The 72,089-nt window shown below is 39.4% G+C and overlaps 1 protein-coding gene across 1 annotated transcript; it reads right to left on the reverse strand.

Annotated features, from left to right (window-relative positions):
- Positions 1 to 36,612: 36,612 nt before the first annotated feature.
- On the reverse strand, positions 36,613 to 53,797 carry DCTN3-p24 (Dynactin 3, p24 subunit). The gene is made up of 2 exons (XM_067158209.2): positions 53,617 to 53,797; positions 36,613 to 38,049 (listed from the first exon to the last, which is right to left on the reverse strand). Exon 2 carries the CDS (start codon positions 38,041 to 38,043, stop codon positions 37,471 to 37,473), a length of 573 nt encoding a protein of 190 aa, XP_067014310.1. The 5' UTR covers positions 38,044 to 38,049; positions 53,617 to 53,797; the 3' UTR covers positions 36,613 to 37,470.
- Positions 53,798 to 72,089: the final 18,292 nt, after the last annotated feature.

The raw sequence follows: 72,089 nt of genomic DNA on the forward strand, positions 1-72,089 counted from the left end.
AACAACCGACAGTGGTTTATTAACTTTCCTTCAACCTGGCGATGAGGTCATGGCTGATAAGGGATTTCCTGGCATCAGAACTAACTTATCTGGCCGCGGTGTTGTAATCGTGACACCGCCGTTCTTACATGACGGGAGATTAACAGTTGAGGAAGTTGATTACCTCGGATCGAGTAGGGGTATTTCAGTCGCCTTGACAAAGAATACTGCAATGTATTCGAAACGTCGGCAAATTGTACGTGATGTGCGTACAAGTACAACACGGTTCAACCCGGAAATTAAATTAAATAATATATTACAGAAATTGCCAACAGAACTTTTTCCACACGTGGATGACATCGTGCATATGTGTTGCGTGTTAAGGAATTTGCAACCTCCAATAATTAAAGAATAGTTAGAGAATTGTTCTACCATCAGTTTGTTTTATATATTCTTTGTTTACATGTTGATCTGTTGAACGTTCAACAAACAAGAATTGACAAATAAATACTTAATAATAATTATTAATATTAGGAATACCGCTAATTTTTGGCAAGTAATTATTGAAATAGAACTGTGTCATTTAGTTGACACATTCCTCAACATACTTATTGTTCTGATAAATAGATACTGTCAGGTGTTGTGCTTTAATATATACATATAGATCGCATTTTCCCCAGCCAGTTATGTACATCAGTATTTGTATTTAATACATATGACTTGGCTTTAAGTGTATGTTATTTTTCTCGTCAAAGTAAAGATAACGTACTCGCACATTTCCTGGCTCATCTACTATTGGTTTATCTTTACACGAAGATGGACACTTAACTTCCAACTCTCTGTCAGCTACATTTCCTTTGAGAACTATGCCATCTGGAAATCCACAAATCCAAGATTGTTTCTTGTAGATTATTAACCCACATCGAATAACACGAACACCAAATGAACTTCTATAGTATTCTATTGCTTCACTTTCCATTTCACTTCCGTAAGAAAGATTGTTCAAAGCAGCTCCCCCAATTGGAGATTCAGTTACAAATGCGAGAGCTAAAGTATCAAAGTTATGTCGCCTAGTTTTGATCCGATGTGCTTTCGTGCTGGAAGAAATTCTTATCTTTCTTTCTTGAAACCGCCGAAGACTTCCTGATTGAGATAGTGTGTCCAGGGAGATTTTAATTATATGATCTGTATCAACCTGCACTTTGCTGGTAAAACATAAGTAGTATAATTGGACAGTTCTGCGGCACCTCCGCCGCCGCACGCCTCCGCCCGCCTCCTCCTCCGCCGCCGCCTCCGCCGCCGCCCGCGGGAAATTTGAATTTTGGCGGGAAATTTGAATTTTGGCGCGAGATTTGAATTTGTAAACAAAGCCACGTGCTTTTTGACAGCTGTCATCGACAACAACGCATCGCTAACCTCACTGCTGCCATCTTGACGGGCCTAAACCTCACTAGTGCCAACTTAACCTAACTAGCGCGAGGTAAACAAAGCCACGTGTTTTTTGACAGCCACGTGCTTTTTGACAGACAACAACGCATCGCTAACCTCAGTACTGCCATCTTGACGGACCTAAACCTCAGTAGTGCCAACTTAACCTCACTAGCATGAGGTAAACAAAGCCACGTGCTTTTTGACAGCCACGTGCTTTTCAACAGATTTGTAAACAAAGCCACGTGCTTTTTGACAGACAACAACGCATCGCTAACCTCAGTACTGCCATCTTGACGGGCCTAAACCTTAGTGATACCAACTTAACCTCACTAGCATGAGGTAAACAAAGCCACGTGTTTTTTGACAGCCACGTGCCTTTTTGACAGCTGTCATCCGCCATCTTTAATCCAGAGAGCACCGTGCTGCCCTCTTTATCGTAGTAGATGTAAATTCATCACCTGTCATCGGCAGTGCCGCCATCTTGACGGGTCTAAACCTTAGTGCTACCAACTTAACCTCACTAGCGCGAGATAAACAAATCCACGTGCAGCTGTCATCCACCATCTTTGAGCATCGTGCTGCCCTCTTTAGCTACTTACCTTTGAAATGTGGTACGTCACAGCTGTCATCCGCCATCTTGCATCCGAAACCTCAGTGCTGCACTCTATGTGGTGACGGCAAATTCCACGTTCTCTTGTTTGGAAACAAAGCCACGTGCAGCTGTCATCCGCCATCTTTAATCACCGTGCTGCCCTCTTTAGCTACTTACCTTTGACAGTTGTCATCCGCCATCTTGCATCGCAAACCTCAGTGCTGCGCTCTATGTAGTGGCGGCAAATTCTACGTGCTCTTGTTTGGAAACAAATTCACGTGCTATTTTTCTGACAGCTGTCATCCGCCATCTTTAATCCATAGAGCACCGTGCTGCCCTCTTTAGCTACTTACCTTTGAAATATGGTACGTCACAGCTGTCATCCGCCATCTTTAATCCAGAGAGAACAGTGCTGCAATCTATGTGGTGGCGGCAAATTCCACGTGCTTTACAAATCAACATGCTTTTTTGACAGCTGTCAACCGCCATCTTTAATCACCGTGCTGCCATCTATGTGGTGGCGGTAAATTCCACATGCTTTACAAACTTATATGCTTTTCTGACAGCTGTCATCCGCCATCTTTAATCTAGAGAGAACAGTGCTGCCCTCTATGTGGTGGCGGCAAATTCCACGTGCTCTTGTTTGGAAACAAAGCCATGTGCTTTTTTGACAGCTGTCATCCGCCATCTTTAATCAACAGAGCACCGTGCTGCTATCATGCGGGCAATTTCATCACCTATCACCCGCCTTTTTGACAGCCGTCATCCGCCATCTTTAATCAACAGAGCACAGTGCTGCACTCTATGTGGTGGCGGCAATTTGAAAAATTCTATGTGCTCTTGTTGGGAAACAAAGCCACATGCTTTTTTGACAGCTGTCATCCGCCATCTTTAACCAACAGAGCACTATGCTGCGGGCAATTTCGTCAGCTGTCATCCGCCATCTTTAATCCAGAGAGAACAGTGCTGCACTCTATGTGGTGGCGGTAAATTCTATGCGCTTTACAAACCTATATGCTTTTCTGACAGCTGTCATCCGCCATCTTTAATCCAGAGAGAACAGTGCCGCCCTCTATGTGGTGACGGCAAATTCCACGTGCTCTACAAAGCCATGTGCAGCTGTCATCCGCCATCTTTAATCACCGTGCTGCGCTCTACGTGGTGACGGCAAATTCCACGTGCTCTTGTTTTTGGAAAAAAAGCCATGTTCTTTTTTGACAGCTGTCATCCGCCATCTTGCATCACAAACCTCGGTGCTACACTCTATGTGGTGGCGGCAAATTCTAAATGCTTTACAAACCTATGTGCTTTTCTGACAGCTGTCATCCGCCATCTTTAAGCTGTAAATCTATGATTCACGTGTTAGAAGTTGTAAAACAGATTCTTAATCCGAGTTCTTTGACGTCAGGAAGGGCAACCGGTCGAAAACCATAGTGTATGAGGCTAGATACTGCCAGTTTTGCATCAGGAAGGGCGACTAGTCTTAAAACAAATTCTTGCGATTTAAAATCTTAGTCAGGAAGGGCATCCGGCCGTAAAACAATAGTTCGTGATTTAAAATCTAAGAAGTGCATCTAGCTGTAAATCCCCGATTCCCGTGTTAGACGTTGTAAAACAGATTCTTAATCCGAGTTGTCGGGAAGGGCAACCGGTTGAAAACTATAGTGTATGAGGTTAGATACTGCTAGTTATGCATCAGGAAGGACAACTCAACAAATTCATGTGATTTAAACACATTTTTATTCCCAAGAGAATCGAACCCGAGACTACCGGGTGAGAGGCATGCATACTGTAGGCTATAGATTTGTTCTACAGTCCTCGAAGTATCGGCACAGTCATTCTGAGCGAGTTGTGTGGAATGCATGTGTTAGCTGAAATTGTACACGTATCTTCCGGCTCAACCTTGAACGAGGACACGGCGTGCTTGTAACTCGCGAACGTCTTCTTAGCTGAGTAGCATGTAAGCTCTTAAAACACAGTACTAATTAAGGTTGTAAAATATTCTGAAATAGTCCTCCTCTGTAGTGCAGTAGTTAGTGTAATTAGCTGCTACCCTCGGAGGTCCGAGTACGATTCCTGGCTCTGCCACGGAATGTGTAGCATTTAGCCTATGTAAGTTCCTAACGTAAAATATCATGATTGTACGGAGAGGTTAAAACACACACAGTGCCTACTCCTATCGAAAGAACCTGCACGGTACCGGCATGTAGGCTTCTCCTGGTGAAGGAGCCTGCACATGGTTTAACGCCTCCTATCAACAGCCCTTACTTAATGCTGGCTTTTTTGCACACTCCGCCTCACACCATAGTTTTACGACCGGCTGCCCTTCCTGACTAGGATTTTAAATCGCAGTATACGCGATAAATTTGTTGTAGCGGGTTTTATAACTAGATATCCCGGTACCGACACATAGCCTACTCCTACCAAAGAAGCCTGCACAAGGCTTATTGCCTCCATCCGACAAATGAATCACCGTCAAGTCTTGTACTCAAAAAATCATTTTCGAGGGAGTCTGCACAAGGTTTAACGTCCTCACACCATAGTTTTATACGACCGGTTGCCCCTCCTGACTAGGATTTTAAATCGATATCCCGACATAGCCTACTCCTACCGAAGAAGCCAGCTTAACACCTCCATCCAACAAATGAATCACCCTCAAACACTCTTCAATCATTCTCGCTACTTCGGAAGATAGCGGGTTCGAACTGGAAGCCGTAAATGTTAGGCGAGGGACCTGTGCGATCGTCATAACATGATCTAGCTAGATGCCCTTCCCGACGGCATAAGTTACCAGGATTTGAATCGCGTACCCCGACTAGAAGAAGCCTGCACATAGCTTAACGCCTCCATCCGACAAATGAATCACCCTCAACATTCTTCAATCATTCTCGCTACTTCGGTAGATAGCGGGTTCGAACTAGAAGCCGTAAATGCTAGGCGAGGGGCCTGCGCGATCGTCATTACATGATCTAGCTTTAGCTCGATACCTACAGGTAAGGAATACCGCGTATGTACCCTCGAGAAGTCGAGGATCACACGCTAACTTTCCAAGGATCGAACTCTTAAATTCTGACACCTCGGCATCAACAGGAGGTTCGAATACGTCAGCCTGCAGGACTATAGGTGGGAGCTCTTGTTGCATTCGTTCCGACTGTACCGCAGTTGCCAGCTCAGCGATTTTTCCACATCCGCTTGGTAACAAGCAGAATATTTAGCCGCTGCAATCTGCGCGAAGTGCTCACAGTTCTCTGTATGCGTTTATTACGTACACACACATCTCCCGTCTGCTGTGAATATTATTCTTCGGCCTTTATCTTAAGGTAAGGTAGAACTGTTAGTTACTTTTTTATTTGCAAAGCAACTTCTACGCTGGACATCTACATTCATATATGTTTATTCTTTTTTAGGTACCGTTCGAAAGTACGCAATTTTATTCATCCCAGTAACAGCCTGCAGCACGTGCATTTTTTTAAAGGTATGTTTTCGAACTTTGAGTTGTAAAGATAATTAGGTTAGATGATGCACCCTACACTACATTCATATATGTTTCTTCTTTTTTTTAGGTACGACCAGAATATTATCATTCGAGTTTCAGGCTTGAACGCACGCATTTTATAGATCCGAGTAACAGTTTGCAGCGCGAAGATTTTAAGGTATGTCTGACCTCTATTCGTTGAAACTTGGTTTCTTCTAAAACATCGTAACTTTAGTCTATTGATAAATAGTTGTTCTCTTTATTCCTCACGCGGGGTACGTACATAGCTATGTCTGCCCTCAACAGGTTGAAATTTGGTTTCTTCTAAAACATCATAACTTTAAGCAATTGATAAATAGTTGTTCTCTTCAACCCGCATACTATAGACGTGGTATAATTTCAAACACGTACACATAGCTATGTCTGACCTCAACGGGTTGAAACTTGGTTTCTTCTAAAACATCATAACTTTAGTCTATTGATAAATAGTTGTTCTCTTTAATCCTCGCGCTATAGACGTGGTATAATTTCAAAAACATGCACATAGCTATGTCAGCCCTCAACAGGCTGAAACTTGGTTTCTTCTAAAACATCGTAACTTTAAGCTATTCATAAACAGTTGTTCTCTTCAACCCGCATACTATAGACGAGGAATAATTTCAAACACGCGCACATAGCTATGTCTGCCCTCAACAGGCTGAAACTTGGTTTCTTCTAAAACATCATAACTTTAAGCTATTCATAAACAGTTGTTCTCTTCAACCCGCATACTATAGACGAGGAATAATTTCAAACACGCGCACATAGCTATGTCTGCCCTCAACAGGTTGAAACTTGGTTTCTTCTAAAACATCATAACTTTAGAGTATTGATAAATAGTTGTTCTCTTCAACCCGCATACTGTAGACGTGGTATAATTTCAAACACGCGCACATAGCTATGTCTGCCCTCAACAGGCTGAAAATTGGTTTCTTCTAAAACATTGTAACTTTAGTCTATTGATAAATAGATGTTCTTGCATACTATAGACGAGGTATAGCTATGTCTGACCTCAACGGGTTGAAAGCTGGTTTCTTCCGAACATCGTAACTTTAGTCTATTGATAAATAGTTGTTCTCTTCAATCATCATGCTATAGACGAGGTGTGCACATAGCTATGTCTGACCTCAACGGGTTGATACTTGGTTTCTTCTAAAACATCATAACTTTAGTCTATTGATAAATAGTTGTTCTCTTTAATCCTCGTGCTATAGACGTGGTACAATTTCAAACACGCGCACACATAGCTATGTCTGCCCTCAACAGGCTGAAACTTGGTTTCTTCTAAAACATCGTAACTTTAGAGTATTGATAAATAGTTGTTCTCTTTAATCCTCACGCTATAGACGTGGTATAATTTCAAACACGTGTACATAGCTATGTCTACCCTCAACGGGCTGAAACTTGGTTTCTTCCGAACATCGTAACTTTAGTCTATTGATAAATAGTTGTTCTTGCATACTATAGACGAGGTATAGCTATGTCTGCCCTCAACGGGCTGAAACTTGGTTTCTTCCGTAACTTTAGAGTATTGATAAATAGTTGTTCTCTTTAATCCTCACGCTATAGACGTGGTATAATTTCAAACACGCACACATAGCTATGTCTGACCTCAACGGGTTGAAACTTGGTTTCTTCCGAACATCGTAACTTTAGTCGTTCTCTTCAATCCTCATGCTATAGGCCTAACTCACAGCCATGTCCAACCTCTATACGCTGAAACTTGGTTTCTTCTGTAACTTTCACCTAATCTCTATCGGTCGTTCTCTTTTCAGATGTTCCCCTGCTGCGAGGAATGTAATGTAACGTTTGCAAGGCGTGATAACTTCATGCGCCATATGAAATCAAAACACCCTAGCATAACATCTGCTTTATGTAAAGTTTGTAGTGTGTATTTCGCTAACGTAGAGCGATATGAGGATCACTTAGCAGAGGTACATCAAATATCTACTCGCCCTCAGGTAGTAGTAGGGAAAAAGCGTGCAGCTACTGATGTAGCCGTAGAAAGTACTAGTAGTAAAAACCTAGAAAAAACCATGAACAGATGTCCCCCTGCTGCGAGGAATGTAATGTAACGTTTGCAAGGCGTGATAACTTCACGCGCCATATGAAATCAAAACACCCTAGCATAACATCAGCTTTATGTAAAGTTTGTAGTGTGTATTTCGCTAACGTAGAGCGATATGAGGATCACTTAGCAGAGGTACATCAAATATCTACTTGCCCTCAGGTAGTAGTAGGGGAAAAGCGTGCAGCTACTGATGTAGCTGTAGAAAGTACTAGTAGTAAAAAACCTAGAAAAAATCATGAACTTCAAACTATTCACTGCGAGCACTGTAACACTGATGTACCATCTTCGCATTTTCAGGGGCACTTACGGAGTAATGCGCATAAAAATAATGCGTGTAGAAGTGGTAGTAACGCAAACATCGAGGAAATTAATACAGCATTTAAAAGTAGGATTGCTAGTTACCGAATTCGCACCAGTCAAAAGTTTCAGAGCACTTCAAACTTTTTAAATTGCGTTCAACCGGATGTACAACAGCTTCTTGCTAAATCTTTGTCCAATCATAGTTTATTTAAAGTTAATTTTGAACTTTTCGCCTTGTACATTAAAAGCACGGATGAATCCGAAATAACGGACATTAAATCATTTAATACGAAGAATTTTGTCATAAGTCAGTCGACTAATTTTGGTGATGTACTTAGGGATGTCTCTAACATTATTTCAACTAAGAGCGAGGAATTTCAGGAAAAGGAATCAGGGTGGGCTTTAGTTGAGATAATGTATCTAGAAGTTAACATCAATAAGTACAATCCTATGCGTGGATCTTCGCACATTGAGCTGCCTACATGGATTCAGCAAAGAAAAGCTGTTGTAAACATCCGAAACAATGACGAAGCATGTTTTGCATGGGCGGTGACGTCGGCTTTAAATCCTGCGAAATCAGACGTAGCTAAGAGAACATCATCCTATCCACACTATTCAACGCAGCTAAATTTCGATAGTATAGAATTTCCCGTACAGTTAAAAGATATTAAGCGCTTTGAGGAACTAAATAACATTAGTATTAATGTGTATGGTGTAGAGAAAAAGTCTGTAGTAGGTCCTCTGTATTATACATGTCATAAGAAGAGTACTCATGTTAATTTACTCTATATTGAAAACAGTGAGAATGGCCACTTTTGCTGGATTAAAAATCTGAGTAGACTTGTTGGTAGTCAATTGTCAAAACATGATGGTAAAAAGTGGCTATGTGATGGATGCTTGCAGTATTTTAGAACTGAAGATCAGTTAACGAAGCATTCCAAGAATGACTGCAATCATGTACGTACAGAGATACCTACTACAGGCAATAATGTTTTAAAATTTACAAATTTTCATAAGCAGATGTGGGTACCGTTCGCGATTTATGCAGACTTTGAAGCCATCCTCACGCCATGCAACACATGCTCACCTAATCCTGACAACTCTTTCACTAATACTACGCACATGCATGTCCCGTATAGCTTTGCGTATTACATCAAGTGTAGTTACGATAGTACGCTTAACAAGTTAGAGCTGTATCGAGGACATGATGCTGCTAAAGTATTTTTAGAAAGACTTGAAAGTGATGCAGTTCGTCTCGGTCGTATTCTGAATAGTAATATTCCTATGAAGCCACTCAGCGAAATTCAGTTAAATGATCATGAACGTGCTACAAAGTGTAGCATTTGTGATGGGGAATTTTCCGAAAATGACCCTAAAGTTTTTGATCATGATCATTTAACTGGTTTCTACAGATGTGCCGCTCATTATAGCTGTAATCTTAAGTATAGAGTTCCTAAATTTATCCCTGTAATTTTTCATAACTTATCTGGTTACGACTCTCATTTCATCATTTCACAATTTGGAGCTTCAGATGAAAAAGTAGATATAATCCCTCAGAATAAAGAGCGGTACATTGCGTTTGCAAAGTCTGTAAAAGTAGATGCTGAGCATTTTATAAAACTGAGATTCCTTGACTCGTTTCGCTTTATGGCGAGTAGCCTCAATAAACTTTCTAGTCATTTACAGCCTGAACAATTTACAGAAATTCGACGCGTTTTCCCCGAAGAAGCGCAGTTTAATTTACTTCGGCGTAAGGGTGTTTTTTGTTACGAATATCTCGACTGCTTAGACCGCCTCGAAGAACGTGCCTTACCATCGAAACAATCCTTTTACAGCTCGCTGAATTCAGCAGATATTAGTGATGATGACTATTTACATGCACAACATATCTGGGAGCAGTTCCACATTCAAACGCTGGGTGAATACTCCGATTTATATTTAAAGACAGATGTACTTTTGTTAGCTGATGTTTTTGAAAATTTTCGCTGTGTTTGCATGAACACCTACAGCCTTGACCCATGTCAGTATTTTACTGCGCCTGGGTTAAGTTGGGACGCGATGTTAAAATACACGCGTGTGAATTTGGAACTGCTAACCGATATCGATATGGTGCACTTTATAAAAGCATCCATTCGAGGCGGTCTGAGTCAGTGCAGCGGACGATATTCGAGGGCTAATAATAAGTACATGCCGAGTTTCGATTCTAGTCAGGAATCTCAGTATATCGTTTATCTGGATGCTAATAATCAGTATGGGTGGGCGATGAGTCAGCATCTACCGGTGAGTGGTTTCCGCTGGCTGACGCAGTGCGAAATTGATGCTTTACAGCTACACGCCCTAGGCGATGAAGCTGATAAAGGTTATTTCCTCGAAGTTGACTTACAGTATCCTAAAGAGTTACACACTTCTCATAATGACCTACCGTTCTGCCCTGAAAATATGAAGTCCCCGTACATTGCATCAACGACGAAAATGCTCATTGCTAATTTATGCGATAAATCTAAGTATATCATTCATTACCGAAATTTAAAACAGTGTTTGCAGCATGGTTTGAAGTTATCCAAAATTCATCCTGTACTAGAATTTAATCAGTCACCGTGGCTAAAGCCATATATCGATCTGAACAATAATTTAAGAACGAATGCGGTTAACGAGTTTGAAAAAGATTTCTACAAGCTCATGAATAACAGTGTGTTTGGTAAGACTATGGAGAATGTTGACAAACGCGTTGATGTAAAATTGATTACAAACTGGGATAATATTAAGAAAAGGTATGGTGCTAACTATTTAATAAGTAAACCAAATTTCCACAGCTGCACCAGATGCTACAATACCCAAGTCAGTGTACTGCGCTACAAATCGTTCACGCTTAGATTATTGCGCACATATCATTGATATTGCCAATCCCTCAGCACTTAATAAGCTAAATACTATCCAATACCAAGCATTGCGTACTTGTTTTGGTGCATTACCATCTACACCGACGAATGCTTTGCAAGTTGAACGGGAGAACCACCCCACTATATTCGCCGACAATACCTTGCTCCCAAGTACCTTCTACGACGTATATATACCGAGCTCGATAGCTGCAGTCGCTTAAGTGCGGCTAGTATCCAGTAATCGGGAAATAGTGGGTTCGAGCCCCACTGTCGACAGCCCTGAAGATGGTTTTCCGTGGATTCCCATTTTCACACCAGGTAAATGCCGGGGCTGTATCTTAATTAAGGCCACGGCCGCTTCCTTCCACTTCCTAGGCCTTTCCTATCCCATCGTCGCCATAAGACATATCTGTGTCGGTGCGACGTAAAGCAAAAATGGCTACGACGTATAATAAAAGTTTCTAATCCTATTGTCCCGAAACTGCAGTCACTGTATTAACGATACGATTCTTATAATATACGAGATAAACGAACCCCTGCTCTAATAGGTGTATTTCAACAAGTATCGGCACTACAAACAAATCTCATAAGGAGTGCAACCCTCCTCCCTTATACAGTATCGTATGACGTAGTCCAATAATACCCAGTAACTATAAAAGCTACCCCTGATAATTTTGCTACGCTACAGTTTAGGATATCTACGTTTTCATCAACCTCTAAAAAACCTCGCTCATCATATTCCAATATTGGTTATAATTTCTATACCGATGGCTCTAAGAATGCCAGTGGAGTAGGTGCTGCGTTTTGTTGTGAACGAAATCAACACACACACACACACACACACACACACACACACACACACATAGGCCTATATAGAAACTTCACCCATATTTTTCTATATTCACAGCAGAACTCATTGCAATAAGACAAACACTACTGTATATAAAAAACGAATCGATTCCAAATGCCAATATCTTCACAGACTCCCTATCAGCGTTACAATCTATCAAGTTCTCTAAATTCACGCTTAATTGGTATGTGTATAGTGTTAAGCAGCTGCTATATGAACCACATAATGATGGTATAGAGATTACGATTATATGGATTCCGGCGCATAAATACATTCCAGGTAACGAAAAAACGGATAAAGCTGCAAAAGAAGCTTCACTGATAACCACCCCTCCAATGATTTTTATGACTCCAGTATCTGATTTAATTCCAATACTAAAGACACATCAAACATCATCATGGCAACAGTTCTGGAATGAAACCGCTAGTATAACCCTTTATAGGGCAAAAGACTGGGGGTATTAAAAAAATAAATTTTATGGTTAATTTGTACTTGAAATATATGTATGACAAGGGATGTACAACTAGTTTATGGATTTACACCTTATTTCATAAAATATGGGGTGGGAAATTATTATCCCACTGACCGTTCCAGATAGGTAATGTTTGTGGGTGGGCAGTGGGATAATAATTTCCCACTTTAAAATATTTATGATAATGCGCTCATTACGTATTAATTACTTTATTGACATCAACATAATACAATAACATAGCATACTACATGGCCTATGGAATAATAAATGATAATGAAATCTCTCAAATTTAATTTAGTTAGGATGTAGAAAACTTTGAAAGCACTGTCTGTGATTTGTGAAATGGTTCAAAGCATGATTTAGATAATGCAGCATTACATTTCATGTTACTGCGTTTCTCCTTCTGCTCAGTACTACATTGTGCACAGCGACGATATGTTTTTATTAGCTCAGGCTGCCGATATCTGATAATCTCACCGTATTTTCGATCGTTGCTTGCCCAACAGATCTGTTTGTCCACCTTCCACGCCCGTTCGCTGGGGAATAACCAGGGCGCTTCTTGCTCGAAAATGACCGTATCAGTTCATTTACTAGTTGTGACCTAAGCTTCAGGTGTGACGTACCTTTTGTTTTCTTCTCTTTCATTTCCGCTTTGTACACTATGTATGAACTGACAATCGTAGAGTCCAGGAAGTAATAAAAAATCTTGGGCCACCATCTTCTAGACTTCTTGACCTGCCAATAAAAGATAACATGAACCTATAAGACACTATGTATAAGATTTCCAAACATAATAAGTTGTGTGTGTTGACCATTGTTTTTGCTTACCATAGTACTGGACATGGTCTTCACCATCAGAGTCCCCACCTTCCTCCGAGTCCAGAGCTTGTTCTTCGGATATTTCATCCAGCTAGACTTAAATCTTTGCTTCCATATTCAGAACAGTAGTAATCAACCTACATAATTCCAGCATAATACTGTATTAAATTATTATTACTATTATTATTATTATTATTATTATTATTATTATTATTATTATTATTATTATTATTAGTATTATTATTATTACCAAGCTACTATTAGATGAAACAAGCTTTACCAATGATTATGATTTGAAGCCACTTATTAGGAAGACTAAATAGCACAAATACAGTCAAAACCAAAATTAGGCCTAGATCTTACATAAAACCCAAGTACTGACTAAGTGCAAGTGACCATAACAACTTTGTCTATTGTAATAAGGGGAAACTTAAAACAGTTTTAGAATATAGAATTGTAGTAAGTTTGAAAAATATATAAATAATTTTGAAATAGCATCTTACTAAGTTGCAGAGAAACTATGAAATTACCATTGATTCTGTTATTAGTATTCTGAATGACACAAGGGATGGATCATTATTATATCTGTGGCACAAACAGGTTTTCTCCTTGAATAAATCGTGATAAACTGCATTTCCGAAGTATATACTGCACCCGTCATGCCGGGCTCAGCTCGGCCGGTGAGCGAAGATCTCCAGGGTGTAGATCGTTCGCTTATCGGCTGTGCGAAAATTTTAAAGTGCAGGGATAGATGATGAACTAGTGGCAAATGAGAGAAAGCTAAATAGGTTTTACACATTTATTATAACTACTGCTCTTCTTAAACTTTACAATAATTTACAAAATCTAGGTATTTTGTTTATATGATTTGTCTTCTTTTATGTCGTAATCACATAGACACTTCATCGATAAACGGAACAGCAAATGCCTGAATCTGTAAATATTATATTTACAATTTTAGTTGAAAATTAATTAAATAATTAATAATAATTAATTTGAGATGATCTCTCCCATTAGTAATTAAATAACTTGAAAATAAACTTCCTTCCTTCATGGATTTAACTTTAACCAAGTTTGAAAATGATCATTTTCACTCCTCTTTGAAAATTAAATAAAAAATTTTCTCCCATGAAATTATGGTTAAATCGTCTTCCTTAACCTTTAAATTAATTAATAAACTCTATTTTATAATTATCTAGTAATTGATTTTCACATAATAGCTTGGAACTTGACCTCATGTCAATCTACGTTTATCCATTAATTGAAATAATTAATTCAGTAATTCTTACAATTTTAATTTTGTGAGTTCAATCCACTGACATGGCCTATACTTATTTATGTGTATTCGTTAGATAAGATCCTATTCTTCCTTAAAAACGAATAAAATTCACTAAAGGTTTAAATTCGGTCAAATAATGAACCACTAAAGTTGGCGTAAAATAGGCCAAAAATTGCATTAAACAACGAAGAGCATCATCACAAATATGGATTGAAAAATTACATTAAGCAAAATACAGACAAATCACACACACTACACTCACACAAGGATACACGGAAATATTATATACATATTTACACGAACGCTAGCCCTTGATTATTAATTTTTACGTTTAGTCAAAATTAAGAAAAATATTCTCATGATGACACTATCGTGGCGACCTCCTCTCATCAACTTGAAATGTGACAGAGCAATGATTATCACTTTATTAAGGAACTCAGTTATACGACGATGTTCAGACAAAAATTTACGAACGAAAATCATCCAAAAATCATCGACAAAATTGCTTAAACACAGGCCAGAATTAACATTCCGCGCACGCGGTTCATGAGCTACGATATTTATTTTTACTTCTCCACTATAATTGTGGCTCTCGATTAATCTGCACTCACAATGAAGAAATTACGTCAAGTAACATATTTTCTTCTTAAATTGTCTCACTAATGGATGTACAGCTCATCTGCTGAATTCAATAATATCCATCTATCAGTCAACTAATTATCACAGCACAGCAAATATATAAAAATTGTATCGGTCAGATACTGCCATTTCCCAGGCCTAAATTAATATAAATGAGCGCACATCAACCATATTCAATAATAAATAATATTATGCTCATGACCTTAGGTGTTCTTTTACGCGATAATTAAGTTAATTTATTTTTATTATTATTATTATTATCATCCCTGGCCGCGCAAGATCATACATGCGGAAGCTACTGCACAATAATATTTCAGATGACTCTATTGCACTCGAATTTCAACCATACGTCGCATAATTAAGGAATGAACTCTGACATAATAGAATCCACGAAATTACTGTCCCATTTGATCTCAATTTAAGTCAAAAAATATTCAAATAGCCCTAGTTTAACGTTGAGGTCATTTTACATTTATTTCTCCTGCCACAATGAACTCGGGACAGTTGAAACACTTCTCGATGACATTCACTCAAACAAACTAATAGGTTCAAATACTCACACATCCACAAACTACCTTCACCAAGAAAGAAGAGATGGAAAAATTCTAACTAATAGAAAATTTTCTAAACAAATAAGTAGAGGCTATGTCTTTACAATTACATTTACAGATAGAGAGAAAGAATAACAATGTTTAAATATTACTTGGTGGTGACTGTCGGTTGTAGAACTCTGGCTGATGACCTAGTGCATTACCACATTACACACCATCGATCCTGGTCACGCCCGTCTGGACTGCCTTATATTTTACTCGTACATTCTGGACATGCTGGCGCGCTGGAAATCACACCATTCACCTCGTAAGAAGACAGGCATCCTGACTTGAACTCGAACCAGTGATCACTTCTGTGGAAGTTCTTGTGAAAGCTGAAACTGAAAATTACGTCTGAGACAAGTCCAAAACACACACCGCTGTTTGATAAGATGGAAAAGAAACTTATCTTTTAAAATCTGTTGAATTGTAGGTGGAATCCGTAAATATCTGAACTGCTGTTGCAACAAGTTGTAGGCTCTGAATAAGACGAAGTTCCTCAGTAAGCGAAGTGCGTCTTCTCCCGTCCGTACTTGAAGCTAGAGTAATTCTCTACACGTCGCGTTCAGAGGTAGAAATTTCCAAGTAAAGTTTCCTTAGGAAAATCCATAATTCACCGTCTTAAGATAGGGGTGCGTCTTTTCCTTATAAGCGATTGGTTAATTTATTAACTTCGCACCAAATTAATCGCTTGATTGGCTGCCATAGTCAGACGTCATGCACCTTCACTAATATCGATCGAGCACTTGACACACATTCTGCCTGGTCACGTGGCATTCACGGCTGATTTGAAGGTTATTTGGCTAGCAGTATCTGCGCTCTCCCCTCGTTCGCCCTTGGTTGGAATTCCCGGACACCTGGTGCTTAGCTCAGCCGACTCGATGTGTTAAAACTCCCTTCCTGGTTCACGAAATAATGTTCCAACACACAGTAGAAATAAAATATTCTCCAATAAATGATTTTTACCACTTTTGAAGGGGACAATACTAACCTTTGGAAATCTTCTGTCTTCATTATTCCACACCTTCTTCCTACAAACACCGTTTCACTGCAGCTCGACACAATGGGACTGCCACTGCACGCGCGCTAGGAACCACTGGGATATATACTTCCCACCTGGTGATCTAAGTGGCAGTAGCGATCAGGTTATTAAGTTTGAAATGAAACTGTGCAGCCCTCTTACACTAGTAAGTGGAACTGCATGTTCTGAAACAGCCGGGAAGATAATCTCCCTAAAACCGTTACGTATATACGAGGTGGGAAGATAATATCCCAAAGACCTATAAAGAGATAAAAGGGAAATTCTGTCATAGAATCCAACCCTCTCTGCCTACTAAACACTGGTATCAACGAACAACATACACATGGCGTCATATAATCAATATTATTTGACTACGTTTCAACTATCCGCTTACACCCCTATATAAATATCGCTTCAACATTGTCAACCAGCCAATGTGGTTCAACTGAGGCGGATTCAAATCATCTAATTTTACAATGTCCGTTATATAATCCTGCTCGAACACGTTTTCTTAAAAGCCTAATACGTTTACGACTCCCTCTTCCAACAAGTGTTGATTGTATTATTTATAACCCGAACCCGGAGATAATATACACATTAAACAGATTTCTGGACGATATTAAAATCAATCAATCAATCAATCAATCAATCAATCAATCAATCAATCAATCAATCAATCAATTAAACAATACTGATCTGCATTTAGGCCAGTCACCCAGGTGGCAGATTCCCTATCTGTTGTTTCCCTAGCCTTTTCCTAAATGATTTCAAAGAATTGGAAATTTATTGAACATCTCCCTTGGTAAGTTATTCCAATCCATAACTCCCCTTCCTATAAATGAATATTTGCCCCAGTTTGTCATCTTGAATTCCAACTTTATCTTCATATTGTGATCTTTCCTACTTTTATAAACGCCAATCAAACGTATTCGACTACTAATGCCATTCCAAGCCACCTCTCCGCTGACAGCTCTGAACATACCACTTAGTCGAGCAGCTCTTCTTCTTCTTTCTCTCAATTCTTCCCAACCCAAACTTTGCAACATTTTTGTAACGCTACTCTTTTGTCGGAAATCACCCAGAACAAATCGAGCTGCTTTTCTTTGGATTTTTCCAATTCTTGAATCAGGTAATCCTGGTGAGGGTCCCATACACGGGAACCATACTCTAGTTGGGGTCCTTCCAGAGACTTATATGCCCTCTCCTTTACATCCTTACTACAACCCCTAAACACCCTCATAACCATGTGCAGAGATCTGTACCCTTTATTTACAATACCATTTATGTGATTACCCCAATGAAGATCTTTCCTTATATTAACACCTAGATAATTACAATGATCCCCAACAGGAACTTTCACTCCATCAACGCAGTAATTAAAACTGAGAGGACTTTTCCTATTTGTGAAACTCACTACCTGACTTTTAACCCCGTTTATCAACATACCATTGTCTGCTGTCCATCTCACAACATTATCGAGGTCACGTTGCAGTTGCTCAGAATCTTGTAACTTATGTATTACTCTATAGAGAATAACATCACCCGCAGAAAGTTTTACCTCCGATTCCACTCCTTTACTCATATCATTTATATATACAGGGTGAAGCGTAATTCGCGCACTCGGGCGTCGCAGCTCGACACCTCACATGCCAGCAATAAAAAATGTCTCTTACAAAATTTCGTCTTGAGAGTATATCCGGCAGAAAAACGACGTTGAAAAGTAACAATCTGGCAACACTGTAACCACATGTAGGGTAACAACCTCTGTCAGCAGAAGTTAGTTGTGCTGTACAGTTGGTGCAGTGGATAGTTTTTTGGGTTAGCATGCAGGAGGTCGAGTGGTCGATCCTGGGTTGAGGCGTGTGTTTTTATTTCGTAAATGTAGTCCAGGTGGTATTATTATTATTATTATTATTATTATTATTATTATTAAAGCGTCTTTATTGTGGCGAAGTTAGGGCTCCCGGCCCTTTCTTACACTTAACCACTTCATGTATATACAATGTATATTTTACATAAAATTTAAACATATGAAATCTTTACAACCTAAAGTATAACTAAAGCAACTTAAGTATCACTAACTAAACTAAGGTGAGTAAAGTATAACTTAATTATATACAGGAACACATTGCAATAAACAACCATATTCACTCTCATTCATGCATCCCATTCACACTCAAGAAAGACTGGAAGTGCTTAAAAGATGACGCTGGCAAAGGATTTTAAATTTTGTCTTAGATTTAGCTTCCCTGATGTCATTGGGGAGTTCATTCCACCAGCTCGTGGCGGTGATAGTGAACGATCTATTGTAGGTTGCGGTTCGATGCACAGGAATTTCTAGCGTACAGCCTGACCGGGTATTGAACAGGTGCAGGGAACTAAGGTAGCGAAATCTGGTGGATAGGTAAGGAGGAGTGTTTTCAGAAAGCACTTGATACACCAAAGTAGTTGCGTGGAGTCTACGTCTGTCATTCAGTCGTAACCAAGATAATTGTGTATAGAATGGGGATACATGGGCATATGGTTGTATGTCGAATGCATACCTGATGCATGCATTTTGGGCACGTTGCAGTCTCATGCTTTGCTCGTTATTGATATCAATAAAAACTGTATCACAGTATTCGAGAATTGGAAACAAGAGTGATTGAATGAGCTTTATTTTCAAGGACCGAGGAAATATATTTTTAAACCGCTTCAGAGGATGCAGGCTTTGATATACCTTTTGGCACACTTTCATCACATGTTGCGACCAGTTCAATGTTTCGCTTATAGCCACACCAAGATTCATAACTGTTTCACAAAATGGAATAATGGTATTGTTTAGTGCTACAGGAGGAATTTCGTATTGTTTTAAGACGTGTAAGTTTTTTGAAGTACCAATGATTATTGCTTGCGTTTTAAGAGGATTAATTTTGAGATTGTTACTCAATGCAAAATTACTTATGAGACTTAAATCAGCATTAACTTTTTCTACAGCACTCTGAATTTTATCAGTTCTTGAGTGGTAGTAGATCTGCAGATCATCAGCATAAAGATGATACTTGCAATGTGTAATCGATTTGGCAACATCGTGTAAGTAAATTGCAAACAGCAATGGTCCAAGTACAGACCCTTGGGGGACACCGAGGGGTTTGTTAAGCCACTCAGATCTGCTATTATTTACTTTGACACACTGACGGCGATTTTTGAGGTACGAACTGAAAAAGTTTATTGCCGTCTTGCTGAAATTTAATGAATCCAATTTTGAAAGTAGCAGTTGAGGAACAACAGTATCAAAAGCACTAGAAAAATCAAGTAGAACCAGTACAGTCACTTGTCGAGTGTCCATTGCCTGTCGGATATCATCAGTTACTTTCAGTAGGGCAGTCGTTGTGCTGTGTCCTTTCTTGAAACCAGATTGGTAAGGGTCAAGCAGTGAGAAGTTAGTCAAGTAAGTGAGGACTTGTTCGTGTACCAAGCGTTCTAGTACTTTGGAAAGGGGTGGGAGAATGGATATAGGGCGATAATCTGATGGTAAACTAGGAGAATTCTTCTTAGGAATAGGAATGACGATACCGTGCTTCCACACAGTTGGGAATACTCCCTGTACAAGGCAATGATTAAATATATGCGTCAGAATAGGTAATATGGCACCAATAATATTTTTTATGAAAGATAATGGTATGTCGTCATTACCGGGAGCATCAGACTTGAGGGAGTAAATTACACGCTTCACATCGTTCGCCCCAACTTTTTTGAAAGTGAATTTTACTTGATTTACTCGGGAATGAGCATTTATGGCGTTAATATCATCATTAGTTAGGTCATCAACTGGTTGATTATTATTTTTTTTTTAGTTCCGTTTGGGCCTGCTATGGACCACGTGGTTCTTATCTCTAGCAGCTTTCTTCTTTGACCAGTACTCCTTCATTCTTGCACTGTGAATGTCTTTTCGCTCCTGAGTCCATTTCACACCTCCTCCCGGACGTACTCTTTTTTCTGTTAGTGACTGGAGAGAGTTTGATGTTCTGATCAACGTTCTGTACCTATTCCTGTCATGAATTTCACTGGGAGCAATGTCCAATTCTTGAAGGTCTTTTCTGACGAGTCTTGCCCATTTGGCATTAGTCGCTTTCCCTCTAGAGATGGTGTGGAAGATTCTGGAGGTGAGCCTCTGATTGTCCATTCTCATGACATGACCGTAGAAGTTCAATCTCCTCTTCCTCATAGATGTTGTAATGCTCTCCAATTGTTTGGTACAGTTCGTTGTTGTGCCTGATTCTGTACTTTCCTTCTTCTTTAATGGGGCCCATGATTTTTCTCAGGATCTTCCTTTCCTTCAGCTCCAGTTTTCTAAGTTGCCCTTTTCTTACCATGTTTAGGCATTCTGAGGCGTATAGTACTGACGGTCTCACTACAGTAATGTAATGCCTGATTTTGAGGTTAAGGGAGAGGGATTTGGATTTGTATATATTCTTACATAGGTGGTAGGCATTTTCCAATTTGATGCATCTGCTGTTCATGGCCTGATCTTCATTCATGTTTGGGGTTATCCATTCTCCTAGGTATTTGAAGGAGTTAGTCCTTTGTACTGTTTTGTCCCCCAGTGGGATTGATTTGGGTGCATCTTTGATGTTGGTGATAAACTGTGTTTTGTTGATGGCGATCTTCAGCCCTACTTTAGCTGCTATGTGGTCGAGAGAGGACAGTTGATGGATAGCTTCCTCCACACTGGATGCCAGGAGTGTAAGGTCGTCTGCGAAGGCTAAACAGTTGACTGTTAACTTGTCTTTCTTGTAGCCAATTCTCAATCCAGAGTCATCCTGTAGCATTTTCGTCCACTCACGAATGACTTTTTCAAGTAGGCAATTAAAGAGGATTGGAGATAGGCCATCCCCTTGTCTAACACCTGTTTTGATCTCAAATCTCTGGGACAGTTCCCCTCTGAATTTGATTCTGGCAGTAGTGTTGGTAAGAGTTGCTTTCACTAGATTCAAGGTTTTCTTATCTAGTCCCAGTTCAGCGAGTGCCTGGAAGAGTGACTCTCTATCTACTGAATCGTAGGCCTTCTGAAAGTCAACAAATGTTGCCACGTAGGGTGAGGCGCTTAGGTTTTTGTAAGTGATGATGGTTTTGAGGTTCAGGATTTGTTCGGCGCATGACCTTGACTTGCGAAACCCAGCCTGGTACTCTCCGATGCAGGAGTCTAGTTGAGCCTCTACTCTTGTGAGTAATACTTTGGAGAGTATCTTATACGTCACTGATACAAGGGAAATCCCTCTGTAGTTGTTGAGATCTGATTTGTCGCCTTTTTTGTGTAACGGGTGGATGATAGCTGAGGTCCAGTCGCTAGGTAACGCTTCTGTCACCCAGATGTTTGATATGATTTCATGGATACTTTGGATTGACTCCTCATCAGCGTATTTCCAGAGCTCTGCTATGATTCCATCCTCGCCCGCTGCTTTGTTACATTTCAATTCTGAAATGGCTTTCTTGATCTCGCCCTTTGTTGGTGGGAGAGAGTCCGACTTAGTAACATTCTGAGGTTCGAAATGCAGTTTCTCCTTGGGTTCCCTTGAATTTAGAAGGTTGTTGAAACTGTTGTTAGAACTGTGGTGCACTCTTCATTGTTCATTTTCAGATTTCCGTCAGCTCCCCGAAGGTGAAGTGTAGGGGCTGAGTAGGGTGTTATTTGAGATTTAAAAGTTTGGTAGAAGTCTCTAGTGTTGTTTCTTTGAAAATCCCTCTCTGCTTGCTCAATGATATTTTTATTGTACTGCCTCTTGGTGTTCCTGATAATTTTAGTAGCAGTTTTCCTAACTTCTAAGAAGTTTTTATGGTTTTCCATACTTTTGTTACGGTTCCATTTTAGCCATGCTTGCTTTCTCTCTTCTATTATTATTATTATCATTATTAGGATAGTTAGCATCATAGTCATTATTGTCAGTAATATCATTATTAGTGTATGCTGCTTTCGTAAAATGAGAATTTAGATCATCAAGTGGTATACTGGGTGTCTGCATGGTCAGGCTGCGACCTATACCCATCTGATGCAAATGTTTCCATATTAGTGCTGAATTTCGTCTGTTTGTTATCTCTTGAATATATTTATACTTGCTGTTACGAATTAATTTCTTAACTTGATTTCGGAGAATACGGTAATTTTCGAAATCACTAGTGCTTTCAGTTCGCCTAAATCGCCTATACCAAGCATCACGATTTGCCATGACCGACTTAATTTCATTTGTTAGCCAAGGAGACGAAGGGTGCGAAACTCGAATTTGCTTCTTCGGAGCGTGTTTGTCATACAGTCCTAATATTAAAGAGTTCAGTCTGTCAACCTTATCATCAATGTCATTAGTCAGTAGAATGTCATTCCACGGCAATTGATATGCTTCATTTCGTATTATCTCAGTATTAAAATGCTTGAAGTCTCTTCGCATTATGTACCTGGTTTTGTACTTTGGTGCCTTGAGAGAGTAACATAAGTATATGAGATCGTGGGTCGAAATACCTGGTACAGCAAGCTGTCCATGTTTTACCACTTTCTGCGGATTGTTTGTTATAATAAGGTCAATCAGTGTGTGAGACGTGTGGTTTATTCTGTGAACATGGTTAGTCGCGTCTAGTGTCAGTATATTGTAATCCATGCCATGGAATAAGTTTTGTAAGTATGTTGATTCGTTACTTGTAACTAGGAGATAAGTATTGAAGTCACCAAGAATGATTATGTTTTCGTACAGCGGAGTTAACTTCGATAATGCCACTTCTAGGTCAGATATATGTTGTATGTCCGGCGCCTTGTATACCACTCCGATCAGTAGTTTTTGATTATTAACCAAGAGTTCAACAAACATGAATTCAGGTCGAAATGGAGTCTTAGGATCTGAGGTCATAATTATTTTACTTTTTAAGTCGCTACGGCAATATATAGCGCAACCGCCCCCTACACGATTTAAACGATCTAGGCGATGTAACGTCATGTTATTCAGCTTTACGAGATCAGATTTGAGTGACTGCTGTAACCATGTCTCTGTTACACAAATACAATGCAAGTTACTGTTACTAAATAGAGCCTGTATTTCGTCAAAGTGACAAAGAAGCGATTGTGCATTGATATGACAACACTGAAAATATTGTTGGTGGGGAGCTAACATTTCCTTAAGAATGTCTCCTGCCACAGCTGGTGAAGGGGAAGGTAAGGGTGAAGGCGGACGACAATGAAGAGGGATAGTGTCAATGACATCACGGACATGCTGTTCGGTATAAATAATTGACTCATTTACGTTAGCCATTGTCAACAGAAAAATTCAAACTACTCACCCTAGTTGTTTCATAAGCACCTCCAGAAATATTTACACAATCACTCTCACACACACTATCACATTCACATACACAAACATTATACGCTATTATATCACTCATTGTTTTTCCTAGTCAATCTCGTCGCTCACATAAGGCTTATTAATTGTGCCATGCTGCTAACAAACATTTTCTGTCCATTGTCTTTCAAAACAACAATGCGGCCGTCCTGTGTCCACACCCGTCGGAGTCCGAAGTGATCACGTGCCCTGTTTAGAATAGTTTTTCTGATACCTGTCAGGGATTCAGTCAGTAGAAGGCCAGTTCCTTTTAACAGCCGCTTGGCCCTCCAAACTCTGTCCCGGTCATGGTAACGCACGAACTTTATAATTATAGGGCGCTTACCCGTAGCAACAACCTGAGCTGTGGTTCGTTTTAGCACTCCTAAACGATGGCAACGATCTATATCAGACATAGTTATATCTACATTTAACTTGCCCTTCATCGTGTTGATAACTTTATCATAAACGTTCTCTGCCGGCTCCTCTGGAATACCATGCAGCACTAAGCAGTTCCGCCGGCTGTACTGAAGCGGTAGTTACCCTACATATGGTTACAGTGTTGCCAGATTGCTACTCTTCAACGTCCGTTTTCTACCGGATATACTCGCAAGACGAAATTTTGTAAGAGACATTTTTTTATTGCTGGCATGTGAGGAGTCGCGCTGCGACGCCCAAGTGCGCGAATTACGCTTCACCCTGTATATATAAGAAAACATATGCCTTTGCTGGCAGGACGTAGTGTTAACAGTGCACTATGTCTTCTAGATGGGCTAGAGCAATATTGTTACTTTCATTGATCTGTCTCAGCTTTATCCTTGGCGCTGGCAAAATGAAAGTGCCTGAGGTATGAGCGATGCTAGTAATGCCAGTCCTTATGCAGCCAGTCCCTGCAATGAATGGTGTGAAAATGTTGTTCATAGGGTCAGGAGGTGCATGCATTTCGGTGGGCTTGGCAGACTGATATGTAATAGCAACTTCTGGCTCAGTGAGGAAAGCAACGGGGAAACTACCTCACTCCTCATTTCCCTAGTACGCCTCTTCAGTGATGCCTAGGCCATCTATGACAGCTGATGGCGGAGCTGTTGAGGATCCAACCAGCCTTCGGGCTGAGGACTAAACAACACATAAGAAAATATAAAGGTCTGTTAATACTGCCTTGAGGAATTCCCCTCTTAATTATTACAGGGTCAGATAAAGCTTCACCTACCCTAATTCTCTGAGATCTATTTTCTAGAAATATAGCAACCCATTCAGTCACACTTTCGTCTAGTCCAATTGCACTCATTTTTGCCAGTAGTCTCCCATGATCCACCCTATCAAATGCTTTAGATAGGTCAATCGCGATACAGTCCATTTGACCTCCAGAATCCAAGATATCTGCTATATATTGCTGGAATCCTAGAAGTTGAGCTTCAGTGGAATAACCTTTCTTAAAACCGAACTGCCTTATATCGAACCAGTTATTAATTTCACAAACATGTCTAAGATAATCAGAAAGAATGCCTTCCCAAAGCTTACATACAACGCATGTCAAACTTACTGAGCCGTATCCTGCCGGCCCATAAGAAATATTCAGAGTATTATTTGACAAAATATATATAAATTTTTATTCATATAAATTACAGTCATAAATGGTAAAGTATTGAATCCCAAGATAGCTGAGACAGGAAATCGATGGAGACATCAAGTCGCTGGATATTGCCTAACACTTCCTCGTGACCGTGAGAATAGCTTAGCGTACCGGTATCCAAGCGTTGGGAAGAATCGACACTTGTACAAGATGATGACCAAGCAATATTTCGGCCAATGAGAAGGTGAGGATTTGGCAAGTATGGAGTCTACATCGCGCCAAGTCTTAATTCCCAGGTTGACCAACGTGTATAGTTGCTTGAGTTAATTTCTGTCATTCATCGGTTTTCCATAGGCCTAGAAGGAAAATATAATCAGAAATCCGATATAATAATTAGAGGAAGATATTTGCTATTGTTTGAACTGTGTTTCATAAACGTATTATAATTAATATTGTGTCATCATACATAGCAAGCTTTCTGATTGGTGGTTTGTTTAGAAAACCGGGAACCCCAAAGTTGAAACGGCGTTACCGAAGCTTCCTCAGTACCCAAGCTCTGGAGAGCGTCATTCTGACTGGATAGTTTGGAGAGTGTGGAAGTGTATTCTGACCGAATAGCTTGGATAGTGCAGAAGTGTATTCTGATCGGGCTGCTTGGATAGTGTAGAAGTGTTATCGGGATTGCGGATATTGAAGTGTTATACCAGTAACAGTATATGATTTCAAACAAGTGTCTCAGTCGTGCAGCTGGAAGGTATAACTGTTCCAGAGTAAATTGCAAATTACATTATTTTATAATATAAAGTCAACATAGACGGTGATGATCAGCCGCAGTGTAGCAAGTGCAGGAGAGACGTGCCATTGTCTCACATATTCGTATCGGTCGTGTTTCGCGAGGAACTATCGTAGCGTACCGCGTGCCACTCTCAAAACTGTGTATATACCCTCAAAGTTGAAGTTTGCATTATTAATGTGACAGTGTGTTTTGATCATTTCGTAACCAAGGGTTGTTCGGCACGTGTAGCATTGAGCGGTGAAGAGATATTCATCCCAAGCTTTCTGTGTTCCAGTGTAAATAACTTTTCAGCAAGAAGATGGCTTCGCTTATGGAAGAAGGAAGTGCATTTCTACGTGTTGAAGCTGTGATCGACATGGAGTAGATCCCTATATATAGCAGGGATGTGAGCTGCTACCATGTATCCCGGGAGTCGCCACAGATTTAAGATAAGACGCATGTGTTAATTATGGAATGTTATATGAATTATGCTAAGGTACTAGGGCAGTTTAGATAGGGATTTTATTTCATGTAAAGTAAGCCTGGCGGCGTGTGTTTGATTCATTTTGATATTGTTGTATATACGGATAAGAGAATAATGCATGTACTTTTCATTTTCATTCTGATTTATGACTATATAGTTGGGATAATGAGGGATTTGTTAGGATTAGTTTGTTGTTCAGTTATGCATGTACTTAGTGTAGAATATTCCGAGTTTTCCTTATATATATAAATGCTAGGAGGATTAGACTGACAAATTCATCCAAGATTAAAGTATATACTTACTACGTCATTTTATTTTGGTTAGTCAGGGAGACAGGTATAGCTAATTGCATGGTATTTCAGAAGCTGTCCGAAGGGGCTGCATAACATCGTCGAAAGAGTAGGATCTTCGAATTTAGGTTGGAATCTGTTTTTGCCCTATGATTTGCACAGGAAACGAACCGGATCTCATAATGTAGAAGGCCAATGTGATTCATAAGAGATATGAGAAATAAGACTGCATGCGGAATGATAAAGTGTTTAAGCAAGCCGATTGCATGCCTAATATGTGAGAGAATAATGTGCAGTGGATAAGTACCTGCCAATTTTCTTCTGAGAGTATATCGTTATCAGAATCGACGGGATTAATTCCAGACTAATGAGTCTGATGTGTGTTGAATGGTAAAAGCATGCTAGGAAGGAATGATTATACGTGACTTTCCGTATAGCCGACGAAAGACGTTATCTCCTTGCAAGCTGATATATTGGCCGTGTTTGTATTAGACGGCGCGAATGAGATGGTATTTCCTTGTGACAATCTTGGGAGACAGAATCCATACTTTAGTACAGTGTTGAGTTCAACATTTCTTTTCAGCTCGCAGCCTGCACGGAAATACATGACGGATGATCGCGCTGTTGAGAGCTCAAATGCAGCAGAAGGAGGCAATGTTGCCCATTGCTTTCTACATGATATTGGTGGCTATTTATGTTTTTCCCTTTCAAGATGATGTATATTGTTTCTCGTTGTTTGAATACCTTGTCTCGTTGTTTTAATGGGGAACAGCCCGAGTGCTGAATTTTATTGATGGTCAATCTAGTTCTGACTAAATCCTTTGTGGTGAAACGCGATTCACGTAGAATCTGTGTACCACGTAGGACTATTTCTCTTTATCCGATGTAAATAGATGTGTTTAGTGTCGCTTATTTGATTTGTTGTAAATATAGCGTAGGAAATGCCACTAGTATTTTACATAGTTCACATCCCATAGCGTCTTAGTTTTTCTTTTTCATCGTAACTTTTCTTTTTATTGTAATTTTCTTTAACGTTAGAATTTTTGGCGATTCTCGATTTAAATTAAATTCATAACTGTATCGTTGTGATGAGTTAGAGTGTGACTCCATGCGAAATAACTACATAGCAGTGTATGCGTACACGTATTATCATATATCCCATGAACTATGGACAAACAAGAAGAAGATCAGTTTTGAAAGTATACAAGTATTAGATGTTGTGCTTGATACTTAATTTCAATTTTGTTTCTTTAAATAATTAACGATGTAATTGTTCAGATATTTCTTTTATTTTGAAATTTTATAATGCTATTTTATTATTTGATTTTATTAATTTTCAAGTAGAATGATTTTGGGATATTTATAAATAAATTCATCTTACCCCATATGATTGTTTCTCATTCGTGCTATACCTCCATTTTCCTGTCATTTACTTATATTTAGAGTAGAACTTCGACTTTTATCCTGACCCAACCCGATAACCAACCCACTCTCTGCCCAGCCCTGAGTTAGTCGGGTGTTCATACAGGAATGGAGGCATCGTCCTTGGGTACGGTACATTACTGACCTGTTATTTTCAGCTTTATGTCTATCACCCTTTCCTTTATACACAGGGCTACAGTAGCAACTCTCCATTCATCTGGTATAGCTCCTCCGAACAAACAATAATCAAATAAGTACCTCAGATATGGTACTATATCCCAACCCATTGTCTTTAGTATATCCCCAGAAATCTGATCAATTCCAGCCGCTTTTCTAGTTTTCAACCTTTGTATCTTATTGTAAATGTCATTGTTATCATATCTGAATTTTAATACGTCTTTGGCCTTAGTCTCCTCCTCTATCTCGACATTATCCTTGTATCCTTTCTATCACATTTATTTTAACTACGACAAAAACAGCTTCATTATCACTAATACTATCTATTACTTCAGTTTCCCTATGGAGCTCATCTGGTTTTATCAACACCACATCCAGGATATTTTCCCCTCTGGTTGGTTCCATCACTTTCTGAATCAGCTATCCTTCCCTTATTTACTTATTTGCCATTTGTTGGTCATGCTTCCTGTCGTTCGCATTTCCTTCCCAATTGACATCTGGCAAATTCAGATCTCCCGCTACAATCACATTTCTTTCCATGTCGTTTCCCACATAGCCGACTATCCTACCAAATAATTCCAAATCCGCGTCAGTGCTACCCTTTCCCGGTCTGTACACTCCAAATATATCAAGTTGCCTATTATCTTTAGAAATGAGCTTTATACCTAGAAATTCATGTGTCTCGCCTTTAACTTTTTCGCAGCTTACAAATTCTTCTTTCACCAGAATGAATACTCCCCCTCCCACCATTCCCCTCCTATCTCTACGATACACACTCCAGTGCCGTGAGAAAATTTCTGCATCCATTATAACATTTCTCAGCCATGATTCAACTCCTGTTACAATATCTGGTAAATATATATCTATTAAATTACTTAATTCTATTCCTTTCTTTACAATACTTCTACACAGTTCAACACTAACAATTTTATGTCATCCCTGCTTAATTTCCAGTTCCCTGTTCCTTAATCACCGCTCCCTAGGCCACCCTGTTTCCCTGAATGTACCTCCCTATTACCCTTCCAAACGTCTGACTCGTTGGCCGAATGGTCAGCGTACTGGCCTTCGGTTCAGAGGGTCCCGGGTTCGATTCCCGGCCGGGTAGGGGAATTTAACCTTCATTGGTTAATTCCAATGGCCTGGGGGCTGGGTGTTTGTGCTGTCCCCAACATCCCTGCAACTCACACACCACACATAACACTATCCTCCACCACAATAACACGCAGTTACCTTACACATGGCAGATGCTGCCCACCCTCATCGGAGGGTCTGCCTTACAAGGGCTGCACTCGGCTAGAAATAGCCACACAAATTAAAAAAACTTCCAAACAAATTTCCTAACTTATACATACCACTGCGGTTTAAGTGAAGGCCATCTGAGCGCAGATCCCTATCTCCTACCCACCCATTAGGATCTAGAAATTTCACTCCCAGTTTCCCACATACCCACTCCATAGTCTCATTTAAATCCCCAATCACCTCCCAGTCAGTATCCCTCCTACATCATATTATAAGTAATTCCAACAGGTTAACTTCCTCATTAATAGTTGTGTCAGTAAAAACTCCTTACTTCTCATTTGTCTTCTCTGCCTATTCTAGATTTGTTTCGGTTCTTTTAGTTGATATATAGCTACCGCGACCCTTGTTTGCACTGCTACTGTCAACTGTCTGTTCTATCACACGTGTGTTGGTGCGTTGTTCTTTTGTTAGCCTGACCAAAATTAATTAGGCAAGGATTAGAGTATCATGTTCGTAGTAACACACGTTACTGGTACTGTTTACATATTCCATGAGCAATACCTACATCCCAACCCTCTGATTTGTGTTAACCCCTCCTCAATACTATCTCCTGTTGTGGTTATATTCGATGTTCTTCCCAATTGTAGATCCGGTCATGTTCGCATTGTAGCAAGACGCCAAGATGGATCACTTCGGTGTGAAGAATTAGTACATTGTGTCCACGTGCTTACTCCTAGGTTTATTCACCCCTATACCCACACCATGTAGATTTTCACTCCTACTAGAGGTCATCGTGTTAACGTACTTTCTGCATAGTTGCATTAATCCTACATATGAATGTGCGATCCCTATACAGTACTTGCCAAGAAGTTTACAGTTTTTTTTTCACAGATATGGAAATTGTGAGATAAAGGTTTTATTAATCATCTTAAATAGTGGTTAATAGTGCCGTGAAGTGTTTCATTCTCAAAAGTATTGGAACTGGGTGTTAGTCAAATACCGTTACGCAAATACCAAGCCCAACCAAATATCAAGGAGAAGAAGACGACGGCGCTACCGAGTTTACGGTTTAGCCGCTAGATGTCAGGTTTCTGTTCTGCCCTGGGCGGACTTTAACATGGTGATGTACGGAGTACTTGTGATGTTGTGTTGATTTTATGCAATTTATTGTGCGTATTGTTTCTGACGGTGAGTGTCCGTGAGGTTGAAAAGTATGGTGCACTGTTGTGTACCTCTATATACTTTGGATAGCGCTAAAAAGCAAGAAAATGTGATTGTTCCACAATTTTCCTTCGGAGTGCAGTTTAAGAGAGAAATGCAGGCAAGCGAGTATGCAGCTTGCATTTTAATACATCAGATTTCAGTGTAAGCATATCAGTCAGGCAAATTCTCCCCAACGAAGTTCTTTTTTTTTTTTTTGCTATTGGCTTTACGTCGCACCGACACAGATAGGTCTTCTGGCAGCGGTGGGACAGAAGAAGGGCTAGGACTGGGAAGGAAGTGGCCGTGGCCTTAAGTAAGGTACAGCTCCAGCATTTGCCTGGTGTGAAAATGGAAAAATCATGGAAAGCCATCTTCAGGCCTGCCGACAGTGGGGTTCGAACCCACTATCTCCCGAATACTGGATACTGGCCGCACTTAAGCGACTGCAGCTATCGGGCTCGGTACCTTTTGTTTTTAGTGTATATCCTGTTCACAACAGAAAAGTGTCAAACGCAGAAATGCTCCAGCTCCAAGAAATGACGTATTGCCATCAAAATTTAGTAAAATTTCTGATTCAGATAACGATAAACATACCGTATCTTAAGCATATAACTGATCTACGTCACCCACAAAAAAATATGTCCCTACAAGTCTCGTTTCTGTGTCAAGGAAATGCTAACCGGCGAGTTGACCGTGCGGTTAGGAGCATGCAGCCGTGAGCTCGCATCCGGGAGATAGTGGATTCGAACCCCGCTGTCGGCAGCCCTGAAGATGGTTTTCCGTGGTTTCCTATTTTCACACCAGGCAAATGCTGGGGCTGTACCTTAATTAAGGTTACGGCCGTTTCCTTCCCATTCCTAGGCCTTTCCTGTCCCATCGTCTCCGTAAGACCTATCTGTGTCGGTGCGACGTAAAGTAACTAGAGAAAAAAAAAGAAAGGCTACGAGTATCTATGCTAAATCTAAATATATATTAAATGAGATTTCAAATGCCAGATTACGGAAAACGGTCTTTATATTGAGAAGTAATGAAATCAGAAAAAATATTTAAGGTATTTGAACTTGACAAAAAAAAAAATTGTACAAATGATCATTTAGAAGCTTTATTCCTGTTAGAACAAACTGAATCTTAAGGGAAGAAAGAGTGCGAAACGCAAAAACGACGCTAAAAATTTGCGTCCTCTGGCATAGGAAAGCATCTACCGGCTACAGACTTGAGATCCTTACACTGCCTAACTGTACCACATCAGACGATGCTGAAAAATTATATAGGATTTTCTAAGGGCGAAACGGGCATAATATCGCTCTCCAAACAGCGGCTTCAATACGAATGTCGCAACATCAGATGTGTTGAGGGAAAGACAGGATAGCTGATAATTTATAAGATGGTGATTAAACCCAAAGTTATGTATGACCGCAATCTCGATCAGTTTATCGGATACACTGAGGCAGAATTAGATAAAACGGGAGGAAGTGACAAACTCGCTAATAGACTTCTCTGCTTATCTCATGAAATACTTATTTCGTTTAAGCAAAGTGTAAGAAATACGTTGTAGAAAGTAAGTCATGCAACTGCTCTTGGTCTGTTTTTTTTTTTTTTTTAATCTCACAACTGTTTGGTGTCTTGTGAAATTGCTAGTTTTAAGGAATTTTTATAGGTTTTCATACTGGAACGTTTAGCAATGAGCAGGCGAGACAGCTCAGTAAAGAGAACTCTAGCGGCGCTTGTCGGAAGTATCTCGAGGCCGAGTCTAGTCGTTTCCTACGAGATACACAAGGCCGGGAAATACAGCACACAATGAGGTTTTGTAAAAAAAATTGATTTCTTGTGTCATGAAATGAACGTTTGCTCAAAAGTAGTGAGAAAGGCCCTTGTCTTTACCTTTTTAAAAAAGTCACCCCAAACATGAAATTTCTAAAATCGTATTTCAGTCATATATACAAGATATATCCCTGTTACTTTCTTGAGTCTTGTCAAACTTTTTTCAAACACCTGAAACTTTTCGGAACTTTATAGAGTATTCTGGACATGTGTAAAACTCTCTGTAGCCTTTAAGGACAGTAATAAATTTTCTATAATTTAACAGACGTGTCCATAAATTTCTAGAACAATCACTAATTTTAAAAACATATAACTATTATAAGCCTATGCTTTTCTGAATAATTGTGTAATTTAGTAAACCACTTAATAACTGAAAAGTCACAAATAAGCTTCCTAGACAGAAACCATAATCTAATTTCATCAATTGCAAATGTAAAAGAGGCAAGCATTTATACAAGTGAAGGAACATGTTTCCCCTAGTGCACCATTTCTGTACTGTCCTACATAAGAGGCTTACAGTGGTGATTCAACGGCGTACTAGCCGCCAGCATCTTGGAAAGGTGCAGCAATCCAAATGTTGAGCCCACTGTTACACTGGGGCGAAACGCTGATAATTTCATGACTGAAAAAGCCCAAAGAGCGGAAGCTGACGGAACCGTCCGTATCATTCTGAGAAGTTCACATAACACAACAGGTGTACACACACACATGAATGTTTGACATCGACACAAGCCTGTAATGAAACATCTGGCGATGAACGTACGAACTGTGTTTTTCCAAATTCCAATACGGATGGTTCCGCCAGCTTCCGCTTTGAACACTAGCGCTGTACTGCGTCCGATGAGCCATCTGATGACGAATGAACGTACCACTTCCACTTCTATTATGACGTAAAAATTCAAACCACATTTGAGAAGCCTTTCTCGTGAACAGTCGAGATTCTCTTCTGAAGACGCAGAACAAAGTTCTCTGCGAAATGTAAAGAATTTCACCTTATTTTCTGGACACGGCATAAGCCCTAAAGCTTATATCTCGTCTATAAGTATTTTGAGTTTGTTACCTTATATGTGTATCTGTATATGGTAAAACCAATTTTTGGTTTGAGGGTGACCTTTTTTTTAAAACTAATTACAAATAATGTCTTTTTCTTTACTTTTGAGCACAGGAACATGGATCACAAAAAAGTTACAATCCTAGTAAAGAGGAGTACTTGACATATAGCACTGCCACCTTCCATAACTGAATGGTAAGTATTGAGAGTGCTGTATACAGTTTCATAATCCCTACCTGGCACTCAATCCTCTTAGGTTTCTTAGCTACCCGACATCACTTCAGTCTTGGAAGTGCTAATTTTCATATAATACACTTCTCTTCTAGCTTAAAGATATCAGACTGATGCTCTCAGCACAGTCTGCCAATAAGACCAATTCAATGGAATAGGCCAAGCAAAAAAAAAAAAATATATATATATATATATAAAGGAAATTTTGAAGAACAGATTGCTGAACTATATCACAATACAGTGGAACCTTGGATTGCGAGCATAATTCGTTCTGGCAACATGCTTGTAATCCATAGCACTTGTATATCAAAGCAAGTTTTCCCATAAGAAACAATTGAAACGCGGATAATTCATCCACAACACAAAAATATTTATTCGCCTACCATTTCTAAAGCAAAATATAACATAAAACAAATTAAAGTGCACTTTTCCTTACAATAGAATCATTGTTGGTGTGAGAGAGACGAGAGATGACATGATTAAGAGTTACTCTGTAGCACGAATTTCACTAACGGAATCACTGCTATCTGTTGGCTCACTGGAATTGTTTTCTTTTTGTGCAACTTTAACGAGGAACCTGTCCCATGACTGTTGATTTTGCCTCTTTTTGAGGATTTAACGAAAATGTGACATTGCATTGTCATTGAACTGATTCATCGCTCGTACTGCTACACCTTATTCAGGTGGTGATTTTCTACAAAATTTTGCACCGTTTCCCACATTTTGCACTTCTCCCGAATCTCAGTTGAAGTGGGAGATTCCATCGACTTTTCCTGCTCCTCTTCCCCAGACGAGCTCTCCATAACCTCCTCCTGTTGTTCGCGATGCAGGACCATCAGTTCGTTGGTGGCCGGTTCCTGGCCATGTTCTTCCACCAGCTCTTGAATGTCCACGTCATTCACCTCCAGCCCCATAATCTTCCCTGAGGACACAATTTCATCCACAATGGGCGGCACATTGTCACCAACAATCCCCTCAAAGTCACGTCCAAGAACACAGTCAGCCCACAGCTTTTTCCAAGTGGAAGTGAGAGTTTCCTTGGTGACTCCATCCCAGGCTTTATCGATGATATTCAGGCAGTTCACGATGGAGAAATGATTTCTCCCAAACTCTCAGAGACTAAGGTTTGTTTCTTCCGTCACTTAGAAGTATCGCTGAAATAGTGCTTTGGTGTATAGCTTCTTGAAGTTCGAAATTACTTCTGATCCATAGGCTGGCCTAGTGGAATAGTGTTGGGAGGATGGAACTTACTGTAACCTTAACGAACTTGAATTACTCCAGTATGTCGTCCTCAAGGCCTGGAGGATGAGCAGGAGAAATGTCCATAACCAGCAAGACTTTGAGCGGCAGATTCTTTTCTGAAAGGTATTTCTTCACTAGAGGATCAAAGACCTCGTTCATCCGTTCAACAAACGAACAGGGGAAGGGAAAACGTAGGCACACATGACGCTCGTATTACGGAACCTCACTTGCTTATCAAGTTACAATTTATTTAAAATGTTTGCTCGTCTTGTAAAACACTCGTAGACCAAGTTACTCGCATTCCGAGGTTTTACTGTATGTCTTTGTATTTTAAAATGACTTCCAAGATTTGTATGAACAGTATTCAAATTTTTTATTTTGATGATGCTGGTATCATATAATTGAGTCAAGTTCCATAACAAATAATAAAATAATTAATACTAATTTCAAATTATAAACCTGAACACCAATTTTTTTGAAATTTTTTTTTACTCAAGAAGAAATATAGTTCACGATACCAGTTAAGGGTTAACAATATGGCATCAGCTATCATATGCAGGCATTTTGATTTAACATCACCTAAGTCGCCTGTGTGTAAATTTTAATGTTCTGTTTTACTCTACCGAATGGTGGAGTAAACTTGATCTCTTAGCTGATCTACGGCCGAGACTCAATTTTGCCAGGTAAACACTGAATGTGTCATCAGAGATCTTTTACATGCTGACACCGTATGCCTATAGTTAAGAGTCCTGCACAGATGCGGATATCCACGAAGTTAGTGTCGTGGCGGATGCAAACTGTATCAGAGTGTGGATAATTTTGCCGATAAATTCTAAATAATGAAGTTTGTTGACTTTCACTCAGGTATACTCTTATTTTTGCTTATGGTTAGCTGACCCTTGACAGTGATATGGGAGAATGATGATATATAAAGAGCCTTGAGACCATAAAGCCGTAAATCTGACCCAATCCTAACTGGCTCCTGCCCGCAATTAATGAAAGGAACGAACAAAGGTCAATACATCAGTAGTTGTCGCAAGAGAAAATCCCTCATAAACCTGTGACTGTAGGGGTTCTGGTACCAGGTATAAGGCCTATTGTATTGTGTTAACAGATCTATGTTTCAATACCTTGGGTGTAATATAAACCAAACCAAACCCCATGGCACAACAGCGACTGCTGCTCAGCCCGAAGGCCTGCAGTTTACGAGGTGTTGTGCAGTCAGCACGACGGATCCATCAGCCACCATTCTTGGCTTTCTAGACCGGGGCCGCCATCTCACCGTCAAATAGCTCCTCAATTTTAATCACATAGGCTGAGTGGACCTCGAACCAGCCCTCAGATGCAGGTAAAAATCGCTGAACTGACCGGGAATCGAACCGAGGGCCTCTGGGTTAAATATTTACAATATCCGCCGATAACTATTCATGGATGTGGGTGAAGTACGGATGCGGAGCGGATAATATTTTGTATATCTGTGCAGGGCTCTACCTATAGTGTTGAATGTAATTTTTTTCCCTACCCTTAAAAAATCCGATTACTTCCACTGGTAGTTATCACTGATAATTTATAATTATCTAATAAATAAATAAATAAATAAATAAATAAATAATAAATAATTTATATTCCATTGTCTGTCAATACTATTACAATATTTGGCTAATTACTGTACATGTTTAGAGAACTTATAGGTGAAAAAGAGAGCTATAAATTCTCGAAACATGCAAGGTAATCAGCCCAACAATAAATATTGTAATAGTATTGATTAGAAGGACTATACGTTATTAGTAATATACTAGTTTGGAGTCAATACAGACCAAACAAATTAAGCCATTATGGTTAAAATAATACCTCTGCTGGTGTTGAACCAGTGGTCTTGGGATCCAGAGGATGTCGATCTACCACTGATCCACATATCTTTTGTCGGTATGGTATGTTTGTTCGAAAGAAGCTTTATCATATCTTCACTCTTACCAAGTCAACATTGGAAAGCATGATTTGTAACCAAGCACATGATGAATATTAGTATAAAATTAAATTGTTTAGAATAATGAGAATTTCTTTTACATAACCAAAAAACTGGTACAAATAAGAACAATAATGCTTGAAACATTAGCAAACTTTTGATTGAAATGTGATACGGTACAAACTTGTGAGAAATTCAACAACAAAAAAAGCAGATAGGATTACTCCTCGATCTTTTTAGGCTGAGCTTGAATTTCCAACCGAGTAACAATTTCATCCAGAACTACGAAAGCTTTTGTTAGTTTGATAATAGTCTTATTGTACTGTGCGACACTCTCCATAAACTCAGTGCCCTGTGAATCGGCAGCCTCCTTCTTATCCAGATATATCACGGTAAGATCCTCCAAGCGCTTCTTAAGATCTGGAACATTTCTGATGTGTTCACTATCCAATACTGGACGAAGCTCTTTGATCTGGTTCAGCATTGCGATGTTAGAGCGAAGAAACGGCTCCTCCAATAGGATAATTTCGTACATAGCTGCTATACTGGCAGGACTATAGTCATCATAAACTGACGAGAGATACTTCTCTAATTCATGGAGACGCTTGTTGAGAACGTTGTTCACTTTCTCACGACCTGAGGTAGCAGTTAGAAGAAGCGTGTTGGTATTTGACAAAGAATCAGCAACGGGTGTTAAGTTTTCAGTACTTTCCAAGTTTCCAAGTATTTTGCTTTCTAGATCTTCAATCCTCTTCTCAAGAAGATCAAGGTCTAAGGCATCAGATTCATCCATGGCAATCTGAAAGCAGAATACTAAGTATTAGTAGTAGTAATAACAACAACAACATAAAAGTAATGTTACTGGCTTTATGTCCCACTAACTACTTGTATGGTTTTCGGAGACGTCGAAGTGCCGGAATTTATTCCCGCAGGAGTTCTTTTGCATGCCAGTAAATCTACCGACACGAGGTTGACTTATTTGAGCACCGTCAAATAACACAGGACTGAGCCAGGATCAAACCTACCAAATTGGGGTCAGAAGGTCACCGCCACCTCAACCGTCTGAGCCACTCAGTTCAACATCGCAATAACAACAACAACAATTGTACCGGCTGGTACACCTCTACGCCGCACATTTGAATTTTCCGCCTTATTGTACTTCTCTACAGGAGAAACTTTGAACTTTAAAAACTGAATTAATTCAACAGTTTCTCAGAAGATGTCACTGTGTGCATTTCGATTTGTTTTTGTTTGTTGTTAATCAAGAAGTGTGAACATTATCTTATAGATGTCACTGCCTAAAAAACTATGATCATGCACCCTGGTGCGAAGTGACACAACTACTTTTTTGAAGAAATTTTGTATTCAGAAGTTTTGCTCTTTGCTAAATTTTGTTCTTTCATTTTGGGGTTGGCAATATTAACTTTTCTTTCCGCCAGTTTTGAACTTAGCCAATCAAGAATTTCTGTAATTAATTTTTAACCCATCAGGTATTTCTTCTCCGACTTTGAGTGTATTTTCAAGAGTAACCAATAAAGAGAGAGGGTGTGGCTTGATTATTCATGAAAGGTCTCGAATCTTCCCCAAGGGTATTAAAACTGCTGATTTTCTTGTCTCTCAGCCACTCGTACAACATCTAGCCTAGTGTATGTAAGTGTAGCAGGGGGCGGGTAGCGCCTCTTCTTTCGGGCAGCAGCTCTTCAACAAGGTAATGTCCGTTTAACATCTTAATTCTTGCTAGCTCAGCAGTTTAACCTGTGGGGCAGGTCCGAAACCTTTAATATGTAATCTACCTATTGAACCATGTAAATACTTTTCTGTCCTTGTAAATTTTTCATATAACTTTAACTGTAAATCGGGGATAGAGAGTGCTTTACCCTCTCGAGCTCTCCTTCATTTTGTTTTGAGGTGACTACGTTTGTAACCGTTTTCCTTCTTTCTGCAATGTCTTAAATTTTTCTTGTATGAGTTACCTCTGTAGTATGGGAATAGCCCCTGTGTATCGGCTTAGCGCCACTTAGGTTTTTAACTAGCTTTCAGGTAGGAGTGCAAGTACTCGCCTCCATTCATCTTGATATTTTGGGCCATTTAATTAATCTGTTCCTTTTCCACGAAGGCCCAGTAGATTGGGTACAAGACACCCTTGTTTCTTTGTAGGTGTGCCTTGAGGGCAGTTGATAGTAATGTTGGTTGTTGCATCTGATAGGCTCAGAATTTGAGAGCGGGTTAGCTCTTTTACTTGTGGTAAATGTGCCTCAGAGAGGCTTGAGATTTAAAGGTGGGAGCAAGCGCACCATGTTATCAGGGGATTTCTGCCCTTTGGTAATATGTGGTTGCGAGCTGAGAGCTCAGAAATTGTAAAGGGCGGGGCTCGAAGCCCAGATCGTTAAAGTATCTCTAAATCTTGGCTTTCCTGGTCATGTACCGGATTTGTTAACTCCTTGTTATTTGTTGTATGTTCAAATTCCATGTCAAAATTGTTAAGTTTCGAAAATATAACCTTCATTGACATTTTAATTCATCTTTCGGATTTGTAGTTAGACCCATTCCAGCCCGCACCTTCTTTCACCTCTGCTGTTCCACAGATACCTCGGAACAATAATAACAATAATAAAACTGTACCAAGTAAACTGGAAGGTAATGTGCACAAGATGGCAGTTAGAATAATAAGTTATTGGCGTTACATCCCAATACCTACAGTACTTTTATGGTTTTCAGGGATGCCTAGGTGCCGGAATTTAGGTCCCGCAGGAGTTCTTTTATGTGCCAGTAAATCTAGTGATAAGGGGCTGATGTATTTGAGCGCCTATAAATACCACCGGACTGAGCCAGGATCGAACATGCCAAGTTGGGCTCAGAAGAGCAGCGCCTCAACCATCTGAGCTTGGCTGGTAATTAGATTACACTAGCCTGCAAAATAATAATTTTTTTTCCTCCATTAAAAGGTTTAAAACATGATCTTATCTAACTCAGATGTACCGAGTTCAAATCTGCTTTCCATTTTCCCATATCACATAAGGACATTTTACAGTAGCCTGATCATTTCCTTTAATGTCATGATTTTTATCACATTTCATTAAATGCTGACACCCCTTAAAAATCTGCAAGAAAATTATTTAATATGTGACCGTAAATGTATTGCCAGCAAGATTTTTTTTCCCCTTAGTTCTGAGGTGTTACAGGTGATTGTAAATAATTTTAACACATTGAATTCAGTGCTGGCGTCTGGATTTCTTACAGTATACAAAGCATCCAATACAATGTAAAACGGAGTGTCCTCCCCCTACTTCTCCTTCCAGTTTTTATTATCTCCTAGGCGTGCTAGGAGTGTCTTACCCCTACCCCTCCCTCCAGTATTATTTTCCAGATAGTAAGTCATAATATTATGTATTCCATTAATTGTTATGACCGACAACTTTTCTCCATAAAAATTATTTTCATATTTCCACACATTTGCATAATGTAAGAATTTTAGAATAATTTATTGATATCTTGTAAATGTTACACGATAAAGCATTTGTTTTTCTTTCACTGAATTCTACACACTAATATTAGCATTGTTCATGTATTTTGATGCCTGGTAAAAAAAAAAATTAATGTTATTGGCTTCACGCCCCACTAACTAATTTTTTATAGTTTTCGGAGATGCCGAGGTACCGGAATTTAGTCCCGCAGGAGTTATTTCACGTGCCAGTAAATCTACCAACACAAGGCCGAAGTATTTGAGCACCTTCAAATACCACCGGATTGAGACATGGTCCAACCTGCCAAGCTGGGGTCAGAAGGTCAGTGCCTCAACCAGCCAGACAAATCAGCAATAATTGAGCACGCCCTATCGTCGGGTCATGATGATGTGTTCCAAGATGCTCAAGCTCTTACCCACAGTAGACACTACAGATCCAGGATTATGCGGCAAGCTGTGGAAATACGTAGAAATCCTAACAATTTCAACAGGGTCACTGGCTATCAATTAAGTAATAGTGTATGTGGTTGCCAGTCATTAAATATTTACGTAGGTAGTTCCCTTCCCTACTGATATTTCGTTTCGATGTTTTCCAAATTCGTACAATCATCACCAGATTTTTCATTCCAGGCTTGTGTTAATGTCACACTATCATAAGTATGTACACCTGTTATGTGACTTCCTCTCAGACTGATTCTGATGTTTGGGTCAGCTTCCGCTTTGAATTCTAGCATTGTACCACATACAGTGAGCCATCTGGTAACGAATGAACGTACCACTTCCACTTCTATTATTAACGTCTAAATTCAAACTTCATTTATGGAGAAGTCTTCCCCGTGAACAGTCGACATTTTCTTCTGAAGACGCAGAGCAAGTTCTCTGCCAAACGTAAAGAATTTTACCTTATTTTCTTGATACGGCGTAAGCCCAAAAGCCTATATAATGTCTATAAGTACAGGCCGTTAAAGCATCAATGGTAACAAGTCATTCCTTGTTCAATAGTACTTTTTTTTACATGTTTTAGAGTAATCTTTACAAAAAAAATTTAAGTACAGTTTTGAAATTTCGCTGCTGAAACGCTGGGGTTGGTGTCCCACGCATGCGCACCGTGTATACATTTGTTTGTGCGTATTTAATAATAATGTTATTTGTTTTACGTCCCACTAACTACTCTCTTACGGTTTTCAGAGATGCCGAGGTGCCAGAATTTAATCCCGCAGGAGTTCTTTTATGTGCCAGTAAATCTACCAACACGAGGCTGACGTATTTGAGCACCTTCAAATACCACCGGACTGAGCCAGGATCGAACCTGCCAAGTTGGGGTCAGAAGGCCAGCGCCTTAACCGTCTGAGCCACTCAGCCCGACTTGTGCGTATTTAAAATGCCTCCAACGATCGAGGATCCCGCCGACTGTGAAATATGTGCTGTTATTAGTTTTCTTAATGTTAAAGGCGTGAAAGCAGTTGAAATTCACCATTAGATTTGTGAAGTGTACAGAGAAAACATGAGTGACAGAATGGTATGCAAATGGGTAAGAGCTATCAAAGGCGGCCAAAAGAATGTTCACGGCGAGGAACGGAGTAGGCGACCCTCGGTGATCATTGACGAGTGGGTGCATAAAGTCAACGATAAGGGGAGAACGAACAGACTTTTCACGATTTCTGCATTATCAGAGGAGTTCCCTCAAGTTTTAAGAAGTGTTATCTACGACATTGTTACAGAACACTTAAATTATCAAAAATTGTGTTCACGACGGGTACAAAAAATGTTAACCGAGGCACACAAAACTGAACGTTTAAGCAGCGCCTTGACTTTTCTCGAGCGTTACGACGATGAAGGTGACTATTTTTTAAAGCCAAATTGAAACAGGCGATGAAACATGGGTGGCCTAAGTTACACCAGAAACAAGACAATGGAGTGGCGGCATTCATCATTGCCCAAGAAAAAGAAGTTTAAGCAGGCAATTTCAGCGTGGAAAATCATGTGTACCGTGTTTTGGGACAGGAAGGGGGTGTTGCTTCTTGATATTTTGTCTTGTGGTGACACAATAAATTGGGAAACATATCGTGCGACCTAAAAAAAAAAAAAAAAAACGGTGCTGTGCAATTCAAAACAAAAGGCGCGGCATGCTGAGTAAAGGGATCATTTTGCTGCATGCCAATGCCAGACCACATGTGGCCCATAGAACTCAAGATCTCATCGCATCATTTGGCTGAACAATTTCATCATCGTGCATCTCGGAGGTCAGCGCCACGACGAAGATGATAGACTCAAAACTGCCATGTTGCAGTGGCTGTCAATTCAGGCGGCAACCTTCTATGACAACAAAATACAAAAGCTTGTTGTTTGATATAAGTGCCTTAATGTTGGTGGCAATTATGTAGAAAAGTAGATGCAAGGCCAGTCATTCATGTAAAAATAAAATTCATACAAAAAGTTCGTCTTGTTGACATATCAAAACGGTACTTACTTTTTTAAAAAGACACCTCATATACGGTATAGAACTTGTGTGTTCAACAGACTATAGAGATTTTAAGTTACACTTAACAGAGTCGACGCTGAAATGTATGGCTTCCTTCTTAACGGAACATTCACAGGGTTGACGAGTTCTGAGTGAACTACATAAATAAGAACTGAAATATGCCTACATTTCTCTCACGGAGAGCAGGAACAATTAATCGTCACCCTAGCAGCATTTACCTTTGCTAACATATCGTATTAGCAATAGGCCAAAACTTATCTTTTTCTGAAGATAGCATTGTTGAATGTGTATATGAACATTAAGATCATTATGTCCGGCTCCATGGCTAAATGGTTAGCATGCTAGCCTTTGGTCACAGGGGTGCCAGGTAGGGTCGGGAATTTTAACCATCATTGGTTAATTTCACTGGCACAGGGGCTGGTTGTATGCGTTGTCTACATCATCATTTCATCCTCAGAGCGACTCACATATCGCCTACGGGTGTCAAATAAAAAAATAAAAAAATAAAAAAACCTGCATCTGGCGAGCCAAACTTGTCCTCGGACACTCCCGGCACTAAAAGCCATATGCCATTTCACTTTCAATATCATTATCACCACTACTGATACATAAATCACTACGCTGCCTCTATCGTGAAATGGTAGGGTAGCTAGTGTTATTTCCTGCAAAACTTCTTGTAAATATGACCACTTTATTTTTTTCTTTCCCCAAGTTTGTTTATGTCACACCGACACAGAGAGGTCTTATGGCAACAATGGGACAGGAAAGGGCTAGGAGTGGGAAGGAAGCAGCCGTAGCCTTAATTAAGATATAGCCCCAGCGTTTGCCTCGTGTGAAAATGGGAAACCACGGAAAACCATTTTGAGGGCTGCCGACAGTGGAGTTCGAACCCACCATCTTCCGAATACTGGCTGCACTTAAGTGACTGCAGCTACCAAGCTCGGTGACCAATTTCAGCAAGACTGGAAGAATTAGGCCGATAGCTGTCATATAAAACACTCTGAACTCTCACTGTTATCATTTAGTCAGCCATTGTAACTCAGGGTGAGACTACACCAGATTGCGCGACGACACACGATAACTTACAATATTCACCACACACAGAGCAACTGTCCATTTCTACCATTAATGCACAGAGCCTACATGCATAATATTCTCGCCTCTCAGACATTTCAAGATTTTTATGGATCTAAATTCGTCAGAAGCTAAAGTTTAGTATCTCCTGCCTTTTTGGCACAAGCATATACGCGCTATTTCACTGTCGTTTGTTTCTTTCTTGTGGTTGACACAATTGCGCGGTGTACAAGGCTGCCAACTTTTGAACTTACAAACTAGTGGTACATAGATGAAAGCATGCCGGCTAGTGACAAAACCATTGGACTGCGGTCAAACTAAGAGGATCTGGGGGTATAGCCACCCAGTGTTAGGGCCGCAAAACGACTTTAGGCCTTTGGCATTCTGTAGGCCGACTACAGGTTGTATTTAGTTGTTTTTATTGAGCTCACAGCCACCACCTGGGGAGCAAGCCCTAACGTCCTGAGAACCTCTGCTCTTGCTTTGTGTGTGTCCGCTGCAGGGTACGCTTCACCTGTATGGAGTGCATCCACTCACACCAAGGAGGCTGACGTTGCTATCAACGAGACCGTACGTATCTTGTCGGGATGTCTGAAGCCAACCCCAGTTGACAAACTCTACCCGATTGTTGGAACAGCTCCCCCCACTATCAGAAGGGCTGTTGCTGCTGATGCAGAGAGGACAAAGCAGACTAATGATTCTCGCCACCCACTGCATGATCACCAGGCTGTAGTCTGTCGACTGAAGTCGAGAAAGAGCTTCATCACCAGGACTCAACCACTGGTAGGAACACCTGAGTCTAACCGCATCACCAGGTGGAAGAGCATGCTGCCGCCTGATACTCCTGCAAAGGAAGAGCTAGCTCCAGGAAATGACCTGCCCTACCCTATTTGGAGATCACTTGATCGTCTTAGGGTGGGCGTACCTCTTTGCAAGACCAACATGCAAAAATGGGCCATACTTCCAGCTGATGGAGATGCATCCTGCGAGTGTGGTGTAACACAAGATCCTAACCACCTGCTCATCTGTCCCCTACTAGAACATCCCTGCACTACACAGGACAACAAGGCCATCGGAGTTGCTACATTTTGGAAATGCTGACCGGACACGGAATGATGATGAATGAGCGCGGGTTGCCAACGTAGTGTATTTGTCTTGATTGCTGGAAATGATGTCCCATATGATTATATCACAGCCAATGGAAATGCTAGTGCGTATTTAAGCAATGGAGAATGGCACATGCTAAGTTAAATGTACTTCTGGGGGCTGGCGGGTGGGTCCCTGGCTGTCGCAGTGAACACATCTCTTCTCTACAAGGTACACCACATAAGATTTATATAATTTCAACTCCATTAGAAAGTTATAAACCTTGAGCAGCTGTTACTAACTGCGCACTTTTTAGCGATAGATTTACACCCTAGTGCTGAAACGGTTGACCTCGGCAATCTTCGAGATTCGTACTGGCCATCTTTGAAACAAACTATGAATCGCTTATGCATCGCTGTGTGACATCTGGCGTACACTTTACGTACTAGTACTGTCGTTATTTACACAGCAAAGCCAAATTATAGAATTCACTCTAGGAATAAGATTCGCATCGAGAAATGTTATATAATGTGTGTGTGACACAGTTGTTGGCTTAAAATAACAAAGGTTTAGAAAATTAATATCGATCGATCACATTATCGATTCAATTCAGATTTCATTTCCATTCCTTTGGCAGTACTAACGGAACCGGAAGAGCTCCCTCCTTACTCCTCAAAGCCGTATACAAATATATCGCTAAAAAGTGTGCAGATAGTACTGAATTTCTACCTTGTCAAATCTACTGGGTCTTCAATGTATACTGATTAAATACGGTCAGCTTCAGGAGGAGGTGTAGGTTAAAGACATAGGCCTATATGCCCAGTAAGCAGAGCAATGTGAGCTAAAATTTATGTGCCTTACTGATGCTAGGAACAATTATTTCTACAGTGCGAGCCTCAGTCGAGTTGCTAGTTATTCCCTGTGCCGTGTCTGGACGAGCGGATAATGCAATAGTTGCCTGACCGTATAGTTCAACCAGTGATGTCATGGTCTCAGCTAGCCTGTGATAACCTTCCATCCAGTGTACAGTATCACCGACTCTTATACAGCAGCAACTAGTGTCAAGGCGAAAATGGATTTAGGAATAACATTCAATGAAGATTTAACGACCATTTTTTCTTAAAATTACAAATAATGCTCTGAAAATATTAGGCTTTACTATACGGAATTCATTATCATTTCGTCCAAAGACACTGTTCTCATTTGTAAGGTCTAGCCTTGAGTATGGCTCAATTATTCGGAACCCAATGACCACAAGGAATATCAAGCTTGTCGAGAGTGCTCAAAACAAGACTCTCCAATAATATTCATCCCTATGTTGATATTTTTAGTATGACTGAAGCTACATTCACTTCGACATGTAACACTGTACTTCTGAGTATAATTTAACAGATTATGAAGAAATTTAAAAAAGGAAATCTATTATTATTCAGTATAAATGTTATAAACCATGTTATTAAACTGATTACATTCCAAGTGAAAATCCTGTTAAAATTCTTTTAAATATTACTCTAACTTTAATTAGAATTAATTAGTACTGTAAATGTTATATTAGTTATATTATCCTTAATGACTGTTTCTAATAATGTGACTTGCATGTCACAGGAATTAATTTTTAAAATTATTCTAGCTATATACTGTTCTTGTTTTTAACTTCTAAGTAACAATTGGCATGAACATTGTAATTGGGACTCGTGACCTGTTAAGTTCACAATAAAATAAATAAAATCAATCTGTTTAGTGCATTTAATAGCTTCTGAATTAAGTGCTGAACAGCGTATTTTCGTGTACTGCAGATTTTTAAGCACAATTCGCCCAGAAATTTTGAAGATTCACCAGGCTGAATTGCAGAGAAGGAAGTGGAACATCACATCAATAGTTGACACCGTGCTACTCAATACTCACTACATTCAGCTGCGCATGGAATGACTGTTGCTTGTGTACTTCTTGCTGAGGATATGCTCAAACGGTCAACAATGCCGCCAACCTGTTTAGCTGAGAACTAAGACTAGTGACAAAACCACTAGACTGTGACCAAACAAAGGGGGCCTGAGGGCGTTAAGCCCCTAGGTCTCTAGCACTCTGTAGGGTGATAATAGCGCTGTCTATGTTGAACAGTGTGGAAAAGCTGAATTAATTTATATTTGGGGTCGGTGAGAAAGTGATTGGTTAGGTCCAGCTGATGACAAAACCATTGGTTTGGGTTGGTTAGGTCCAGTTAGAGGCAAAAACCACTGGACTGTGGCCAAGCAAAGCGGTTAGGGTGATAAAAGCGCATTCTATTTCGCCTAAGGTGACAGGTGAATCCCTATTTAAGAGCTCCTTCCGCTTAGATAGGAGGGTGCATGAATTTCTTAAGGCTGCTGCAGCCCTGTATCTGCCACTGCATGAAGGTAAGTTTCATATTAAATTAATGCTGTTGTGTATTTCACATTGTTTCTTTTACATAGTCTTTTTATTTGAGCTTTTATTCAGCCGGTGTTGGTAATACAATCTAATTATCATCATTGATGGCAATGATGTCACATTCTTTCCAGGTTGGCCAATAGGATTGCAAATAGCTACTTTAGCAATGGACAATAGCGGTTGCTGCTCTTTATTAGCTTATAAAATGAAATGTACTTCTGGGGGCGGAATGTGGGTTCCTAGACATCATGATCAGTAGCAGTGATTAGAAGGGTTGAGGGGGTGGGGGTGCAGCCACCCCCACTTTGTGAAGAAAACATTACATTTTAATTCCATTTTAGCTGGCTGAAACTAGGAATTATTAAAATAAGCAATTTGTACAAGCCCAGTTGTCTTATCAGCTTATTATTTCCTTTATATTCTTTAAAATAATATTTGCGAAAATACGCAAAAAAAAAAAGTAGTTTGTCGTGGCTAACCGATTTGTATAGCGCAACAGCAAGTAGTGGAGACTTTGCATGTGCTGTGAGGAAGGGTAGCAGGGGTATATTCTTTTGCCGAGGTTATGGACACTGAGGTATGAGTCACCCACTTGCCGCGCACATTCATCAGTCTCTCTACTTTAGTTTCGTTTCTTAGTGTGTAGTCAAATACAAAAAGATTTTTATTAATTATGTAATCATGCCATACTTCTATTTAACTGTAATACGTGTGTAATATTGTTTCTTTGGTGAAAGTTTTATTGTATAGTATTGAATCAGAATATTAAAAACTATTGTATTATTACCGCACTTAAGCTGGTAAACTGTCAACATTTACCCCTCTGTCAAAATTTTGCTTAGAGAGCTTCAAAGAACTTACCATTTTGTAGCTTATTTTTTCTGTTTTGGTGCCTATATACCCCCCCACTAAATCCCACAAACCCGGGTACTTTTAGTTGTCTGCATTTTTTGTCCCCACTTCTAAATCCCCATCGCCGCTACTGATCACAATGAACACATTTCTCCTCTAAAAGCAATTCCAAGTAAGATTTGCATAATTTCCACTTCTCTACAATGTTACAAACCTTAGGTTGCACGGTGTCAACTTTTGTCTTCTACCTATTTTCAAACCCGATTATCCATTCATTGAAATTAATGGGTTTTCTATGGGCATATGGGAAACTTGTGCTGGCAACTGCACTCTCCTTTACCAATAAGCATGCAAGAAGGACGGCAAATTATGGGACTCTCCCAGTACAATGGGTACATCTATCACAGTAAATACTGGGAAGTGTCAACACACTTTGTATGTAGGAACGTCATCTTTCGAAACCTTCTCAGGCAATACTTTGACTCTGCCCCCTTCTACTAACGTCTAACAGGAATAAAACAGCAGACAACTAGTGTGGATCCATAGAATTCTCTTTCTTTTTACGTCGCATCGACAGATAGGTCTTATGGCAATGATGGGAGAGGAAAGGGCTAGGAGTGGGAAGGAAGCAGCCGTAGTCTCAATTAAGGTACAGCCCCAGCGTTTACCCGATGTCAAAATAGATAACCATGGAAAACCATCTTCAAAGCTGCCGTCAGTGGGGTTTGAACCCACTATCTCCCGAAAACAAGCTTACTACTGCGCAGCACTAACCGTACAGCCAACACGCTCGGTAAACATACAAGAGCAGTCAAAGATGACAAACTGTACCTCAAAGATGAACTCTTACATCAAGCCACTTACAAGTATCTAGGAATAACTCTGCAGACAGGCCTACATGTAAAATCTTCACACGTCGCATCTAGTGTTGGCTACTGAATGCATGATTCGAAGCAGTGTATCGATTCACAGGAATAGCGAGCTCACGGCACACGATTCAGCTTACTCCCAGCGGACAGTGCTGAGTGGCGCACTCACTGGACGTTGACGGGAAGCCGAGCTTCCGCTGCAGCGAGACAGTGAATCATGGCGCATCGAAAGAATAGTGAACGAGCGCGGCTCAGTGAGAGACAAGATACAAACGGTTCCTTATCGGCTCACTGGACACTGGCGGAGAGCCGAGCTTCCGCTGCAGCGAGACATACAGTGAGCCATGGCACACCGAAAGAATCGTGAACGAACACGGCTCAGTGAGACACAAGATACACACGGCTCCTTATCGGCTCACTGCAGCAAGACAAACAGTGAGCCACAGTACACTGAAAGAATCGTATGCTATAATGGACTCTCGAGCTCAGCTCGTTTGAAAATAATACCCATTTGCATTCACTGTCCTCTTCTCACAGGGAGGTTTAAATAAGAGATGGATTTATTTGCAGTGTTAAAAAGGTAGTCAAAACATAATTCTGAAGTAGCTAGTAAGTAGGTAGGCTATTAGGTTATACTATTTATTAGTTTAATGAATCTTAGTATTATAACTTAGTTGACATTTGACAATTAAACTCGACTCTAGCCTGCCCTTTGACTATGAATCATGCTCATGACCACTCAAAAGTACCTGTTTTATATTGGGAAGAACAGCTCAGTATTCTCTCAGTTCATATGTCACATCGTTGCACAAGACTTCAATCATATGTGGACAGACACAATAACTTAACCAACAGTATGTTGAATCAGAAAACCAGCGGGCTACTGTATTATCTGCGCACCTTTTCTGGATATATTTACACCCTAGTGCTGAATTGGTCAACCTCGGCAATCTTCGAGATTCGTACTGGCAACCTTCGAAACACAAACTATGAATCGCTTATGCATCGCTGTGCGACATCTGGCGTACACTTTACGTACTAGTACTGTTGTTATTTACACAGCAAAGCCAAATTTACTCTAGGAATAAGATTCGCATCGAGAAATGTTATATAATGTTATATAATGTGTGTGTGACACAGTTGTTGGCTTAAGATAACAAATGTTTAGCAAAATTCATATCGATCGATCGTATTATTGATTCAATTCAGATTTCATTTTCATTCAGTTGGCAGTACTACTGGTTCCGCGAGAGCTCCCTCCTTACTCTTCACCCCGGAAGGAAATATATCGATAAAAAGTGCGCAGATAATACATCTTGGGTAGCCTATACAAAATATGACGATTTTTTAAAAAAACCTCAGCTGATAGAAAAATACATATTTTCAAAAATGACTGAGCGAGTTGTCGTGCGGTTAGTATCGCGTAGCTATGCGTTTGTATTCGGGGGATGGTGGGTTCGAATCCCACCGCTGGCAGCCGTTAAGATGGTTTTCCGTAGTTTCCCCATTTTCACACCAGAAAATGCTGGGACTGTACCTTAATTCAGACCATGGCTGCTACCTTCCCAATCCTAACCTTTCCCACCCTGCGTCGCCGGAAACCTTTGATGTATTAGAGTGACTAGCATTTTTTTCTAAGAAAGGAGTTCATAGTATGAAGACCAGATGGCAGCTGCGAGCACTGAATGCTGTTGCTGCTGTCTTACCAGCACATACTACACAGCTGCAGTAGGAGTGGTGACTAATGTGCCGTGAATCGGATCGCTGTATCGATTCAGGAACTTGAACGGAATGAAATGAATCAAATGTCCCATCACTAGTCACATCAAAGATAAAATGACCTGTGCCATCAGATCACTGTAGCACATAAATCAACTCAAAAAAAAAACCTCCAAAATTGGCAACAAGACTTTGCAAAACAAAACATATGGTAACATATCATTTAGATCTTAAATGGTAGGCCTATGGTCAAAAAAATGTTTTTGGAAGACCTAGAGAAAGTGAAAAACCTGTTCTTGAAAAAGCTACTCTGCTTGTCTAAATACAGCCCATCGAGGCTAACATACGAACTAACATGGCAATCCTTTCTACAAGAACTTCTGCTGTACCAACATCTACCATCTACAAGACAGTAGTCCAAGCTGCTTCAAAAACTGCACAAAAAGATGGAGATCCCAATCAATTTCCATCCAATGGTAGCCATTACATCAGCAGAATGAAAAGGTCTAATTGTGAACAGAGAGACACAGTCACCAGTTTAGCAGTACATGGATTCCACCAAAAGATTTGCAAAACTGCAGTGTTCCATTCACCCAAGTCCGGATACATTTGTAAACCGAGCAAAAGTGATGATATGTACCACGCTCTTGTGTTCACGACTATTAACATCAACAAACCAAATTCTAAAAATAATTTATCACTTAGGCCAAATTAATTACCACCATTTCAGGATAGCCATGTCAGTGTTCCAACAGACTGCAGTAGAATTCATCACACTATGTTGTGATATTGTGATTATTTCTTCGTTGATGGAATATCTGTGTTTCTGTCTTTTGTCATAATTAAACAGCTGTCAACAAACTGTAGATTAAATATTGTAAAACGTAAAATATTTGCAGCGGTCTGAATGACCCGACCTAGAGTGTAACATACAAAGACCGCGACACTTAAGGGTTAATCTAGATATAAAGAAGATAGAAGTTGCCGAACGACATCCTTATAAAATACTAAACCCAAGGAAAACAAAATTCCCCAGGGACATACCAACAGAAACCTGGGAAAAACATATGTGTCAAGTGCTTCAGGTCAAAGATACTCGACCACTACAGACACAATCAGAAGATGTAACTGAGTTTTTGCCTATAACAGTAATGAATATCAAGGACGCTATACACAGCATGGAAAATGGAAAGGCTTGTGGACCTGATCAGATTTACTACGAACATTTAAAAACGGTGACTCCAATTTTGAAGGAAACATGGTCTTATTTGATGAACGAATGTCTCAGGAGAGGTAGAATACCAGATAGTTGGAGAAGATCCTACATCAAAATGGTATACAAGGGCAAAGGGGACATGGGAGATCCAGACTCGTACAGAGGTATCGCACTCGAATGCACCCTTTTTAAGGTAATGACCAAAATTCTCACTGATAGGCTAACAACACTTGTGGATCAATATATACCAGAGCAACAGTTTGGTTGCATAAGTGGTATATCTACTCTGCAAGCAGTGGAGTGTTTAAAACAAGATATCGAGGAAGCACTAAGAGTACCAGGTGGGAAGCTCCACGCAATCTTTGTTGACTTCTCTAAAGCTTTCGATATGCTCAAGAGGAACATACTCCTGACAAAGTTGGAACAATTAATTGGTAAGAGTCACTACTTGATGGTCATAATCAAAGACATTCTCTCCAACAATACAGTATTTATACAGGATAACATATCAATATCAGATGAAATAGCACAGACCAATGGTGTACTACAAGGAGATCCTCTAAGTCCTCTTCTGTTCTCAATAATCACTTCGGATGTGACACGATGCATCAAAGATGGTGTAAAGTTGTATGTATATGCAGATGATATGTTTCTCGCTGCAGAACGGCTGGAGGACCTGAAAGAGTCTTTTGAGCTTCTGGCAGCATGGGCACATGAAATTGACCTCAGCATAAATGACCAAAAGACTGTCTACATGATTTTCAGAAAAGGGGGAAGGCCAGCAGTGACTGACAGAGTCCATTACAATGGTAAAGAACTAACAATGGTTAGTCACTTCAAATATCTGGGAGTCATATTCCAAACCAGAGGTGATGTTTTCACAAAACACATACAATCGATTTTAGTGATGGATTTATACTGACCAATGTGACGGACAATAATGTCATTATCATTTTCTAACAAGAAAAATTAACATAACCTCATCCTATGCCAGGCAGCCAGGATGAAAACTCAACGAATTACTTTGCTATCACTTTAAGCAAAATTTATAGCTAGAGCGGAAATCAATTTCAAGTCGTTTACTGTATGAATTGATGGAAACTATTAATACATCCTTGAGCAGGACTGACTAGAACGAGAAGACCTGACAGTGTAAAGAACGTAATCCACGAGGAAATACTTAAACTGTCAGAAAATACCTTGACAAACTTCAGTAGCTGGTGCTCTGCAATGGTATCAACTATAAAATAGATAACGGTAACGGTAGAGATGGTCGATAAAACACAGCCTGCTACTTTGTCACCGATATATCACATACGCTGTGGCGGAAGTATCTGTGACAAAATATCGGTTATGAAATATCTCATTTACGTCGTGTACTTGGGACAAATACAGTAGAGACAATACACGACACTGAGCGAGATATCGAGGGACAGCTACTGGAGCTCACTCTAGCGGATAGACCTGAACGGTACTGATTCTGTCATAAGAGCACGTGTATTTTTGTGTGGAGTTTTTGGTGTTAGTTATGCGTTTTCAGTGAGTTGACATAATTAAATAGTAGCGCGTGTCATTCCTTGATATCTCCTCTCAACATGAGGAGAAAGGTATGTGCTGTGTTTGGCTGCAGTAATTACGAAGTAGAGAAAAATGCGCGCTCGTTCTTCAGGTTCCCTCGTGACAAGAACATGTAAGTAATATTGTGTTTGCATATATATTCTTCCAGTGACAGAGATTTTTATAGTACTTCATAATCTTCTGACCTGCTCGACCCATGTTTTAACGGGCTTAAAATATAATACGCATATTTTATTGTATAGTGCAGCAGTTAACCTTCAATACCGATGTGTTGTTGTAGGTATGATCTGTGGGTTTTGAAATGTCACAGAAGCGATTTGGATAAAGTGTACAAGAAAGAAGGGACGTTACGCTTGTATAAGAATTATAAGATCTGTTCAGATCATTTCCAGGCCAGCGACTTTAAAAATCCTCGACTATACAGCCAAGGGTATGTTACATTTTTACTCCAATTGTATGTAAATATTCCTCAAATCATCACTATCGACAACATTTTCAAACTTTTCTTTCTTTTATCCCTCTTCTCAGATTAAAGCCAGGATTTTATAGATTTTCTTTCTGTTAGTAGGCTTCATGTTAAGAGGAAAATTGTCCAGCTATTAAATGTTAATTCATTGCATCATATGTGTAAGGAATGTGCCGATATTTTTATTGACAAATGTCTTAATGTGATGATACATTGTTTTTAAATGAGGAAAAAAGACAAATCCAACCGTAAGATTTCAGGCAGGTATGCTAAAGCTAAAAAAAGTAATGCATAAATGAAAGATCAAGCCATTTCACAGCAGTCCATTTCACACATTGTTTATATGTCTAATTTCAGTCTTTGAATAATAACCTTTTAAATAATTCTTCATTCATTTATCCAGAATTGCTTTAGCAACTTCGAAGTTAATATCTCAATACCACTGTCTTTCTAGACGTAATTTATTTATCCATTTCCGTATATACATTTCCATTGATATTTGAATTTAGCGCGATTTGTTCAGGTCAAGTCACTAGGAGCGCCACCGTCGAATTGTCTCCCATTTTAGCAAGGCGAAATCCGTAAGTGTCGTGTATTGTCTCTACTGTATTTGCTTGGGACTTGAATCACGTTCACAGGTCTACCAGCGCTACCTAGGTTATAACCACCAACTACTTGAGTAAAGTGTCACAGCCGTCTCGATCCACCTATACTGCCTGCTCTATGAGAGCCTTTTTGCGACTACGCTGTGACAAAATTTCTCCGCTAGATGGCAGACATAGACGCACAATATTCTAAACTTGTTCTAATGACGACAGCCTACAAACACTATGCAGTATGGTCATATGTTCACTGAAGCTCGTAAATTACATCAGTAATATCAAATATCAGCAACATTACCTGTATGAAGTCGCACTTGGCCTCTTCATGCACAATATAAAGATTTTCCTGGACGAAGGCCTGGGATGGTACCGTACTTTTTGTGTTCTTGCCAACGCAATATCTAATAATAGAGGTCTTACGAACTTGGTTAGGACAATATTACTAACAGTTTGCTGATGTTCTTTGACCTCACACTGTAACAAAACACATTCTGAAAGGTTTTTCGCTATTTGTTTTACATCGCACCGCCATAGATAGGTCTTATGGCGACGATGGGATAGGAAAGGCCTAGGAATGGGAAGGAAGCGGCCGTGGCCTTAATTAAGGTACAGCCCCAGCATTTTCCTGGTGTAAAAATGGGAAACCACGGAAAGCCTTCTTCAGGGCTGCCGACAGTGGGGTTCGAACACACTATCTCCCGGATGCAAGCTCAAAGCTACGCGCTCCTAACCGCACGGCCATCTCGCCCGGTATTCTGAAAGGGAAGACGTCGGAAGTCCTCGTATTACGCTCGTACGTTTGAAGGACTTCGACAATAGGGCACAGCAGCTTAAACGAACTCCTGCAGATGCTTCACCAGAGCAACAAAACAAGGTTTTGGGTGTCGAACTCCTCCTCCGTCCTGATGCATAATTAGTTCCATTTAGCGGTGTCGAAGCTTTAGGCAGTGAGATGTTGCTGACACAAATGTCACACTCCATCTTCTCTTCAACAACACGAACAGTACTCGCAAATTAGGATTTGATTTCCTGTTTCTAGTTTGATTGGAATATTATCGTCTGGATATCTGAGGTTGTCCAAAATGTCTAAACATAAGACGTTTTGTTTTGTGATTGTCCGTCACCATTCTTAGCACAAGGAATCCACTATCCTCCACAGTTTTAATCACCTTCTGGAAAAAATCCGCAGCTTGTTTCCAGTCATTCGACCGGGTCAGGAATGGAATGAATGAAGCCCCCATCTAGCAGCGGGGATAGGAATTGTGCCGGCTGCCGAAGCCTGCCGCACTCCTCCTGCGCAATGATTAATGAATGACAGATGAAATGAAATTATATTGGAGACTGTAAGTGGAATGAAAGATGGCAGGGAAAATCGGAGTATCCGGAGAAAAACCTGGCCCGCCTCCGCTTTCTCCAGCACAAATCTCACATGGACTGACCGGGATTTGAACCACAGAACCCAGCGGTGAGAGGCCGGCGCGCTGCCGCCTGAGCCGCGGAGGCTCCATCATCTTCTGAAATAATGTGTAAGGGCACAGATGTGAGAATAATCTGAGGATATCTAATTACTTCCTTTATTAGGTCCTTGCCTAGATAAAGCCGACAGCCGCTTTTCTTTTAATTCCCTTCTAGACGGTATTTTATTGGGTCATATCTTTTCTGGCTGCGAACCACCTTGCCGAGATTGGAAAAATGGTACACAACAGTTGAATATTTCGGGGAAAGAATCTGAAGTTTCAGTTCTACGGAAAATATACGCTGCACGAACGGAAAGAAACAAGTAGGCCTACCAACACCTTAAAATCACTTCTGAAATATCTATAAGCATAGCATGATTCATTAATTTCACAGTTCTTTGCAAAATATCTCTTGTACGAACGGAAATGACCAGACACGTTTACTCATTGTGCGAAATAACTTAGGTTTTCACACACATTCATGCACCAATAAGACAGTGCTACACCCACACTGACAGCGAAGATTGTGCGTCTACTGCTGCACTCTTACGGCAACTTGGAGAAATATTGGTAGTCGCGCCTTCCTGTGTTAAACTAGTGGCGGTCCACGGATTTCACCACAAGGCTTGTGCTACTCTCCGCTTTCACGATCCGAATAGTGACTGTGTATGTCGATGGTGCAATAGACTTTGTGGCCGTTACCACGCTTTGAAGTGCCCAAAGAGAGCCTACTCTCTGAAAAGTCTCTGTAGTGAATAGTGCTATGTATTCTATTATTTTATTTGACCATTGGTTGCAATAAAGATTTATTATAGAGCAGGCAGTATAAGGTAAAGTGTACTTCTGTTTCAGAGGTTTACCCGAGAGATAGCGCGATTGTACTTTTTAAACACAAGGTCTGTCTAGGGAGGTCAAGTCACGAATGCTACTTATGGAGCCGCCATATTGGGTCTTTAAGCGAGCGTAACCAAAGGCATGTGTATTCGAATTTAGAGGATTTCGCTAACGTACATTGAAATAAAAACAAAATACCAACTATTTTTCATAATGAATTTAATTCGGCATCTACGGGTCATGTATATATAACTGTATAACACTTAAATGATATGAATACATCCACAGCTATTTGAATAGAAAGATAATTAACAGAACATGAAATTCTTTTTTTTTTTTTTTTTTCTTGAGAAACAAGAATCAACAGAAAAGTTCATGTTCTTCTCTTTTACTTCCTTACAACTTGGTCTTACTGTATTTCTTATTAATATCATCTGTCAAATACGTAATCTTATTGACAGAAACATAGAAATTTGTACAATACCTGTGTCATATTATGATTACCGGTACATGAAATACTGAACTTGAAGTACTGTACTTAAAGAACTAAACGACGGTTGTAATAAATTACCTTAAGCGTTTTCTTTATAAAAAAAAGTATTTTCCGATACTGCGTTTCTAAAAGGTTGACAAACACTGAATGCCTCTTGAGTTGAGTGCATTAAATTATGTATGGTAACTGTTGTTATCCATTCATGTGGTATTTCTTTGGGTTCTAAGGCAAAAATATTCTGCACAAATGCAACAAGAGTGATGTTCTTAGCTACTCTTAACTAGTTTATTGATAACCCATGCAGCTATACAGTACAAAATGGTGGTGGTGATTATTGTTTTAAGAGGAAGTACAACTGGACAACCATCCTCTATAAACACTAATCAGAAGAAAACAAATGGAAGAGGACCAACAATTCGAAAAATGAAGGTATCGGCAAAAGAAAGATGAAAGCCACAAAGTGCGTGGAAATGAAAAACTACCTAGGCCTCGAATGCGCTAATGACGTCGCGGTCGGAAATGAACAAGTGTTGACCAGGGGAGGTCGGATAGGCTAGAATACTGAAAGCAATGTCAAGACTCAGCTAAGGGCCTCGTAGTCACAACCCAAAATAGATTTCCCCCCATGGGTGGGGGCAATAGAACAACACCCACGGTATTCCCTGCCTGTCATAAGAGGCGACTGAAAGGGGCATCAGGTGCTCCTAACTAGAGAGCGTGGGTTGGCGACCACGGGGCTCTTAGCTGGCTCCTAATATTCATGCATATAATAATAATAATAATAATAATAATAATAATAATAATAATAATAATAATAATAATAATAATAATAATAATAATAATGGTTAAGAAAATTAAAGCCATTGGTAGACACGATTCCATAAGAAATAGAAATTCATTCACTATTAAGTTGAGTTCTAGGTTAGGCTATTTTAGGGATTACATTAGGATATTATGTTAGGCTACGGTACATTAAATTACAGTAGTTGGTTAGTGCGAGTGAAGCGAGTTTTGTGATCTCTAAGTATTTGTCCAGCCATATAATGTACTCTATAGAGCATATAAGATGACTGAAATTTAGCTGTAAATAATAACTACAGTACAGTATAAGACTGCTATTATCAATGAAATTGTTGTAATGATGGCCATCTGGACATAAATTGTTGGTTTGAAGTGATAGGTCTATTGTTTGTTGTGATTATAATTGGTAAATCAACAGGAACAAGCATCTCAAATATCTGTGAAATATTTCTACGTTGCATGTAGGGTTAGAATGATACTGTCTGTAGTTTATATGAAAAGGAATGGAATGAAATGGCGTTTGGCTTTTATTGCCAGGAGCGTCTGAGGACAAGTTCGGCTCGCCAGGTGCAGGTCTTTTGATCTGACTCCTGTAGGCGACCTGCGCGTCGTGATGAGGATGAAATGAAGATGAAGACGACACATACACCCAGCCCCCGTGCCAGCGAAATGGTCCAATTATGGTTAACATTCCTGAACCTGCCGGGAATCGAACCTGAGACCCCTGTGACCAAAGGCCAGCACACTAACCATTTAGCCATTTGGCCATGAAAAGGAAATTTTCATAAACATCAGTACTACTATTACACATTTTCTGTTAATTTTCTTGCTTGTTTTGAAAGACAATTCTCTTTCTTTGGGAGGTTTCCTATTATATGTCAAAGACAGGTGGAAAAGGGGCGTTGAAAATTGTTGGGATGGAATTCCACGTGAGTAGTTTCCGTCCATCTGCCCTCTTTAGTTCAAATTGCGATTCTTCAAAATGATGCTAGAAGAAAATACATAATAAGACCTATAAATATAAACATCGTTCATATAAACATACTATTATTCAGGAATAATACGAATGTATAACTTCACTAACCTCGTACAAGAAGCAATTATCTGTAGGTTGCCATTTGTCACGCCTACAGTTTTGTACCCACTGAGCTCTCCTTTGCTTAACTCTCGGGAAGCGAAACACTCAAATTCCGTCAGTCGTCTTATTTTGACAATTTGGTGCGGCGCAGTATCCCGTTTTCCTTCAAAATACAAGTAATAACTCACATCATTACATCGGGCACGCCCACATAACAACGATATATGAGACCCAATATGGCCGCCACCGCAAAGGATTGTGGTAGCGTGACCAGACCTCCCTAGACAGACCTTGTTAAACACAGAAAACAAGGCGGCGTTTTTAAATGAGAATAGGGTATTTCTCTTACATGACCCTTGAGGGTATGTACGTTCGATTGCTTTTAGTTAAGTACTGAAAGCTACGATCTATAAATATATTTATAGAATAGGAACACTATTAAATAACTTTTCGTTGATGTTAAATTTATTTCACGTTGAGTTAAAAAAATTGTAACAGCAGGGAAAAGCCGGCAGTTGCCTCACAGATCAAGGGAATCACCCTTTCCATTCCTGCTTTATGTGGTTGGTCTCTCAGTAAATAAGTGCTATTTTACTCACAAGTGCGTCGTGTAGTAAATAATGTAATTCATTCTTCATAATAGGTAAATACACTAGACTCAACAGGCAGATCAAGCACTTTTTTACTTCTCTTCCCAAAATCATGTTGAAAAACATATTTATATTAACAAAACTAGTATTTTAGCAAAACATCAGTCCCTTGCATAATTCGTTTGCTGTTTGCAGGTATCTCCAGTTAATCTAGCCCACTTTTGTCATTCATCACACCAACTTTTTAACTTCATACGTAAAACTTAATCAACCTACAAAATTACTACCACATCATTACAATTAAATCCCTGATTACAACTGAGCATTTTAGTACTTTGTGTGGTACCCTTTGCATTGAATGACACTCTTTAGCCGTTTTGGCATGCTTTTCACAAGATTTACGTACATATCCTTCAGTTCCACATCCGTATACCACAGATTGTTTATTTCTGCAATCAGCTGATGTTTGTTGGTTATGTTCTTTTTCATCATCTTGTGTTTCATGAAGCTCCATACATTTTCTATTGGATTCATGTCAGGGCTGTTGTCCGGCCAATGAAGAACACTGATATCCTTGTCCTTTAAAAATTTTATGACACTTTTGGACACTTTTTTGACCTTATGACGAGGTACACTATCATGGATGAATATGAAAGAGCCATCGTCAAACCATTCTTCGGCCTGAGGAAGGAGTTGTTCTTCAAGAACCCGTTTGTAATTGTCCTGTTTCATTGTTCCCTCTACAATTTGAATTCGTCCAGGCCCATAGATGAACATCACACCCCGCACCATCACTGCAGTTGGGTGTTTCACAGTCTGTTGTATGCACTCCAACTTGTATTCCTCTCCACGTAGATGACGTACATATCATGAACATTCTTCAGAAATGCTGAAATACGACTCATCGATAAAACACACTTTCTCCCATTCATCGGACCAGTGCTGAAGTTCTTTTGCCCATTCCAGACATGAATGTGCCATTGATGGGGTGATCTTCACTTTCTTCCTTGATCTGCACCATTTGATGCCCTCACTACACAAGATCCTCCTGACACTTCCAGGAGGAACAGCTGATCCATAACCTGCTATTTTAATGCTCAAGTCCTTAAAAGTGCATTTTCTATTGAGAAAAGCCAATTTTTTGTGCTCTAACACCTCGTCTAAAAAGATGGGATTTTCGCCCACACTTTCCCACTCTATTACGGTGATAAGTTGTATTCTTCCTCAATTCTACACTAATTCTACCCACTGATTTTTGACTTAAAGACACTTTACGTGCAATTTGCCTATGTGAATACATTCCTTCACTCAGCAGAGTATTGACAACTGCAACTTTACGTGGGGAAATGTCTTTGCTTTCCCCGTTATCAAAAAACATTCCGATTATACGCTACACAGCACTAGAGTTGGAAAGAAACAACTGATTGAATACAACTGTATGGGATCACCTCAAAATTAATGGCTAGAGTTAGCTACACTTCCCTAGCAACAGCACAATCCACCAACAGTGGCCATAACTACACATTTTCACTCTTGTCTGAAGCAAGAATCCAACTGCTACTTGCAGTCACAGAACAGGCAATGACCATCCCTCCAAAACAAAACAGCTAAAGGTCAAAGCAGAGTTGCCAACAGCTTGATGCGTTCATAAACTGTGTGGGAACTGATGTTGCACATGTTCACCAATAATCTGACAAGAAAAGGCCCTTTTATGAAGAGGTATCTTAAATATATTTCAAAATAGCATGAATTTGTCTGTTGAGTCTAATAATTTGAACAGATCTGTATAATAACACATAGTGTGTCATTTCACTGTTATAAGAAGTTCCGTTCGTAAGAGGGACAAAGATGGAGTCCAGGTATCCGAGAATAATTAACGTCAAAATGTCTGACGACACCGCAAGCGAAAGCAAAAGTATTCACCTCATGCGCTAGAGAAAGGAATTTAGATCCATAAGGCAGTGGAAAAGAACGAATGTGAAGATTGTTACTAAACAATTATTGAGAAAAATGAAAAAACGAGATTGAATTGCTACTTCTTAATCAGAGTCGAAGACGGAAAGCAACTACGTCAGAGTTTAAAGAGGGTATCGACAAGAGATCAGTTCAGCGGAAACAAAGAACAGATTTATTGGAAGCTGCGTCGCAAATCAAGCAGAAGATTATTAATTTCGTTCCGCGAATTTTGAAATACGTGGAAATTCAAGCATAAACTACGGCAAGCTTACGTCACGGCAGTCTCTGCTGATGTATTACTCGATATCACCAAAGTTAAAGAATTACAGAAGTGGGAATCCTAGAATAACTCCTGGATAGATAGAAGAAAGAAAATCTGTTCATTTCAAGTCATAGAATTATACTACCCCAACAGTATTATTTGTCAAGTAGATCAACTCTTTCAAAGAAAGCAAGCTTTCGCATTAAGCAGATTATCACAGCTGTTCATGATGGCAATGCTAATTGATTCTGTTTGCTATTCTATTCCAACTAGTCCAGAGATGAGCAAGATGTTCTAAGAAGATGATAGGCCAGACTGCCCAAATGGGTGCCGTCGGATGACGTTGCCTGCCGAGAGATGACTAAGCCCAGAGGAGAATTATGCCAATATTTCCAATTCACCTAGGGAAGTAAAAGGAGGTGTATCCGTATGTCCTGTCAGCTGGACATATGTCCACGACTGGAGCTGCTGAATTCAGATAAGTCTTACTTTTAAATTAGTGTAGTAATGTTTTATATTCATATGTAAGTGTAATATGATTTGTTAATTTGTTCCGTGCGAAATAATGAAGCGACGAAAGTGGAGTATTGAATTAGAGCAAAGGTGGATAGGTACTCTTCGTATATGAATGACAAATCCATAGATAGTTAGTCAATCAGTGATGAAAGCCTACGTTCGAGATGTGATCCATGTAGTGTGAAATACTGAGTTCGTTAAGGTGACAGTGAATTGTATGCTATGTCAAAGAGAGATGTAGGTACGTGTGTACATTGGTTATGACCAGAGAATGTCAAGTTAAGAACCAGCAGTAGGATATGCTTGCTAAATAGACAAATGTGTTTACAATAATTTAAGGTTATGACGGAATTAAGGTCATAATATCGTGAAATATGTCCATGAACCGTGATTAAAATAATAAGGGCCACGATTGAATGAAGTGGACACGTATTTAGTAAAGGAGACGGAATATATGTTTGAAAGTATAATAACGATTATTTTAAGAGAAGTTGATAAGAGATTGATAATTTAGAATGGTGGTAGTTATTGATTCTTCGCGAATGTGAGCACGGTGGTGTAGTAGTGGACTTAATGGTTTTCAAGTTGAGTTTTTTTACTAAAAGGGAAATGAATATGTAGCATTTATATGTACTATTTCTCTTACGAGCAAGCATCAAAAAGTTCAAGTAAGATTGGAGTGACACCTGTTGGTTAGCGTGCACACTTGGTAGTGTCAACGAAGTCTCAGTTAGGAGGATGAACTAAACACATGCACTGTGTCACAGATGTTTTCTAATTCTAATCTATTCTCAGGCGAAAGGAAATGTAGTAACTTCTTATGCAACATCCTATCACTGATGACTGATTGAAGATGTGTATAAATTGTATTTTATGGTCGAGTCTTCGCACAATGCAAACCACATTAGCTAGTATACTTCAGATGAAACTAGTAGAGTAGTCGTTAGAATATATAATATCGCACGTATGTTCAACTTAAAATGATGAGAAGATCCAGATCTTAGAATGGTATGTGGAACTTACTGGTATTTATTGAACCATTTATAAAAAATTACATTAATTTAAAGGAGGACTTATCAATATTCACGCAGAAGAAGAAGAGAAATAAGAAGCATGAATATTCAGAATTGTAAACCAGTTATTTGTAGAAATATTAGGGAACTATCCTCCCAGGTTGATATTTATAGGTATCTATTGATATGTTGCGAGAGATAGGAATAACTATATGTCAGCAGATTAATATGAGCTCCGAGGGAGGGCTAATAATTAGCTCAAAAACTTCATAGGCAACAGAGGAGAATTCCAATTCATGAGATATGGTTTTAGGCCTAAAATGCGTCCTGAAAATCTTGAAACCACCCTCAGTCTACACTTTAGCTTATAAGGGCTCATGTTGTAAATATTTTTCTTTGCTAGGGTGCACCCAAATAAGTTTTAATTACCCAAATAAGTTTTAATTATCCAGATATGTTTTAATTACTCATAAAAGTTTTAATTACTCAAATATGTTCTAAACTATTTCACAAGTTTTAATTAACCAAACATATTTAACGTAATTGTTTCAGTCTATTAATTTTACACTTTATTTCGATTTGATCATTTCTTTAAAAGTCTAAGATGGTGAATTCAACATTTTTGGACTCATGATTTTTAATTTGTTAATTACGAGCTGGATTATAGTAATGCTCAGCTGAATAAATGGGTTATACGGACTTCAATAATTTGCCGTATATTACATTCTGTCCTTGATTTTTGGGCAGTCAAGATTTAAGCACTTAGTGCACTAGATTTCAATAGATTTATTTTAAAGATGATTAACTCAAGTAGCATTTCCTTTATAATGCATAGTGGGTGCTGGATGTATCAATTACCGGCAGATTCAAGATGAACGTTGCTTGCATGTATTTTTTACCCGATACTGACATTTCTTCGATTTCTTCTTACGCCAGAAATGTGGAAATGTTGAGTGAAAGGATGATATGGAGAGAAGCTAAAAGAGGAAATAAAATGATTAATTATGTATTCGGGTAGAAGAAATAGGTAGATTTAAGAAATTAAGGCCATGTTCGCTAGAAATGGACGAAATAGTCAGATGATCATGCAGTTTCCTCTATTAGAAATTCTTTAGGGAGGATAGCATAACATTCGACCGTTGGATTGAACAAGTATATAATAAATAAGATATGTAAAAACTTAAACTGTTCTTTCAATGTGTATCGTAGCGTAGAGACTTAGATTTAAGTGGATGAATGCTGCAACATCTAGGTAGCGTAAGAAATTCAATAAGCAACGTATGAGAGTTGTTTCTATGTGTAATTTAAGTTTTTTTGGCTCCGTATGATATGTCTTTCTCATATTCGGAACTCATAGCCCAAATGATAGAATTATGTTAGTCAGAAGGATCGTAGTTAAGCTAGCCTGGATCTTATGCGTCCTCTCAGGGAGCCGGGAACGGCGCATATGAAATTGGCGCCCAACGTGGGGCAAAATGATGACAAAGGCGCCGTACAAAATGAGGAGAACGGTACACACGAATGGTCGCCAATATTAAATTGGCTGCCCAATCGTGTGGCAATTATTGAGAAAGGCACTGGAAATGGTCGCCAATATTAAATTGGCGCCACAACGGGTTGTAATTCAAGAGAAAAACGTCGTGGGACGTCAAGAAAAAGAGTCATTAATCACATAGAAACTGACACAATAAGATTGCAAGTGGAGAAAGGTCACTACACATGAGGAATACGACACTATAAGGTAAATTAGAGCGAAAGGAAATACCGGAGTAACTTGACAGAGGAATGGATACCAGAAATAAGAGGAAAATGATCGGGTGGTTGGAGAGAAAACATAGAAATATTGCAGAATTTGGTTTGGATCGAATAAAAGAGTTATCATCCGACCTACCCGTGGTAAATTGGAGGAGAAGATGATACAGTAAGAGAAGGAACAGAATTAGGTAGAAGAAGTAGTTGATCGAGGCAAGGAAATCAGCAAGATGTGATAGTAGGAGACGAGTTCGTGAACTCAGGATTTGAAGGACTGAGAATTATTTCTTGATTAATAATAATAATAATAATAATAATAATAATAATAATAATAATAATAATAATAATAGTGTGTGGATCAGGAGGTTTTGGAATGTGAAAAGAAAGTATCGGCACCACCTGCTACATTCACTCTTGGAAGCAACAGAATGTGAGGAAAATATCACAAACATTCTCAAACATAACCATGAAGGATGTAGTGTATTTGTTGTTAGCAGAATCATGTGTCTACTGACAGGAACTCTGATGACAGCTATGACGATGCCATACCAAACTTGCCAGATCTAATCTCACACATACCTAGATGTAAAGATGCTAATGAAATCAAAGTTACTGTATGGATGAAGGGAGATGAACAGTACCAACTTACAGATGCATCAATCACTGAAATTTGGATGAACCAACAGAAAAATAGTGAGGAAGAAGTTTTAGTAGAGACGGTGCCAAATATGTCTCATAGTGAAGGGCTCACTGCATTGGAGCTGGCACTATGCTACATAGAACAATCAACAGGGGGAACTCCCAGTGGCAAGCTGCTCTTCAAGCGATGGCATGACATTGCTGCAGAGAAACGATGCAGCATTCAGAAATAGAATGCAATTAAGGATTTTCTCAAAAAGTAACCTTAATTCATACCTAACACTGAAGGAAATGACAGTACAAGACCTTAGCTTCAATCATTGCCAATCTGTTCATGTTTCACAATTTTCCCTGTGTTGGTCTGTGTAGTCCGAGGTATTCCAAATTAGAGGTATCAGTTACCTTTTTTTGAAAAAATTTGCTTTACTCGCACTGACACAGAGGGGTCATGTGGCGACGATGGGGTAGAAAAGTGCTAGGAGTGGCAAGGCAGAAGCTGTGGCCTTTATTAACATACATCCCCAGCATTTGCCTGGTGTGAAAATGAAAAACCACAGAAAACCATCTTCAGGGCTGTCGACAGTGGGGTTCATACCCACTATCTCCCGGATACAAGCTCATAGCTGTGCACTGCTAACCGCATGGCCAACTCACCCAATGCCATTATTATTAATAAGTGTGTCTTGTACACGTATGTTATAAGGTTCTAAATGTTACATTTGACATTTTGACAGACTAAAAATCTTGGAATATATATTATTTAAGTCAACACTGAAAAAGAATGGCTTTCTTACCAAATCATGGAATATGACAATTGGCCCAAATTTATAAATCTTAAAATCAAGGAAAGAAATACCAATGAATGTAATTAAGACTCGTTCTGAACATACGTTCAGGATAAATCCAATAATGCACTTCTACACATCAAAATCTCTTCCAGCATCCTCATTACATTATTTTTGTTTCTACACGATATATCAGTTAGTGCTTCAATGATGGATCATATGACTTTCACCACTTCTTCACGTTCATTTTGTCACTAATAAAATTGAAAAAATAGAAAACAGTGCAACGTCTTATAGACACTAATTGTTGAAGACTAACTCTATCCCATTTGTTATTTTTGCTAGGGGTTTAGCATTGCATTTTCAGTGAAGACCACTTTTTAATCACTGATTGTCGGGAAGCGAACTGTGATTGTTAGAAGTTTATAGGTTGAAGTAAGAGAAAAATAGTGACAAGCATGTCATACAGCATTAAAAAAGTGAAATTATGAAAGAAAAAACCCTAAAAGACCAGAAATCATGAAGCAGTAACTGCTATTTCAAGCCATAGCTTGTGGCATATACAGCACATAATTAGAATTTGTTCAAATGTCACACAAATATAATAGATTATCAAATATACAATATGCACTTCAGCTCGCAAGACATTTATTCAAAAGAGGAGTATTAATAATTGTGTGAATGTGGTAATAAAATTCCTTTTAGACCTACATTTAATATAAGTGAAGCAGAACATATTAATAATAGAAATAGATGTAAATGAGAATATCAGAAACTACAGTCATCATATGATATAAATTTCATGGTGATCCATATTGACAGTTGTTATACTTGATAGGGTGAAATGGGTCCACCTAATCAATACAAAGGCAAATGATAAATATATTTTCATAATAGTCAGTTATATCATCATTACAACATTAACATTACTAATTTCAAACAACTTGGGCCATCATGAGCTACACGTATATGAAAATTGGCACAATAAAATATTTAAATAAACAAAAACATCTAAAAGGAAAGAGAACACATTAAAAATTAATCTGTAGTAAGAAACTTGAAGATGACACCAAAGTTCATCTGTAATATATTATTGTGTGGCAGAAATATTTGGATAACAACACACTACATTGTAAAGTTCAGTCATAATCTTGCTTGGTCTTGTGGCGAAAAATACACTTGACAAACTCTTGAAATTTAGTTGAGGGGGACATTTATAGATTGTCACTATAAGAAGTAGTGGCCTGGAAGATGTTAAGTCTGTCAATACGGGTTGGATATATCAAGAATAAATGTCAGTGGCATACTCTGCCACTGACGAAAGACTCACTTGAAGCTGGATGACAAAAGAGAGAGGTGCTTGTGTAGCTGATGATACCCCAAGTTGGTTGAAACTAGTAATATAATGTTAATATTGTAATGATAATATATAACTATTTTTGGCTTCATATTGAATAGGTGGATCCATTTCATCCAATCAAGTATAGCACAATGCTCTGTAGAAACAATTATTTCAACTCCAATCATGTAAAGGCTCACTCAACATGACTCATTTGCTAATTTCTGCAGGCTGTGATGACCTGAAAGTGTAGATACAGTTTGAGTATGCACAATGGAAATACAATTGAAAATCATATTAGTACATAATTATTTATTACACAATCAAACTACATCATATGCTAATGACAGAAAATTATTTTCGAATAGCTTCTTCAGGCGTGTTTGATCGAGTGTGCTTTGATAGTTCTGGGATCATGGAGTGTTTTTTTTCTGCAGACAGTACAAGAAAAGTTATTACCTCTTGTATGAACAAGATGTTTTGCATGATTCCCCTTCAGAGCAAAGGTCTTTTGGCACAGAGAACGTGAGAAGGACTTGTCTAAAGGAGTGATGTACAGAACATTTCATAATGAACCACTGCAAGTGAATGTTTCTCCCACACATGGAACAAACAAAACGCCTTATTTGATCTCGGGTATGGCTTTCTGCATAATGTCCAATGAGTCGGGAGTAAAAAAATATTTTTCGACATATAGGACAAGAGTACGGTTTCTTGGCTAAATGTACAATCATATGCTTTTTTTCAATTTGCTCCCCAGATGAAATAACTTCTGACATACAGGACATTAATATTACAGGTTTCTTTAGAGAACTATGGTGAACAAACGACCGTTTACAAACGTTACATAAACGTGGCTCCTCCAAAATGTGGCATAACGGCTTGGGTAAACAAAGAATCTTCCACAAACTCTACGTTTACGTGGTTTAATTTCGTTGCCTACGCTATAATACAAGGCCTGGAAATAGAGCCCGTAAAACGCTATAGAAGTGGTCACACTGCAGTTCATTGGCGGGCCGCTAGGATCGCTACGTTGCCCCCTGTTTACCAGGTTCGCGCCTTTAAACGTGTGTATTGAGTTGGTTGTGAATGTGTGTAATCTTGTGATAATAAGCACTCGCAGGTTCAATCATGGTTTATTGCTGTGTTCCTTATTGTCATTCACGACAAATTAAAGGTAGTGGAATTTCATTTCACAAGTTTCCAGTGAATAGTGCTTTGAAAGAACGGTGGCTTGTTGCTATATCTCGCAGAGGAGACAAGCCGGGATCTCTCTGGGTTCCTACAGAAAAATCGAGGGTGTGCAGTAAACACTTCAGAGAAGAAGACTTTAGTATAAGTACATCTAAAAAGACGCTCCTGCCTAATAAAGTCCCTTCAGTTTTTACAGAGTTCCCCAAACACAAACAAGTCACTTTAAAATGTAGGAAAGCTCCTAAGAAAAGACAGCTTGAAAAAACGGACAGTGAAAATGAGTATATAAGAAATAAGAGAAAATGTGTGGAACAATCGGATTCTCCTGTGCCTGATAATACTGGAGAATCTGACCTGATAAATGTAGGCACCACAACAGTAGGTACACAGTTTTCTCCCGTCCTAAAATCAACAGTACCAAAATACATTACCAGGAAATTAAGGAAGGAGATCAGAAGAAATAGAAAGCACGTGACAATTATTCAGAGGTTGCGCGTAAAAATTCGTGACTTGGAAGCAGAACTTAGTAAGGTAAAGAAGGATCCCGGAAATCTTGCAAGTCGAGTTTCTAAAATTCAGAAGGAAGCTGAGGGAGGTAATATGAAAGCAAACTTTTTGTTAGAACAACTTCAGAGCTTTGGAAAAAAGAAATGTAAATACCAGGAGACTACAGTTAAAATTTGTGTACTATTATCTTCAAGGTCGCCAACTGGTTATCGGCTTCTCAGAACACTCGATATTTTGCATCTTCCTCATCCAAGAACGTTGAAATCGTATGTTGGATACTCAAAAGGGGAGACCGGCATAACTTCGCTAACTAAAGCCCGATTACTGGTAGAAAAACTGTCGTTAGTGAACGATAACGAAAAGGTTGGTTCCCTTATAATAGATGAAATGTCCATAAAGCCGAAACTTATGTATGACAGGAAATTAGATATGTTTATTGGACTGAATGACATTGACGCTCTTGGAATCGAAGATAGGTTGGCCAATAAACTACTCTGCATTTTGTTCAAGGGACTCTCTACATATTACAGAATACCGGTGTCTTTCTATTTCACTTCATCCATTACGGGCTCACAACTTGCAAAATTAACCTTGGATGCGTTAAATGCTGTTGAAGAGTGTGGTTTCAGAGTGATCAGAATTGTGACCGACAATTCTCAGGTAAATGTTTCGATGTTCGAAACATTATGTGGAGGAAGCATTACGCATGAGATACAACATCCAGCTGATAAAACTAGGCCTCTGTTCCTTAGTTTCGATCCCAGTCACGTCATAAAAAACGTGCGATCCCAACATTTGTCACGAGACATTTTTGTAAACAATGCTATCGTGACCGGCGATCATTTGAGAGTTCTTTTCAAACTCCAGAAATCTTCAATTATGAAGCCGGTGAGGGATAAGAAGCCCCTGAGTAGGAAAGTTTTAAAACTGTAGACATCTACAACATTCAGCTCTCTTTATTTAGGATATAATTTACTTATAGACATACACGGCCATGCGAACGAAAGGGGGCAACAGCGCGATCCTAGTGGCTGAACGGTGAACTAAGGTGGCACCCGTTTTCAGTAGTGCATTTCAAGGCCTTGTATTATAGCGTAGGCAACGTTTAATTTGTTGTCCAGTACGAGTTCTTTCGTGGGCATCCCATATGAATGGCAAGGATAGTGAAATGTCTTGTCACACACTGAACATGTATATATTCATTTTCTTTATGACAGGATAATATACTAGTCTTAATAGGTTTCTTCCATTCAAAACTTCTTCTACACATATGACATAAGAAGAGATTCTCTGCTGTGTGAACCAACGTATGTAAAATCTCATGGCAGGGATATGGAAACATTACAGGCTTGAGGCCATTTCATCTTATTGAACTGACGTTTATCAGAGTTAACTTTGACCTTCTGTATACAATAAGCTGGACTAGTTACAGAGTATGCAAGATTTGTTGATTTCCACTTTAACAGATCAACTTCTGTCAGAGGAGATAATGAAACGAATCTAGAAAAATTTCACACAAGTATAAAATAAAAAAGAATATTGTCTAATGTAATTTCAAAACTTTTCAGCCTGTCGAACACTAATTATAACACTTAACATTATAACACATCTGTAAAAAGTAACCCTATTAAACAATGACATGTTTTGTTTTTGGAAAATCATCAGATTCTATCAGATCACACTAATTCATTTTTCATCAATAAAACAGTTTGGAAATTTAAAAACATTTATGTTCAAGACGTTAGCTACCATGGGTCCAATCGGACAGGCAATATACCTACGCCTGTTCGACAACAGCTGGCTGCTAGGT

Source organism: Anabrus simplex, chromosome 14, assembly GCF_040414725.1.
Source record: "Anabrus simplex isolate iqAnaSimp1 chromosome 14, ASM4041472v1, whole genome shotgun sequence".
NCBI lineage: Eukaryota > Metazoa > Arthropoda > Insecta > Orthoptera > Tettigoniidae > Anabrus > Anabrus simplex.

Coding starts and splice junctions, on each gene's coding strand:
- DCTN3-p24 (XM_067158209.2), bottom strand. CDS start 38,043: ATGGATGAATCTGATGCCTTAGACCTTGATCTTCTTGAGAAGAGGATT.